Source organism: Patiria miniata, unplaced genomic scaffold (assembly GCF_015706575.1).
Source record: "Patiria miniata isolate m_02_andy unplaced genomic scaffold, ASM1570657v1 HiC_scaffold_9, whole genome shotgun sequence".
Taxonomy (NCBI): Eukaryota; Metazoa; Echinodermata; class Asteroidea; order Valvatida; family Asterinidae; genus Patiria; species Patiria miniata.
Window position 1 is genome coordinate 16,866,848 of NW_024037076.1, and position 64,173 is coordinate 16,931,020.

Genomic DNA, 64,173 nt, shown 5'->3' on the forward strand with positions numbered 1-64,173 from the left:
AAATATTTTGGTGACAGAGCTCATTTTGACTAGCTAATTATAATACCAATTATATACATAAAAAAGTACATACGTTACTGATTAAATTATTGTAACATTATAAACAAAGTTCGTTTTAATAAATCAACCCTTCCCTACGAATACAACAAACGAAAGTCATTTGCAAAGATTTTTGTGAATCCACCCGTAGGCCTATGCGTTCTAATTTGTATTTGGTTTGCAATTGGGCGAATCCGTGACTGGGTGACAACCGACTGAATGAGAATCATGTCCCGAATGCTGATTTCGAGATGGTGTCATGAGAGGGCGCAATTCAAATTATGACTCGGCAATTTGGAATCAGGAAATATAATTGTGTTTATAAATCACGCCACCATAAAAAAATCGTCGCCCTCAAGTGGCCCCTACTGGAAATTCTGTATTTCTTTTTTTTTACGAGCGGCCTTTTTTTATGCACCTGTGACCCTTTTCAACGTGGTGCGAACGTCTTCAGCACGGATGCTACAGAATTCTCTTCGTAACCTCAAGCCTCCACCCCACCCCATGCCCCGACTGGTCCCTCTGTGGTGAGAACGCTGGCCTCCGCTGTCGAGATAAATAATATTGTATGTATGTTTGTTCTGTTCTCTCGAAATATGCAGCATTCACAGAGCTATAACTTCATCGGGTTTGTTATTAAGCATCCGTCTTTAAGGTTTTTTTTTTTTTAAATGTGCACATATTAAAAATGGTCAACTCAACCTATATATTTGTATACTAAATGGTTTCAAGAATATAAAAATCAATATTGCAATTGTAATTACCTTTTGGGGGTAAACAGGGATATCTGAATGCACAAAGGTTAGTTTAAAATACATAACACTGATTAGAAGCTACTGTATCAGATTCTTTCTTTGGCAATATGTTTGACGATGATTTATACAAGAAATCTTTTATAAACAAAGGTTAATCGGATAAACAGGTTAAATATAAACTATTTCTACACTTTTGTATAATATGGTTTTGAGAATATAATATAAAGCGTATACAACAATACATTAGCAGTTATAACGTTTTCGGGTATAAAGGGATATCTGGATACATACAGGGTTATATAAAATACATAACTCTAAATATATATACTCATATATGTTTATATAACATTGCTTTGTTTTGGAATATGTTTTGCAATGAGTTAAACAAGATATATGCACTTTTTAAAATTATAAACACAATTTGGATAATCAGGCTAAATATGACCTACGTTTACAAATTTGAATAATATGGTTTCAGAATATGAAACTCATAACAACTCATAATAACTGTTGGCGTATATAGGGATATCTGGATGCACATAGGGTTATATAAAATACATAACACAAAATATAAGCTACTGTATTATGCTTTCTTTTGGCAACATGTTTAAAACCACAATATCTGCAGATTTTTATATAAACAACAGTTTATTATTATTATTATTATGTGGTTTATTCATATAAAAACACGAGGTAGGCTGTCACAAAAGAGTCGCTGATATAACCACGTTTACACTTTACAAGAATTAAAACTTGTTACATAGCAGTTAAAAGGAGTAGAAGCATACAATTACAACAAAATATAGGATCATATATATACAGCACAAAACAGCACAATATAAAAAAAACTGATTTATAAACTTTAAAAAAAAATCTATATTGAAGACAGATCATTCAGGGAAGTTGGTCTAATAAAAAGTACTCACTTGCACTTACATTGTAAACAATTAAGAATTACAAACGTTTAGCAAAGACAGGAATAGTAGACTTCATGTATCTATCAGTTTTGCACTTAGGTACATGGTACATTTGGATCAACCACTATCTAAATATTTACTACCTTCAAAATGTGTATAATATGGGTTTGAGAATGTAAAACTCATTCGTAGTTATCTTCAAATGGTATACAGGGATATCGGGAATCACACTATTAAACATATCTGCTACTTGTCTATGTCTTTTGGCAATAGTTTATTTTTTCTTTTGGCGATGAATTAAACCATTCAACTTCATCTGCACATCATTACACTCAAGTCGTACCGGTTAAACCGACTGTAGAATTGCGTTTCCATAAATGAGTTCATACCTTTGTTTTAATTCGGGCGGCTCACACAATGCAATGTGCCACCACGAGTTTGCCACGGAGAGTTTATTTTTCCAGTGCATTGTGGGAGATGGTCTACACATTCGCAGCGCGGGACATTTGAAATTGTTTTTCTTTCCGGTGAGTAGTTTCGCAAGCGTATGATTCGATTATGTTTTTTGCCATTTTCTCTTCTTTTATGAATATGGTGGGGTTTTTTGTAAGGCAGTAGAACCATATGCCCCAATCTATAACAAATTATAAGGTCAAGTTGTCTACTAAAACTCATACTAAAACTCATTCAAATGGGCCATGTTTTGTCGACCGTTAACTTGAAAAAAATGGACTATCCATTACAAACTCTTCGTGGCGCAATACATTGTGAATCACCCGAATTGTATACAATTTATTTCACATGTTCAGACTAATAACTAAATTGGGATTGTTCACGTTGACTGAGCTGATTGAAATCGACGCAAAATGTCACCGACTTGGGGCGCACGTCAATCCTACAGATCTGGAGAACAAAACAATAGTTCGTTACAAAGATAAGGTGTGAAATGAAATGAGACATTTAGTTGATATCATAAGCCCTTTGTAAGTGGAAAAGTAATATTTTTTTCAATTGTTGTGCAATTCTAGTAGGCCTACGTTTTGATGAATTGCACATGCACACAAAAAAGACACAAGCAGATATATGGTCAAAATCTTCAAGGCTTAGTGCTTATGTGCGCGAATATGGAAAAGAAGTGAACTTAGAGTGAGAAAGGGTGACTGCCACATTGTGTACAAACTTTGGTTGAATTAGCCTATTTGTGATGTGGCCAACACATTAGGAGGGGGGCTATTTGCTTGGGTAAATACAAAAGACCATACCCAAATCAAACAGCGCCCCCCTGCATATTGTGTCCGCTAGGCCTACCTCTCAAATTATAGGGCAGTCCGGCGTACTGCACATCTACTTCCAATAGGATAAACATTTTTGTCTTACTATTATGTCTACTCGACAATCAGCGTTTCCTTTGAAAAAAATTAAGGGAGCAACCTACCTCAGGTTGTTCCAAATAGCATGCCTCACTGCCCGACGCAACATACGGTACACGGAATTCACTTCTTTGTATACTCTGTAAAAGGTATAGGGACATACAGTTCGAGTTAAAAACAACTTAGTGTGTACCCAGATACGGTCAACCCGAATGTAAAATGTGATCGAGCGCCTTCAACCCGTTTTAACGAGCAATAAACCATGATGGTGAAATGGGGCAAACATCAAAAGCGATTGAGCCTAGACTTTGATTCTGAGTGATGCATAGACTAATGGAGTTGATTATTGGTGGAATGTTCCGTCACGGTTTAAACTAAAAAAAAAAAAAATTCATTGACCCAATAGCTGACATGCGCATTTAGCATTATCCAATGTACTATTCATCGAGAGGTTTCTACTTAAGTCCAAAACAAACCTGTTGCTCGTAGGACGATTGGGACTGTGTGAGTTGGCTGGTCTGTCTAGTGTTCAGAAGTCTGGGTATGGTGCGCTGTCCATAAGGACCTGGACGTATGGAAAACACCAAATTCTTCTCGCGTGCACCCCACGGTTCTCTCCTCCTGCCTGCGTATATGCCATCAGCCTTGTACCTTTGTCTCCCTAGGCATGCGTACATACCAAACAGACCCAGGACTATAGCTGCACCTCCCATAATCACGATCCCGATAGTCCATAAAGGAGCTGGAAACAAAAATTAAACTAGACAATTGAAATTTGAAATAATAACTTTGCTTCTTCACGCCCCGAGTTTTGAGAGTCACCGTTTGGTAGCACTAAACAGGTAATCTCAACAACCAATGAAATAGTTTCCCTTCTGTAGGGGGGCAGAGGGAGGTGGAGGTGGGAGCTACGGCGGTAACAGTTAGACGGGTAGTAAATGATGGTGATGGAGATAAGACTACTACAGGAAGCAGGGGTGCTGATGGGCTTGGGATGAGGACGTAAAAGAGTCAGGAGGCGGTGTAATTCTGAGCTATCCCTTTAAATTTCCCTCCACTATGGGTTCTGCACCCGATTTCATGAAACTCTTCGTAACTTACGATGCGTCGCAGCGATGCGACGCGTCGTATCCCTACGATGCGTCGCAGCTGCGACGCGTCCTGCGATCCATTTCACAAAACACGTCGTAAGTGCGACGCGTCGTAGGTGTATTTATAGCACAACTCCGTGACTATTTTATGTATTTAGTCAGCGTACAGTAAATAGTCGTCTGATATTCAACAAAGAGTCGTCGGATCTCAGCTCGAAATTTGTTAAAACGTTTAACAAAATGGTGGCCGTGCGATGCAATTTTGAAGGAAAACAAGCTCTCAGTGGACTGTTTAGCTACTTTGAAATTTCGACTGCAACATTCCAGTCTAATTCATAATTATTCAATGAATTTTCTATTTACAACTTTACACACATTGCCTCGGTATTATAATCTCGTTTTTGTCACGTTTATGACATTAAACTGGCTAAGAAAGAGACTTTTCTTATTTTGCGATGACCACTAGACACGTCGTAACTTGCGACGTGTTTTAAGCCGTTGTCAAGGAACTTACGAAGCGTTCAACACATCGCAACTTTCGTGAAATGGAAGATACGACGCGTCGCGAGTTGCGACGTGTTACACGTCGTAACTTGAGTTGCGACGCGTTGCAGCGCTTCGTGAAATCGGGTACAGAGTTGGTAGATTTGAAGGACACAACCATGCGGTGGCGGAAGATGTCGGGAATCACCACCACGGTGGCGCCCCACTCATCCACCAACCGCAGTTTCTCCGAGAGCCACACTACACTTCAGACATGTGTTCCGTATGCTAGATAGTGATTATACACTCCTGGGTCTTGATGCTTTCCACACTCACTGTTATCTTTTGTTCTTAAAAAAGACGAGAAATATAAAATATAAAAGTAATGAAATAATGGAATGCAGACGGCGTTGGTATTACCTGTTGGGTTTCTCTTTTCAGGGTCATTAAGAGTCTCTGTGGTGACCTCTACCACAAGAAACTGGCATCGAGGCCCCGTAAACGAAGCACCACACCTGAAGGAAAACAACAGGTTGGTAAGAAATACGGTGAACACCTTTACAACTCCATTCACATGTTATTTAATTTATCATCTGGATTGATTCTATGGTAAAAAGTAGCAGCAATATCTTCAGAAAAGGAACAAATTCACAATACCTGCATGTGTATTCTAACAGCGGATAATATCCAGAGACATCACAGGTTCCTCCATTCAGACAGAAGTCAACTGCGCATGCCGTAGTTGAATCTTGTAAGAATAACATCATTAAGAACAAGAAGTGATATGTGACTAAGTTCACCAGATCTCGTATATTGATTGGACTTCTTTAAAGTCCTTTGAAACACAATGAAAAACAACTCCCCTTCAAACCTTACTGCAAAGGTCGTGATCTGGCATGACCTTGACACCTCTAGGGATAGGGAAGTACATGTGCCTTAAACCTGTATGATGTTAAAAGAAGATGGGCAAATTTAACCTGTCATACGGTTCCGCACATGTTTGAAGGGCTTTTTTAAGTTAAGATCACCAATTTCACCCCAGCTGGATAGACTAGGGGCTTCCGTGTTGCCTATCGGCAGGCCTACCATTTACAAGCCTACAACCGCTTAAACTTTTTAACAATCCATTATGGTATTCTGACATACAGCAAGTTACCTTTTGCTTTTACTACTGGGTCTACATTGAGTGTGGTCTGGCCATCGGATAGTACTTTCCCTGATTGGGAGTCATCCTCTAAAATCTTCATGATCATATCAGCGGTGATGGGTGACGTAGCTGGTACTAATACAACGCTGGTAACCAACACACTACCTGGCTGCAGATAGACACCAAGTACCTTGTCGATCACAGCAGTCAATGCATTCATTTTCAGGTGTCTCTCAATCTGAAAAGAAAGGCAACTTTTATTGGTTGTTGACTTATAAGTTATATCCTAATTCTACTTTATATCGTGAATGAACTGAAGTTTTTGTTTTACTATCAGATGAGGCTACTGTGCAAAAAACTTGACAAACTGGGTATAACACAAAATGAAGGACGTCAAAACTTATGAATGAACGTTTTGGAAGGGATGGCTGTCAACGGAAACCTTGCTTGGCGTCGAAAAAATGAAACGCATTTTTACAGTTTTCTCAAAAGGGTATATGTTCTGAGCTAAAATTTTGACGGATTAGGTTGATACATTTTTGCTTTTGCAAAATAGTGTCCATACATTTGAATAATAGGTAGTTTCAATTGGGTAGTACTATTAAAGACCTTACTTTCCTACCTTATCCTTTAATTGTTTCTATTGATGTCTTAAAAACAATAGGGTTCAACCCTGCCGGGTACTGAATTTTCTAAAGACCGATTAACAGTGTCCCATTGCCTCTATTGTTACTCTTTGTTCCTGGTACATACTTGTGCGTATAACGCAATCACTTACCGTAGCTGTTACAATTCCCAAAAACATCTTTGAAGCCGCTGACTGTGGGTTGCTGAATACAGACTGGAAGCTTACTGCAGTGCCATTCATGCCAAGAACACGTAGTATAGTTGTAATGGTTCTGGTATCTGAAATGATATCGACTCCGCATTTGAAATGGGTATCTCTCGCAGTTGCGTCTCATATGATTATTTGTTACATTTCAAAAAACTAAAAACCCAATCGATTCAATGTCCGAGGAATGACAGCCAGATGTCATACCAGGCACAATAAATATTAAACCTTGGAAAGTAGGTTGACCCGATTAGATGGGCTTTCGAATAAATTTGCCAACAGGAGTATTTGCACGAAAAGATACGTTAGAATCGTCAACAAATTTGCAAAAGGACTCAGACTCGAGTATGAGTCGGATTGCAAATATTTAAACATCCGAAGCACTTAGTCAAGTAAGAAATATTAACAGATAATTCTTAATCTTTGGGTCCATGAGATACAATTTAACTATATTGAAATATTTGTTCTTTAATATGCATTAATTAGTGTCGAAAGGGTGGATATAGTGGTTTTGATCCAAAAAGTACAATAAGCCGTTTCGCGGAAACCGCCGTCTTGCTTGAAAACGTGATTGCGCAATGGCTGGGGGCCTCACGTGACAAAGACTGAAAATCCGTAACGTTAAAGCATGGGAAGGTCAGAGCTTTTCTGAAAAAGCTCTCTTTTTTCAGTGAACAGAATACAATTTTGAGTACAGAGTTAAAAAGTCTGATCGATGGGACCCGAAGCTGTCCATGAGTGCAAAAGTATACCCCACATTCAAAAAATACCCCACATGCAATGACACCAAGCCGAAAAGTAGTCACGTGACCGCGCACGTTGCGGAAAATTGTGTATCGCACTAACGATACGGACACTCCTCGTGTATACCGCGCGTGTGTGCATAGAAAAATACGTGGGTTTTAGAATAATACACGAATGGAATGACTACGATTCAAAGCTTTTACTGCCATTTTTCCGAAACATTTCCGCTTCGGCCTGAATTTTTTAGCATTAAAAGTTAGTAAAAGTCGTGGTCCTTGCGTTCGTGTATCCAAGTTATTCAAACCCGAGATAGAATGTACTCACGAGCAGTACATGAGGAGTGTCCGGATCGTAAGAGCGACACCAAATTTTCCGCAACTTGTGCGGTCACGTGACACCTTTTTGCAATCAATTTTCCCTTTTCGGCTTGGTGTTGTTACACTAGTGTAGGGATTTTTTTTTAAATGTTGCACTCATGAACAGCTCAATGTCCCATTGATCAGTTTTTTTACAACTGTGTACACAAAATTGTGTTCTTTTCACTGAAAAATAGAGATTTTTCCGAACATCTATGACCTCCCTGTGCCTTTTACGTTGCGGATTTTCAGTCTGGGTCAAATGGGCCCCCGAGCAACTGCGAAATCACGATTTCAAGCAAGATGTCGGTAGACCTATCTGCGAAACGGCTTATGCAAAGAAATGTTCTTGGACATCTAAAAAAAAGTTACCTTATACATGTACTTATGTCAGTATACTGAATGACTCGGAAAAGGTCTCTAAGATACTGAAATATTCTAACGAATATCAACGAATATTTCAGTGTCATTGAGAAGTTTTCGAGTCACTAAATATAACAACAATTTTTTTGATAAATATTCTTTCGTAATAGTCAAAGCAGTGGATCGGGTAGTTAGTTAGAGGCATTGTAGTCTAGGGTTTATCGTGCATTGAATCATTAAGTCATACATAATTAAAGATTATTCTGAAAATGAATTTTTGCACTTGCACCATTCTGACAGTTTTCACTTACTTATGCAGAAGCCCTCAGTTCCATTGTTGATGTATTGGTCCAAGACACGGCATCCGCAGGTGTATCCGGCTGAATTGGCATATGGATCAGCTAAACAATACTGACCCTCACCGTTACATGGGGATGGTGTCACTATGCAGCGGTTAACCTCTGAGAGTGAAAAATTAATAGAAAACGTGTCCTGAACCCGTTCTGTCTTACAGCAGGAGGGAATTTTCAGATGACAATAACATCACAGTAAGTACCAAAACTACTTCCATGGCGCTTGAATTCACAGTGTATGCATTCGAACGCGAACATGGGTGCTCGACCAAAATACATGCTCAAACCCTCATTCTGATCACAATGTAGTCATTTAGATTCAAAGAGCGAGGAATCTCATTAAAGTTTAAAAAATAAATACAAAGTATATCCATAATGTTTGACCTGAAAGGTCGACGGCTAAAGTCTCAAGAATCTTGCTTCTCGTGTCAAACTTAACTTTAACGAATTTAACAGGTGCGCTTATTTAACCACGTACTGTGGTAGTTTGAGGGGGCTTTCCCTTAAAGGGAATATACAACATTTGCAAACATCGAAAAATAAAACTACCAAGTTTTTGCGAAATACCTTAATAGGATGTTGGTAAATGACAGTCTAAAGCATCCTGTAAAATTATGGCACCTGGTATACTGTCATTTTCAAGAAAAGTGGTATTTTTGTATCAATTTCCAACGCTGATCGGCCGATCAGCGTTGGAAACAACTGGCTTTTTTTTCAAATACTGGCCCCAATTGACCATTGCACTTGTTTGCAATCGATTACAAACCTATGAACGGGTACGAGCCAGCTAGACTGGTTCCCTGACCTTACAATTCCCCAATGTATGTAAACTGCTCTGTTTCTTCTTATATGGAGTCAGGGGACCAGACTACAGGAAAATGATCGTTTTTCTTGGTTTTTATAGCATTTTCGAACCCAAAACCTCCAAAAAGTCAGTGTAACTATATTTGCTTTATATTTCCAACCCCCCAATTCCATCCATTTCTGACAATTACAGCAAAAGCAAATGATGTATATTCCCTTTAAACTGATATCTCACCTGTACATGTGATCCCTGACACGCCTTGTGGGCAAACGCATTCACAGTTATCACCATCAAAAAAACCTCCACCCAAGCAACTAGCTGCAGTTAACGGACACACTGTGCACAAAATGTAATTATTGACCGTTATTTTTGTCATTAAAATTATAACATACTATTGGTTTTTGAACATTTTTTCTAACTGGAACAGCGCACATTCAATTTGTTTTGTAATTTATTTAATGAGAATAAATACGGTATATTATGGATGTGTATCTCTTTGCTACTTGAACCTATGAAGTTGCTTTGACCTTTTTCCAATTAATTTACCTGCACAGGTTTCTCCGCTCCAACTCTGTGGACAGTCACAGCTGCAGGATTCCAAGTCAATTGTTCCTGTATTCACACAGCTCAATGTACATCCTGAAAGCGATGAAACCGAGCAACTTTATTATTCAATTTGGTTTGGCACGTTTACATGCCTGCCTTAGTAAGAAAAAAATTGTAGACGAGGCTGGAACATGAAAAAAAACTATACTTGCTCCGGTATGCCAAGCAATTTTTCGAATTTCGTTATCAAAATTAAATGGTCTCAGTGCATTACGAAATTACCAACCTTGATTATTGGTGATTTGCACTTGTGAGGTGACATCATGTTCGGTTGTCTGTGCTGCCGTGGTATCAGTTGGGAGAGTATCACCAGTGTTGTTGAAAGATACTGTTGACGTGATTGCAACTCTTGTGTTTACTCCTGTCGCTGAGATACTGTCAGGTGACTCTGTGGTTGCTAAAGATGTCCCCAAATACGTTGTCACAGCACCGGTAACATGTGTCTCTGTGGTAGTGGGTTTTTCATTTTTCCCAGAGTTTGTTGTCATCAAATTATTCGTCAAACCATTGGTTGTTACCTCAGGTGTATTTCGTACTGTTGTGACATCCGATTTAGCTGTTTCCGTAGAAGTGCTGGTCATCCAAGCAGTGTCTGTTTTAATAGAACTGACCTCTGTTGAAGGAATATTGCTCGTAGTTTCTTTCGTTGTGTCATCTGAAAACGATGTCGTAGAAACAGTAGTTGGCTGACCTGGAGAGGATTTTACAGTCAAAGCTTCAGCCGTTGAGTACATATTTGTAGCGTCACCCGGTGCAGTTGTTCGACGAGGTGCGTCAGTTATCTCAGTTGTTGAAGCTACCGTTGTTAAATCCGGTGTATTCTCAACATCACTTGATGCATCAACGGTATTTAAGCCATTTGTTGTAGCCTCACTCGATAAGTGTGCTAACATGCTCGCGTGTAGAGAAGTTGCCTCAGAGAGGATAGTGGTCGCCAAAGGTGTAGTTGCACCCGTGGTACCATCGGTAGGGATAGGGGTAGTAGTGAAGGAGGTTGTCCTCGTGAAATCTCTGGAAATTACGTCAGGTAGATTTGTTGTCTCAACGGTTGTTGCATCAGATGCAGTAACGGCGGTTGGTATAGTTGTTGCCTGATAAGTGGCTTCCTTGACGGAAGTTACTTCGGTGGCAACGTTGGTAGTTAATGCGTCTGACGTTGTGATAATTTGTGTATTTGACCCCGGGAAGGTGATTGTTTCAACAGTATTTAAATCGGTAGTTGTAATTTCCATAGTTGTCAGATCTTGAGTCATGACAATCGAGTTAGTATTGGAAACAGCGACTGTCTCAACAGAGGTTTCAGCGGCCGTTTTAATTTCAGCAGTTGTGTCTATTGTTATTGCATGTTGCGTACCTGTCTCAGAAGTTGGAGTATAAAGTGAAGTATTTTCAACAATTGTTTGATCTATCATTGTGCTATCTGGTTTACTTGAGTTCGTAAAAGTGGCTACCTCATCAGCAGTCGTTTTTTCAAAAGCTTCAGTCCTTGTCGAACCTATTGTCGTATTTACAACATGCGTGCTTGTCTCCGAAACGCTTGTAATATCAAGGGTGGTTATTCCAACAGCTGATATAACATCAGAATTTGCTAAATCTATTGTGGTGAGGTCTGCTGTAGTTGCCTCCAAAGCAGTCGTTATAGAAGTTTCAATGCCGGTAACCTCATAAGTGGTTAAGGATACTAGAGCTGTAGCATCTTGTAGAGTTGTATCTACAACATTAGTAGTATCACCATTAAAGGTTGTGCCAGGAGTTGGTTGCATCTGGGTTGAATCTATTGTGGTGATGTCCGCTGCAGTTGCATCCAACACAGCGGTACGATGAGGTGTCACTTCGGTTCGTGTCAAGTCAACCATAACGGTATGATCTTGTGCAGTTGTTGCAATAGCAGTTATTTCACCAGAAACCGCTGTAAATGATGAATCTCCCATTGTACTATGCGAAGTACTTAATTCCGCAACAGTGCTCATTCCAAGATCAGTGTTTTCAATGGTTGATGTAACCCCAACAGTTATTGAATCTATTGTAGATGTAACCCCAACACTTGTTAAGGTAGTATTATCAGTTGAGTCTAATGAAGTGGTAACATCAGGTATGGTTGTTTTCCCAACATTAAATGTGTCAACAGCAGTCGTTCCAACAGTTAATTCAGCACTTGTTGCTTCTGCAGTAGTTTCCGCAATTATAACATTAGGACTTGTCAAGCTACTTATTGTTGCGGTATCTACTGCAATTGTTTCTACATCAGTGGTTGCTAAGGTACTAGACGTAACAACAGTTGCTGATTCTTTTGTTTCGGTGATATCCGTCGTACTTGTCTCGGGAAAAGTGGCCGTATCCACGGTTGTTGATTCTTTTGTTTCGGTGATATGCGTCGTACTTGTCTCGAAAAAAGTTGCTTTATCCACGGTTGTTGATTCTTTTGTTGTGGTGGTACCCGCTGCATTTGTATCGGGGATAGTGGTTGTGCAGGCAGTTGTTGATTCTTTTGTTGTGGTGATATCGGCTGTAGTTGTCATTTGAAAAGAGGTGACATCGACAGTCGTTGATTCCTTTGTTGTGGTCATATCCGCTGTACTTGTCGTGGGAAAAGTTGTGGCATCGACAGTTGTAGATTCTTTTGTTGTGGTGATATCCGCTGTACTTGTCGCGGGAAAAGAAGTTGTAACTGGAGTTATTGATTTTTTAAATGTGGTGGTATCTGTTGTAGTTGTATCGGGAATAGTGGATGTTTTGACAGTTGTTGATTCTTTTGTTGTGATATCCGCCTTACTTGTCATTTGAAAAGTGGTGGCATCGAGAAATGTTGATTCCTTTGTTGTGGTGATATCCGTTGTAGTTGTCTTGGGAAAAGTGGTTGTGTGGGCAGTTGTTGATTCTTTTGTTGTGGTGATATCCGATGTAGATGTCATTTGAAAAGAGGTGACATCGACAGTCGTTGATTCCTTTGTTTTGGTCATATCCACTGTACTTGTCATGGAAAAAGTGGTGGCATCGACAGTTGTAGATTCTTTTGTTGTGGTGATATCCGTTGTACTTGTATCGGGGAAAGTGGTTGTTTTGTCAGTTGTTGACTCCTTTGTTGTGGTCATATCGGCTGTATTTGTATCGGGAATAGTGGTTGTTTTGACAGTTGTTGATTCTTTTGTTGTTGTGATATCCACCGCACTTGTCCTTTGAAAAGAGGTGACATCGACAGTCGTTGATTCCTTTGTTGTGGTCATATCCGCTGTACTTGTCGTGGGAAAAGTGGTGGCATCGACACTTGTAGATTCTTTTGTTGTGGTGATATCCATTATACTTGTATCGGGGATAGTGGTTGTTTTTTCAGTTATTGATTCGTTTGTTGTGGTGATATCCGTTGTACTTGGCTCGGAAAAAGTTTGTGTATCCACAGTTGTTGATTCTTTTGTAGTGGTGATCTCCGTTGTACCTGTCTCGGGAAAAGTAGTTGTATCCACCGTTGTTAATTCTTTTGGTGTTGTGATATCCGCCGTACTTGTCGCCAGAAGAGTGGTTGTATCGGCAGTTGTTGCTTCTTTAAATGTGATGGTATTCGTTGTACTTGTATCGGGAGCAGTAGTTGTTTTGACAGTTGTTGGTTGTTTTGTTGAAATGATATCCGCTATAGTTGTCATTTGAAAAGAGGTTACATCGACAGTCGGTGATTGCCTTGTTGTGGTCATATCCGCTGTACTTGTCGTGGGAAAAGTGATGGCATCGACAGTTGTAGATTCCGTTGTTGTGGTGATATCCATTATACTTGTATCGGGGATAGTGGTTGTTTTTTCAGTTGTTGATTCCTTTGTTGTGGTCATATCCGCTGTACTTGTCGTGGGAAAAGTAGTGGCATCGACAGTTGTAGATTCTTTTATTGTGATATCCGCTGTACTTGTCATTTGAAAAGTTGTGGCATCGACAGTTGTTGATTCGTTTGTTGTGGTGATATCCGTTGTACTTGTCTCGGGAAAAGTAGTTGTATCCACAGTTGTTGATTCTTTTGGTGTTGTGATATCCGCCGTACTTGTCGCGAGAAGAGTGGTTGTATCGGCAGTTGTTGATTCTTTAGATGTGATGGTAATCGTTGTACTTGTATCGGGAACAGTGGTTGTTTTGACAGTTGTTGGTTGGTGTGTTGTGGTGATATCCGCTGTAGTTGTCATTTGAAAAGAGGTTACATCGACAGTGGGTGATTGCCGTGTTGTGGTCATATCGGCTGTACTTGTCGAGGGAAAAGTGGTGGCGTCGACAGTTGTAGATTCTATTGTTGTGATGGTGATATCCGCTGTACTTGTTTCGGGAAAAGTTTTTGTATCCACAGTTGTTGATTCTTTTGTTGTGGTGATATCCGTTGTACCTATCTCGGGAAAAGTAGTTGTATCCACAGTTGTTGATCCCTTTGTTGTGGTGATATCCGTTGTACTTGTTGCGGAAAAAGCGGTTGTATCCACAGTTGTTGATTCTTTTGGTGTTGTGATATCCGCCGTACTTGTCGCGAGAAAAGCGGTTGTATCGGCAGTTGTTGATTCTTTAAATGTGGTGGTATCCGTTGTACTTGTATCGGAGATAGTGGTAGTTTTGTCAGTTGTTGATTCCTTTGTTGTGGTCATATCCGCTGTACTTGTCGTGTGAAAAGTAGTGGCATCGACACTTGTAGATTCTTTTGTTGTGGTGATATCCGCTGTACTTGTCGCAGGAAAAGAAGTTGTAACTGCAGTTATTGATTCTTTACTTGTGGTGGTATCCGTTGTGATTGTATCGGGAACAGTGGTTGTTTTGACAGTTGTTGGTTCTTTTGTTTTGGTGATATCCGCTGTAGTTGTCATTTGAAAAGAGGTTACATCGACAGTCGTTGATTGCCTTGTTGTGGTCATATCCGCTGTACTTGTCGTGGGAAAAGTGGTGGCGTCGACAGTCGTTGATTCCTTTGTTGTGGTGGTATCCCTTGTACTTGTCTTGGGAAAAGTGGTTGTGTAGACAGTTGTTGATTCGCTTGTTGTGGTGATATCCGTTGTACTTGTCTCGGGAAAAGTAGTTGTATCCGCAGTTGTTGATCCCTTTGTTGTGGTGATATCCGTTGTACTTGTTGCGGGAAAAGCGGTTGTATCCACAGTTGTTGATTCTTTTGGTGTTGTGATATCCGCCGTACTTGTCGCGAGAAAAGCGGTTGTATCGGCAGTTGTTGATTCTTTAAATGTGGTGGTATCCGTTGTAATTGTATCGGGGATAGTGGTTGTTTTGTCCGTTGTTGATTCTTTTTTTGTGGTGATATCCGCTGTAGTTGTCATTTGAAAAGTAGTGGCATCGACACTTGTAGATTCTTTTGTTGTGGTCATATCCGCTGTACTTGTCGTGGGAAAAGTGGTGGCGTCGACAGTTGTAGATTCTTTTGTTGTGGTGATATCCGTTGAACTTGTCTCGGAAAAGGTTTTTGTATCCACACTTGTTGGTTCTTTTGTTGTGGTGATATCCGTTGTACCTGTCTCGGGAAAAGTAGTTGTATCCACAGTTGTTGATTCTTTTGGTGTTGTGATATCCGCTGTACTTGTCGCGAGAAGAGTGGTTGTATCGGCAGTAGTTGATTCTTTAGATGTGATGGTATTCGTTATACTTGTATCGGGAACAGTGGTTGTTTTGACAGTTGTTGGTTGGTGTGTTGTGGTGATATCCGCTGTAGTTGTCATTTGAAAAGAGGTTACATCGACAGTGGGTGATTGCCGTGTTGTGGTCGTATCCGCTGTACTTGTCGTGAGAAAAGTGGTGGCGTCGACAGTTGTTGATTCTTTTGTTGTGGTGATATCCGTTGTACCTATCTCGGGAAAAGTAGTTGTATCCACAGTTGTTGATCCCTTTGTTGTGGTGATATCCGTTGTACTTGTTGCGGGAAAAGCGGTTGTATCCATAGTTGTTGATTCTTTTGGTGTTGTGATATCCGCCGTACTTGTCGCGAGAAAAGCGGTTGTATCGGCAGTTGTTGATTCTTTAAATGTGGTGGTATCCGTTGTACTTGTATCGGAGATAGTGGTTGTTTTGTCAGTTGTTGATTCCTTTGTTGTGGTCATATCCACTGTACTTGTCGTGTGAAAAGTAGTGGCATCGACACTTGTAGATTCTTTTGTTGTGGTGATATCCGCTGTACTTGTCGCAGGAAAAGAAGTTGTAACTGCAGTTATTGATTCTTTACTTGTGGTGGTATCCGTTGTGATTGTATCGGGAACAGTGGTTGTTTCGACAGTTGTTGGTTCTTTTGTTTTGGTGATTTCCGCTGTAGTTGTCATTTGAAAAGAGGTTACATCGACAGTCGTTGATTGCCTTGTTGTGGTCATATCCGCTGTACTTGTCGTGGGAAAAGTGGTGGCGTCGACAGTCGTTGATTCCTTTGTTGTGGTGGTATCCCTTGTACTTGTCTTGGGAAAAGTGGTTGTGTAGACAGTTGTTGATTCGTTTGTTGTGGTGATATCCGTTGTACTTGTCTCGGGAAAAGTAGTTGTATCCGCAGTTGTTGATCCCTTTGTTGTTGTGATATCCGTTGTACTTGTTGCGGGAAAAGCGGTTGTATCCACAGTTGTTGATTCTTTTGGTGTTGTGATATCCGCCGTACTTGTCGCGAGAAAAGCGGTTGTATCGGAAGTTGTTGATTCTTTAAATGTGGTGGTATCCGTTGTAATTGTATCGGGGATAGTGGTTGTTTTGTCAGTTGTTGATTCTTTTTTTGTGGTGATATCCGCTGTAGTTGTCATTTGAAAAGAGGTGACATCGACAGTCGTTGGTTGCTTTGTTGTGGTCATATCGGCTGTACTTGACGTGGGAAAAGTGGTGGCGTCGACAGTTGTAGATTCTTTTGTTGTGGTGATATCCGCTGTACTTGTTTCGGGAAAAGATTTTGTATCCACAGTTGTTGATTCTTTTGTTGTGGTGATATCCGCTGTACTTGTCTCGGGAAAAGTAGCTGTATCCACAGTTGTTGATCCCTTTGTTGTGGTGATATCCGTTGTACTTGTTGCGCGGAAAGCGGTTGTATCCACAGTTGTTGATTCTTTTGGTGTTGTGATATCCGCCGTACTTGTCGCGAGAAGAGCGGTTGTATCGGCAGTTGTTGATTCTTTAAATGTGGTGGTATCCGTTGTAACTGTATCGGGGATAGTGGTTGTTTTGTCAGTTGTTGATTCTTTTTTTGTGGTGATATCCGCTGTAGTTGTCATTTGAAAAGAGGTGACATCGACAGTCGTTGATTGCTTTGTTGTGGTCATATCCGCTGTACTTGTCGAGGGAAAAGTGGTGGCGTCGACAGTTGTAGATTCTTTTGTTGTGGTGATATCCGCTGTACTTGTTGAGGGAAAAGTTTTTGTATCCACAGTTGTTGATTCTTTTGTTGTGGTGATAACCGTTGTACCTGTCTCGGGAAAAGTAGTCGTATCCACAGTTGTTGATCCCTTTGTTGTGGTGATATCCGTTGTACTTGTTGCGGGAAAAGCGGTTGTTGTTGATTCTTTTGTTGTGGTGATATCCGCTGTACTTGTTGAGGGAAAAGTTTTTGTATCCACAGTTGTTGATTCTTTTGTTGTGGTGATAACCGTTGTACCTGTCTCGGGAAAAGTAGTCGTATCCACAGTTGTTGATCCCTTTGTTGTGGTGATATCCGCCGTACTTGTCGCGAGAAGAGCGGTTGTATCGGCAGTTGTTGATTCTTTAAATGTGGTGGTATCCGTTGTACTTGTATCGGAGATAGTGGTTGTTTTGTCAGCTGTTGATTCCTTTGTTGTGGTCATATCCGCTGTACTTGTCGTGTGAAAAGTAGTGGCATCGACACTTGTAGATTCTTTTGTTGTGGTGATATCCGCTGTACTTGTCGCGGGAAAAGAAGTTGTAACTGCAGTTATTGATTCTTTACTTGTGGTGCTATCCGTTGTGCTTGTATCGGGAACAGTGGTTGTTTTGACAGTTGTTGGTTCTTTTGTTGTGGTGATATCCGCTGTAGTTGTCATTTGAAAAGAGGTTACATCGAGAGTCGTTGATTGCCTTGTTGTTGTCATATCCGCTGTACTTGTCGTGGGAAAAGTGGTGGCGTCGACAGTCGTTGATTCCTTTGTTGTGGTGGTATCCCTTGTACTTGTCTTGGGAAAAGTGGTTGTGTAGACAGTTGTTGATTCTTTTGTTGTGGTGATATCCGCTGTACTTGTTGCGGGAAAAGTAGTCGTACCCGCAGTTGTTGATTCTTTTGTTGTGGTAATATCCGTTGTACTTGTTGCGGGAAAAGCGATTGTATCCACAGTTGTTGATTGTTTTGGTGTTGTGGTATCCGCCGTACTTGTCGCGAGAAGAATGGTTGTATCGGAAGTTGTTGATTCTTTAATTGTGGTGGTATCCGTTGTAATTGTATCGGGGATAGTGGTTGTTTTGTCAGTTGTTGATTCTTTTGTCGTGGTGATATCCGCTGTAGTTGTCATTTGAAAAGAGGTGACATCGACAGTCGTTGATTGCTTTGTTGTGGTCATATCCGCTGTACATGTCGTGGGAAAAGTGATAGCGTCGACAGTTTTAGATTCTTTTGTTGTGGTCATATCCGCTGTACTTGTTGTGGGAAAAGTTTGTGTATGCACAGTTGTTGATTCTTTTGTGGTGGTGATATCCGTCGTACCTGTCTCGGAAAAAGTAGTTGTATCCACAGTTGTGGATCCCTTTGTTGTGGTGATATCCGCCGTACTTGTCGCGAGAAGAGTGGTTGTATCGGCAGTCGTTGATTCTTTAAATGTGGTGGCATCCGCTGTACTTGTATCGGGGAAAGTGGTTGTTTTGTCAGTTGTTGATTTCTTTGTTGTGGTCATATCCGCTGTACTTGTAGTGTGAAAAGTGGTGGCATCGACAGTTGTAGATTCTTTTGTTGTGGTGATATCCGCTGTACTTGTCGCAGGAAAAGAAGTTGTAACTGCAGTTACCGATTCTTTAACTGTGGTGGTATCCGTTGTACTTGTATCGGGAAAAGTGGTTGTTTTGACAGTTGTTGGTTCTTTTGTTGAGGTGATATTCGCTGTAGTTGTCATTTGAAAAGAGGTGACATCGACAGTCGTTGATTGCCTTGTTGTGGTCATATCCGCTATACTTGTCGTGAGAAAAGTGGTGGCGTCGACAGTTGTTGATTCCTTTGTTGTGGTGATATCCCTTGTACTTGTCTTGGGAAAAGTGGTTGTATCCACAGTTGTTGATTCTTTTGTTGTTGTGATATTCGTTGTACCTATCTCGGGAAAAGTAGTTGTTTCCACAGTTGTTGATTCTTTTGTTGTTGTGATATCCGTTGTACTTGTCGCGGGAAAAGCGGTTGTATCCACAGTTGTTGATTCTATAATTGTGGTGGTATCCGTTGTACTTGTTGCGGGAAAAGTAGTGGTATCCGTAGTTGTTGATTCTTTAATTGTGATGATATCCGTTGTCCTTGTCGCTGGAAAAGAGGTTGTATCAACAGTTATTGATTCTATAATTGTGGTTGTATCTGTTGTACTTGTTGCGGGAAAAGTAGTCGTATCTGCAGTTTTTGATTCTTTTATTGTGGTGATATATTCTGTACTTGTCGCAGGAAAACTTGTTGTATTGGCAGTTGTTGATTCTTTAATTGTGGTGGTATCCGTTGTACTTGTATCGTGGATAGTGGTTGTTTGGACAGTTGTTGATTCCTTTGTTGTGGTGATATCCGCTGTGCTTCTCTCGGGATAAGTTGTTGTATCCACAGTTGTTGAATCTTTTGTCGTGGTGATATCCGCTGTACTTGTCTTTGGAAAAGTGGTTGTGTAGGCATTTGTTGATTCTTTTGTTGAGGTGACATCCGCTGTACTTGTTGTGGGAGAAGTGGTGGCGTCGACAGTTGTAGATTCTTTTGTTGTGGTGATATCCGTTGTACTTGTCTCGAGAAAAGTAGTTGTATCCACAGTTGCTGATTCTTTTGTTGTGGTGATACCTGCTGTACTTGTTGCGGGAAAATTGGTTGTGTCCACAGTTGTTGTTTCGTTCGTTGAGTTGATGTCCGCTGTACTTGTCTTAGGAAAAATGGTTGCATCGACAGTTGTTGATTCTTTTGGTGTTGTGATATCCGCCGTACTTGTCGCGGGAAAAGTGGTTATGTCCACAGTTGTTGCTTCTTTAATTGTGGTGGTTTCCGCTGTAGTGGTCTTGGGAAAAGTGGTCGTTTTGACAGTTGTTAGTTCATTCGTTGTGGTGATATCCGCTGTACTTTTCTCTGGAAAAGTGGTGACAGTGACAGTTGCTGGTTCTTTAGTTGTAGTGACGATCGCAGTACTCGTCTTGGGAAAAGTGGTTTTATCCACAGTTGTTGATTCTTTCGTTGAGGTGATATCCGCTGTACTTGTCTTGGGAAAAGTGGTGGCATCGACAGTTGTTGATTCTTTGGTTGTGGTTGTATCCGCTGTACTTGTCTGGGGAAAAATTGTTAATTTCGTAGTTAATGATTTCATTGTTGTGAGGAGATCTGGTGTGCTAGTTTCGAGATAAGTCGTCGTATCAATTGAGGTAATGTCCACAATTGTTGGATTTTAACGACTTGTTATTATTGTGACGTCAAGTGTGATTGTGTTTTTGGCAGTGGTTGTCTCTTAAGCAGTCGTATCTTTAGTTACCTCGGTAGTTCTTGGGTCAACTTTAGTGGTGACGTAAGTTGTAGTTGTTTCTGCAGCAGTCGTGGCTGGGATTTCGGTAATGACATCAGTTGTTATCCTTAGTGTCGTTGGAGCAGCTGTAGTAGTACCCTCTAGGATTATAAAAACACAAATACAAATGTGTACACAACAAAAACGAAATTTCTCGACATTTAAACCCTGAGCTGATTATATTACCCGTTTTCTTTTGAAAAGGAACTTGGTTTTACAACAGAGCCTTGAATATACTCACCAAATTGTTCAATCATGACCTCCGCAATGTGAAGAAACTCCGTTTTGCCTGTGAAAGCCACACTTACATATCGCGTGATTATAACCGTGTTGGACACAAAGTGAATGGCTTCTCCGCTTTCGGCTTGAGCAAGAGTGACTGGAGAACCAACGGCAGTATTTTGCAAGTGATTGGAATTTAATCCAGCTCGAACTACCGCACCTTCTAACAGCTGATCTATGATTATGAAAAAAATATGCAAATTCTTTGAGACGTAAATTTACGGAAAAAAAATCTTTGCATGAAAATCATACAATTATATACAAATAAGTAACTCTTAATGAAATTTATGGATGACTATTCATTCTATTTAGTGTATTACAACCCAACAGAAGATGTGAGCTGTACATGGCACATACACATTTGATCACAGGCAACAAAGCAGAGAGCTAAATCCCGTTTAGTACGTGGTAACATAACCTTGAAAATGCAAATCATAAGTACAATTGAAACAATCACTGACGCCTGTACAACCTAGCCGTGCGTGCAGGGAGACATGTGAAACTTAGTGATAGTAGGGCCAGCAACAAGACAGCAGCCATTTTCTGCTTGGCAGATTCAAATTTTCTTCGCTGCCGCCCCACCGTCCACTCACAAAAGCTATACATATTCATCATCACCCGGGGATAGGAGTTCTTTTAGGAGTAAATTTATATAAGAAGAAGCAAAGTAGAGAGGTAAACGATAAGAACGATTAAAGTTTATGAGTTAAGTTGCAATGAGTATGCGATGAAAAGAAGATCAAAGTGAATGACAGATAAAAGTTAACTAAAATATTATGACTAAAGTTGACGACAATAATTACTTGAATTAAAATGTATGGGTAGTTGACAAAGCATAACGTCAACAGGTCTTTAACCAAATAAAATTGTCATCTGATATTTTCTAACTATCGAGATGATAGTAAACAAAATACACTTGACCAAGCAACAATGGTCAATAATCTTATCAATCAGATTAAATTATGTATTTATTCTATGTATTAAAAACGCTTAAGCAAAAGATGTGATAAGTTTAATTTTTTTAATATAGTAGAAGTTATATTTAAGAATTATGAAAAGAACGCCTTATCCGCACAAAGCATGCAGTAATTCAAAATTACTTATTTAGTGAATAAATTACCAGTACAGACATAAAGAGTAAACAAAAGTCGTCATAATCCCATGATATAGTTGCAATATGCACGACACTAGGTGTTATTTCAGGTATAATGTTGGGTGGAAAAGATTATGATTAAAGAAGGGATTTTGGTCACATTTTACTTATTCTTACCAGCGTGACTTAGAAGGACATTAAGGACAGATATTTCTCTCAGGCAGTAGGCAGCTCCGAGGTCAACTTTCCACCACGCATCTGCGTCAGGGTCTAAAATTTGCGGTGAAGAAAATGTATATTCACATCCATCAGTGGTGATAGCGGTTATACTTTGTGATGCCATGCCTATATGAAATATACTATGTCGTCACCGACATAACGAAGTAACACTCCACCGTGTTAAACCAATTTTTTTCGATTTTTTTTCAGTTTTTTGGATTTACATTATTCATTAAGGCCTACCATAGCACGAAATTTCAAAGCTTCAAGAGCTTTATTTAAAAATTACACTAATTATCAATGGCAAGTTTTGCGCAAAAGTGACAATTTTCGTTTTCAAGAAGTAACACCCAAGTTCCTTTTACCATTGCAATGCATGGCGTGCACTCTGCTCAAATGTGAGCAAAAACGTTTTCACGAAGTAACACTCTCCTTGTATGAGCGCGCGCGCGCTGACCTGAAGTTGCACTTTCCTCGTGTTGCAAAGAGTGTTACTTCGTGAAAACGAAAATTGACAGTTTCGCTGCTTTTTTCGGTTTCACGAACTAACACTCAAATTTGTTCTCTTATTTTTTGTTGATTAAATACACAAACCGGTGGAAAACAGCAGATTTAATCATTTCAATTCATCACGTGTCCACAACGAGAAACCCAACTAAAAATACTTTGCCGTTTTGACGCAAAGTGTTGTTTTAGAAGGCGTTCAACTTTAGATGCCGTTTTCTCCGATTGCTAGTTTGTACTGGTATGTACATGGGTGTTACTTCGTGGTGTTGCTGACGATATGTCGTTTTAAATATATCTTGGCAACTTGGCAATAATGTCAGTCCACACAAAGAGAGACTTGTGGTAAGATCAAGATGTAAATAGTCTTAACGGGTCAGATGCTTGCTGCAGTATCTATGGAAGTGTTCAAAAACTAACCTGTGTGTGAGTAGGTTGACGTTTGTCCGTCGATAGCCCGTGACGCAGGTAAGCCACCGCGAGTAGAACTCTGGGAGGCAGTTTTACTCGTCAAGTCGAGGTCTGAAGCTGTGATAAATATTAAATCATTATGTAATGTCAATGCTGGATTAAATCATAGGAGACAAAACATGTAATATCCGTCGTGCTCTTCAACAATTCGAAAATTTCTACTTACAAATTTTTCTGTAGTGTTTTGTATAAAGTAACCCAATCCGTACCCGGGGATGTGCAACTTCTTGTACTTAATCTGGAACACTACAAAAATCAAGTCTAGTTCAATGAAAAAAATGCTTGGGTTAATTTTACCTAAGGCGAGCCATCAGATAACAGACCGTTCGGGTACCGGGTCCGGTATGCTAATTTCTTTCACCCCAATCGGTACGAAGCCAGAAGCCACCCGGTCACTGAAGCGTGACGCCCCAATCGGTCCAAACTGGTGACTCAGGGTTTGATAATAGGCAACATAAATTGAAGTCTGGCCATTGTTGGAGGATTATTCGGCCCGCTGGGATTACCAGCGGCAACTTCTATGAAGCTCATCACAGTCATTATTGCCTACTGGAGGATTAGCGCGTCGCAAATTGGTTCCTTTGTGATGAGCCAGAGCCATGGTGCAGAAGCCTGGTGGAGTTAATCCAGGCCGATCGGTTCCATGCAAGGTCCCAATCCCTTCAACATACTGGGCGGGCTCAACCCCGAACGGTCTGGGGAGGGATTCTAATTTGAGGGCTCGCCTAAGCAAGGGTGAAAATTGCAACTTCCTCAAATTGGGTTGTGTTTTTCCCTATTGTTTGGGTAATAATTTCTGTTCAGTTCACACCACTTGTGGTTATGCCAGACTAAATTTAATTCGGTCCCGATTGGCATGATATTTATGAACAACATTCACCGACGATTGAACCAAGGCTCTCGAAGGGTCCAACTGATTTGCATTAAAATAGTGGCCGCATGAGGTCGCTGTATTTTTACATGCACTGCATAGCGCGCGAGGATATGCCGCCGATTGATTACCGCGATTGATTACTGGTTAGCCTACTTACCCATGCTTTTTGGTGTAAGTCGTAGTGTTACCCAATAATGTCAAATAGGTTATGGGCCAATCATTGTAATAAGAAATCAGCCACAAAATATAAAAATTGCAATTGTGGGCACAGTGAGTAAGCCCCTCATGCCTCTAAAAGGATGAGTTTGCAGTGGCTCCACATTTGAATTTATTTTCTTTCACCAAGTATGTGAGAAGTTAACTCATTTATGAAAGGTAGGCACAAGTTTCGATGGTGGGCAAATGATTAGTAGCATCCCCATTTTTTTCTCATGAATGCCAATGTTGGTGGAAAGTTTCATTTTTCTATGAATGTGGGAACAATTTTTCCATGGTGGGCATAATGAAAACCCTGCCCCCTTTTTTTCGAAAATCGTTGTCATGCCCCTAAAAGGGTGTGTTCGAGATGGCTCCATATCAGGATTTTTTTTCTGTTCAACAGAAATTATGCCCAAATAAAACTGTTGTCTCTAAAAAGGGGAAAACAAAAGTAAAGCGCCCTCTTGTGGTCGCTGCAGCGCAACCAACATTCCTGCCAAATGTTAGAACAATCGGCCCAAGAATCCCGGTCCTGAGAAAACTCAAAATACCCCGGTCCGTAAAAGTTAACGAAAACACGTGTTCCTAGTTTGAACGTCTGCAACCCATTTAATAAGGGCTTCCATTTAGGAATGATTTTGCGCACAAAATCATCCGCCCTCCAAGTAGACTGGTTCCCGTTCCCTGCATGTTGAAAATTATTTTCAGTTTCAAAGTCAGCACCAACCTTGGCCAAAAACCGTGATGTCAAACTGGCATGAACCCTCGTTCCCAGCAGTATCGGTTACACTACATGTCACTGTTGTGGTTCCCAATGCATAAGTGCCACCTGACACCACTACATTGCTTCCACCATTCTGACATGTGATGTCGCTGGATGTGAAGACATCAACATCATCAGTGGCTGATGGCATTGGTGACCACGACACGATGGCAGTTGTCGATCCACTCTGCGTACACGAAGTGACATCACTAGGACACGTTACCGTCGGCGCTTCTGTATCACTATCAGCTTAAAGCAATTAAAGACATTTATACTTTTAATTATTTGTGGTAACACGAGGAGAGTAGTTGTGCCAATTATCTTATAGTTTCACCTAAATACATGACTGCAAAAAGGGTGTTTTTTTTCATAATAAGAATTTACCATCCATTATCGACTCAAGCTGAATCTTCTATTTTGGCGTCGTCAAGTTTTTGGTTCAGGTTTAGTTTCTTTAGTCCAGATGACTACAGAATGCGTAAACGTCAACACAAGTTGCTAGCTATCAATGTCTGGTATAGCATTAACTGACATTTTCAGAGGTGTGTCGTAATTGATGATGATGATGTTGATGTATACTTGGTGCGCAGCGTATACGTGCATGTATACTTGTCAGTGTAGTCAGACAAGGCCTAGATTATCCAAATTAAAATCGAAGTCAAGAGAATGCCTGTCAAGTATGAAAATATGTCCAAGAAGGCAACCGATTGGGGGAAAGCCACCTAAAGAGCCAAGTCTGACACAACAAAAAATGATGTAGTTGCTAACTAGTGACTTGAGTTGCCCTTGATCAACACTAACTTTAGTAACGAACTTAGAATTTAACTAACGCTAGTGATGTTTCATGGATACCAATTAGTTACCAACTAGGCTATAGTAAACAACTACATGCCTTTTTAGTAACTAACTAGGCTTAATAAGGTTTCATTAATATGGCCCCAGGACGTTATTTCCAGTTTCCGTACCCGAATACCATTTGCCTGTTACAACAGAAGCACAAACCAAATTGTTCGATCATATCCTCAGAAATGTAAAAAAAAAATCCGTTTGGCCTTTGAGATCCACCTTTACAGAGCCTTTATAGAGCAATTACAGAGTCTTAACTCTAAAGGGGCAGTTGGCGCCCCCCCCCCCTGCAGTTTTGCCGCGATTGCTTTGAAAAATGTTTTTCGCAACCCGAACTGTTATGACTTTTTAGCCTCGAGCCTTGCGCATCTTTGATACCAAAAACATGAATATCGGACAACGAGTTGCCGCGCAGGGAAAATTTTCCGGCGCTACAGGGAGTGAAAACTCAATTTCCCGATATGCGTAGTGTACACAGAGCAGAATTTCGTGCGTAGAGCAACCATTCGTGCAAATGAATAATTAATTAGCTTAATTCCAAAATCCTTTCACCTATGGTCATAACATTTCTGCGGTATGCTTATGATAAGTTGTTCTATGCATGTAACCAGTTTCATAATTTTTCGTCGCTCTATGGCCGAGATTTTAGCCCGGCTGAGAGATGATCAAAATACTGCCCGGCCTTTTTAAGGTTGAAGTGCGCCATTTTGTCTTTGAGCTTCCAGACCCCTCCGCGAACTTTCTATTGGGATTTGTTCACGGGGTTGCTCTTTCTCTTGCTATAATTTGTAACAGAATGACCGTACTGACCGTACTTACCCCCGGGAAACACTCGTGTTGAAATTTTATCTCGGCACCCACAAGAATGATGACAAATCAGTTGCAGCTTGGTAAAAACGAATTTTCCTTACAAACTTTACAGCTAAATTGTCGTACCTATATATAGATACGGTATCTTTGTTCGATCGCGTTTGTATTCACATTACCGCCTGGCGTGAGTACAAAAATGAAAACGATGCAAACAGGTAGGGCCTACACCTACATGCGATGGATTCTAGATTTATTTTTGCTTGTTTGATCGTGCTTATAACAGTAATTTGAGATTTGTTTGGAAATGAACCTTACTCTCTCAGGTTTATTAAAAATAATAAAAATAATACTGCCGCACAATTTGTTCATAAAATAATTCTTTGTACGAGTGCTCCATCCTCAACTAGTCCACTTTTTAAAAGTTTTTTGGAAATGAGAGGTCAATATTTAGTACGATATTTCTCTTTCACCTCATGCGATTTTTTAGTTTCCATTAATTCAGATTCTAGTAACAATTTTACAAAGACCTTTACCAGGGTGATTTTCTTAAGAAATCAAATGTTACAAAATTTCAATTCAAAACTATTCTAGGGGTTTGGAAGAGCACCTTTTGGAGTGGTCACCTTTCAGGCTCTATCACTGAGTTCGGTACAAAGTGAGGGGTTTATCCCCCCTGTATCCTGGAGATTCGATTTTGCAAGGGGTCTGAATTTAAACCAGCTCAACCAACCGCACCTTCTAGCCGCTGATCTATATCTACGATTGAGAACCAAAAAAACGCAATTTGTTTGCAACATAGAAAAGTTACCAGTCTCACCTGAGGAGGTGACGTCAGTTGTAGTTGTTTCTGCTGCTGTGGTTGTCTCGGTAGTACCCTCTAAGATAATAAAACGCATGTATATAAATGTTTACAAGACAAAGTAAAACAAATAAACAAGCTTCGTGTTTAAACCCACACATTTCTGCCTTATGTTGGTTTTCTTTTTAAACATAACCTTTTACAACAGAATCTTGTATACTCACCGAATTGTTCAATCATCACCTCCGCAATGTGAAGAAACTCCGATTTGCCTGTGAAAGCCACACTTACATATCGCGTGATTATAACCGTGTTGGACACAAAGTGAATGGCTTCTCCGCTTTCAGCTTGGGCAAGAGTGACTGGAGATCCGACGGCAGTATTTTGCAAGTGATTGGAATTTAATCCAGCTCGAACTACCGCACCTTCCAACACTTGATCTATGATAAAAATAAAAATACTCAAATTCTTTGCCACATCAATTTCCAAAAAAAATCTGCGCATGTAAAATATACAATTATAGAGTAAACAAAAGTCGTCGAAGCTCCATGATAATAGTTGCAGTATATTTTGCACGAAGCTAGCAAATATTTCACATGTAAATGTTGGGTGGAAACGGTTATGATTCAAGAAGGGATTTTGGGTCACATTTTACTTATTCTTACCAGCGTGATCTAGAAGGACATTAATGACAGATATTTCTCTCAGGCAGTAGGCAGCTCCGAGGTCAACTTTCCACCACGCATCTGCGTCAGGGTCTAAAATTTGCGGTCGAGAAAATTAATGTTCACGTAAAAAAATAAGTCAACGAGTGGTGATAGTGGTTAAACTTTGTGATACCTTCCCTGAATTGCACTATAATTATGTCTTATTATATCTCGACAACTTAACAGTAATGTTAGTCCACACAAAGAGAAACGTTTGGTAAGATGGTAATATTCTTAACATGTAATTCACTTATTGCAGTATCTATGGATGTGCTCAAAAACCAACCTGTGTGTGAATAGGTTGACGTTTGTCCATCGATAGCCCGTGACGCAGGTAATCCACCGCGAGTAGAACTCTGGGAGGCAGTTTTACTCGTCAAGTCCAGGTCTGAAGCTGTGATAAATATTAAATCATTCTGCAATGTCAATGTTGGATTAAAGCATAGGAGACAAGTAATGTCCGTCGTGCTCTTCAACAATTCGAAATGTTCTACTTGCACACTCTTCAAATTAACCCAACCAGGAGCCGGAGATTTGATACTTTTTGTAGTAAATCTTGCTTATAATTCCAGAATCAATAGTAGAGTCATTCTTATCGTAAGAGCTGGAATGTAGCCGAGTAGCCTACATTCCAGTCGTCCACGGGCAGTACCGCTACAATAATATATATTTTTGATGTTTTCCTTTTTTCCTTTTTTTACTTTATCTCTTTTGGGCGATCCTTCGGGTGCTGTTAGGTTCTTGTTACTTTTTGTTGTAAGTAAACGTAAATGTAAATGTAAATTATTTTGCGCACAAAATCATCCGCCCTCCAAGTTGACTGGTTCCCGTTCCCTACATGTTTAAATTTGTCTTCAGTTTCAAAGTCAGCACCAACCTTGGCCCAAAACCGTGATGTCAAATTGGCATGAACCCTCGTTCCCAGAAGAATCGGTGACACTACATGTCACTGTTGTGGTGCCCAATGCATAAGTGCCACCTGACACCACTCCATTGCCTCCACCATCCTGACATGTGATGTCGCTGGATGCGAAGACATCAACATCATCGGTGGCTGATGGCATTGGTGACCACGACACGATGGCAATTGTCGATCCACTCTGAGTACATGACGTGACATCACTAGGACAGGTGACCGTCGGTGCCTGGCCGTGCACACCTACGTAAAAAAAAAACACCAGCGATTAGCTTCCGGTTTTTTGGTCATTTGATTATCATGTAGCAAAGCTCTTAGATACCTGACGTTGGTTTCCCGTGTGATATCCAGGGGGACATGAAGTAGGGACAAGGGGGATTTCAAACTGCAGCTGTTCTAAAAATGATAGACCTAATTAGTTAAGTTGTACGTCCCCTCCTTCACGTCCTAGTTCATCGATTGAGAATTAAGCAAACTTCAGTCAAATTGATACATTTTTAAATGAATTTGGTTCGGGCCATTATCCGCGTTCAACTGAGTCAAATTACATGGCGCTGCTAAGCACACGATTTTTGCCAACAGAGCCACCTTCTGTTTTAAGGAGCCAGTGTGCAGAAAGCGCAGCAAAATACATGCTTACCTCACAGGAAAAACGTTGCTTAACTGTCGACGTAACAATATAGATCGCCATGCGCGTGCAACCGTTAGCACATCGCCACGAATATCCTTATGAAATATCCTCATTTGGAGATTGGCGCGCTCGTGGCACATACTGCAATGTTGCGCAGAATGCAGCGGTTCCGGTGTAGCGTGAATTTAGGACTATATGAAACACGGACACGATGGTAGCGTAACAAAAGTGTTTGCTAGGGTGAGCTGCGCGCAGCAACAGTAACGTTAGAGCGGCCTGACGATTTTTTTTTATGTCAGTGGTATACCTTGTAGGACATTTGGCGCCCTGCGTGCGCGCGTACTCTTAGTTTAGTCAGACAAGAAAGGCATGGGCTTCATTCAGGTAGGATTCAGCTCAGTATATAGGCCTACAGTGGACTAGCATCTTTTTCGTATTAAAGTGAATGTTTTGTACGAGTTCGAGTTTAGTACATAGGCAGAGAGTACCAGGACAATATTTCCAGTTGAGGTATCCCGTAATCATTTAGTTACCTCTGGTCCTACCAATAAGTTATTCTGTTAAATGATCAAGTCTTTGCTGCCTTCATGCTACCGCATCATGATAGGATACGTTAAACGGACAGACAGGGTTCTCAACAGTGTCATCCACAAGACAATCAAACCCAAACCACTTATCAACGAGGTGCACCGGGAGGCAATTGAACTTCTTAGACCACATCTTGCTCATGAACCAGACAGAGCATGCACACAAACATGCTTTATACACGACCAAGGAGGGAAAGAGACGACCAGGACGACAACGCACCTTCTTTAATACATTTACAAAAATAATTGGCTTACGTAACTGCGCCGCGCAATTTTGTGGACGGTATCCGGTCCGTCCGCGCCCGTTTGCCGCGGAGGGTGCAGTATGCAGAGCCCGTCTAATTTGTTGGCCCAGTGGTCCGCACCATTTTGTGGACGATGTCCCGTCTGCCCGTCGCCGTTCGCCGTGGAGAGCGAAACGTACAGGTTGGAGCCTGTCCATTTGGCTGTCTAACTGTCTTTACCTCTTGCCGCGTCGATTTCCCATCGGCCTTTTGCCGTGAAAAAAAAATGCGTTTGTGCTTGGAATGAGGGTATTGCTGACAGAGAGTAGAGGGAATTGATATTTTTTTAAATGTTATCGCAATCATATAATTATTTTTGTGTGCTGCGTGACGTAACCTTTCTGCAGCTGCTGATCGGGTGGCACTTTTTTCTCTCCTGAACAAGTCGATTGTCTTCTCGAATTTCTATGTGCATACATACACACCGTCGATCGTGGACGTCCAGTTGTCCCTTTTTTGTTTGTATTTTTTTTTAGACTCCCATAGGTTTTGTACACGACCCCAATTGCGGACGTATGCTGGAAATCGTGGAGGATATTGTTCTCTTTTGTTCTCTGGTATTTTTCGTCCACGGTTTGAATAGATGAACACGCCCACGCACCCATCTGAAAGGAGAACTGTCAAGCTACACGCCGATATGACTATAGAGTTCACTGTTAATATGGGTCTGTATGATACAGCGTAACAAAATACAGCACCAATTTTGGGGCGGTTTCGGGTGCAACAGTAAGTAATAGGCCGGGCATTTTTCGGGCACAACAGGGACTAATACAGTCAGCAACTCCTACAAACCGCCAAAATGAAAGCCGGGTAACCAACCGCATGGTACAATATAATCCTCACAGCCTTGACTGCTAATGCATTAACCCTCACACAAGTCAAGCGTCCAAACTTTATCCTGTGTTCTTGGAATAGCTTAACAAGTTATAATAACCGTCACATGGTACAGTATGTACCTCAACCCAGCTCAGCCCAATACCAGCAAAGCTTAAGGTATACCTCACAGGTTCTACTATTAACCCTCACTATCGGTAAGGCCTGTTTCAGACGTCGTGCTTATGCCGTGTCGAATACAATTGAATTTAGCGCGACGTTAGCACGGTGTAAGCACGGCAGTGGTTTCAAACGTCGAACTTACTTACAAATGCCTAGTCGAATTTAAATAAATCCAACATGGCGGACCAACAGTCTCAGTCAAAAACGTCATTTTGTGATCTTAATCAATTAGATTAGAGTTGCACGAAGAAAACGAATTTTGATTCAGCGGGTACTCCTTAATCAAGTACTTTTCCCGGATGAAAGCTATGGTGTGCCATTTTCTTTTCAATTTTTGGTGGGTTGACCATTGACTTTTCGAGAAATTCTAACCTAAAGAAGACGTCCTAAACCACAACATTGCAAAATAGCGCCAGTTTCGAGTCCAAAATGCTAAGAATTGGAAGCCCCAAGTCTGGGCCAGAGGTTCATTGCCCTGCAGGTTGCACTATAATCTAGACCCAATCTAAATGACCCGCTACTTTACTTACTGACCGCTCGACCGCACTGCACTTCCATCGGGTCTTTCGTAACCCGTTTCGTAACGGCATCCAAATTGACTGATCAACACTGACCAAAAATCCGTCACGGTTTCTAAAGTTGACTCATATTGGCTGCCGCGCGGGTCGCATAATTCTGCATGCTACGATATATCAGACGTTTGGACAGTGGCTCTGCACATGTGGTTCTCAGACTACCCCTTAAATGCAGTTTTGTAGGGACAAAACTTATTCAAATTTCGCGCTTTTACCATGCTAACTCTCATCGGCTAACTCTCATCGGACTAAAGACATTATTATATCACAATTTGACGTAATTTGCACCATGCAAGCAGCACCACTTAAACACCCAGGTTGGCTGCATGACATTGCTCCGTTGGCATCGTGATATATTAACAGTTTACGATAAAATTAATCATGGTTTTTCGGTAGAAGGACTAGAATTTTTACATAGTTTTGGTTCGTACTGTGTTGATATTACATACTGCATGACCAATCAACTGTTATTTCGCCCTCTATTGATATTAGGGGGTCTCACATGGCTGCCAATGTTCACGGTAGTCGCACAGTTTGTGTGATAGCAAATAAACCAATATCACTGCTAAGTCCCTGCCATCCTGTCTTTTAACAAACAACACAGTTGCTACCACAAATAAGCATCTATGTGTACCTAGCAACGCACATTCTTCCAAGTTCCAAATCGGCAAAATTATGGAATGCGTTTTTGGGTGTTTTGGTCGGGTATAACATAAAATTCATATAAAACGATGTTGGAGCAGAACAAAAATGTGCCTTACATTGTTTTAGAGTGGCGAGATTTGGGCGAAGAGAATACTGAATTGAAATAGCCAAAAGACATACGGAGTTTTTCAGCTGGAACAGCCGCCGGGAACCGTGCCTGAACAAGAGCGACCTCATTTTGGCCTTCCTTAACTTTAGGCATATATATGCAGAATGACCTTGCCGCATTTGCATTAAAACGTATCGTTCGTCTGTCGGGCGGGAAACCATCATCTATCTGGGTCTAATAATAATCTGGGTGATTTACATATTCCTGTGTAAAACATCACTTTGTTGATGGCCTTTGTGCTTTCCACGCGAGGACAGTTAACCCTAAAAGGGCCGGGTTATTTTGACCATCTCTCAGCGGGGGGGGGGGGGGGGGGGGGCGGATTCCGCCCACCCCCCGCAAGATTTCGGCCATCGAGTGAGGAATAGGTTTGAAAATCGGTACATGCATAGAGCAACTCATTATGAACATACCCAAGAAAATTCGTGACTATAGGTCAAAGGGTTTTGGAATTATGGCTAGTTAATTGTGCATATGTACGAATGGTAATTCTGCTATGTGTACACGACGTATACGGGAAAATTCAGTTTTCGCCGGAAAATGTTTATGTTTTTGGTATCAAGAGATTCGCAAGGCTCGAGGCAAAAAAGTCATAAGAGCTCGGGTAGCGAAAAAAATTTCAAAGCTTTCGCGGAAAAAGTTGAGGGAGGCGGATTCCGCCCCAGCCCTTTTAGGGTTAACACGTCTTCGTCAACATGAGAATTTCGTTCTTAGATCTATGCGTTGCAATTAATTCAGAACCACTTTTGTATTATTTTATTCTTGTCTATCTCAATATTGTATGATTAATGTAATTGGTTGTTACTTGACGATTCATTGTCTGGATGAACACTTATAGAGGAGTTTGTCCTAGCGCATTCATAAATATTCGGTCGAGCGATTCGGCAGCACCTGGAGACCGTTACTTTCTCGTGCGGTCTTGTTTTAAAATTCCTTGACTGAGCACAGCCATAAATTTCTATCGCAGTTTTCACTTATTTTTGTGAGTCAGCATGGTTTTGCCATGACTGCCTTGTGCAATGTCAGATAGGGCACTTACCCAAGAACCCCCAGTGAGTACTGTTCATATTATTTGCACTTACTAAGGACAGAAAGTGAAGTTTGTTTGTGTAAAGTTACCGAGCTGTTTCATGTTTATTACACTCCAGCTATGACTAAGACTTCAGTTGGTGTCCTTTCATAGGGATGAGTGAATAAAGTGGGCAGCATGTCCTGCAGGGTTAATAATTTGGCTCTGCTCATACGTTCATGATGCCCCGGTGTTTGTCCTTTTTCACAAAATGGCCAATATGAGAAACCCCCAGAACTGATTTTTTTTTGGTAAATTGGCTCGTAATTTTTGAGATACGGGTCAACGAACTTTTGATTAATTAGCATGACCTCCGAACTTTAAATACTTGTATTTCAAAAACTATAGCGCCTACAAAGCCAAGTTGTACATCATATTAAAGCTCTTTGAATTGCCTTTTTTCATAAAATAAAACCGAAATCATAGCATGAAGCGCAGAGAAAATGCGTATAACGAAATGACCTTTGACACTTAATTACGAAAATCAAGATGTTTCAAATTTCGTAATTGTTTTTCTAATGTTAGTTTATGATGTCAGCAACAATCTCAAAAAAAATTGCGATGGGTGCTCTTAAAAGTTTTTTAGTTATGATTTCTTAAAGATATCATGTTCAGGAAAAAAAACCTAATTTGCATATATTTACATTCAGATGTACATACAGCAAGTGCACGTTGACAGTACATTGCCCTTTACAGCCTTAGATTAATTAGAACATACCAACATGTCCATACCTTATTGCAAACAAAAATGCCACTGGTCTGCCGTGGCCAAGAAAATCAGCCATTTTCAGGATAACTGGGATTCTGATAGGGGTGCACTTTTAAGGGAATTTGCCACTCAAAGTTTAGGAATTAGGACATGCAAACATTTACTTCCATTCTATAATTTGTCCGATTCTCCATCCCTCAGTGCCAAAACAACATATTGTCACTTACTGTGGCCATTCCCTGTATAACTGGGATTCAGATAGGAGTGCACCTTTAAAGGGGAGTTACCACTTTAAAGTGCAGGAATTAGAGCGCACCAACATTGAAATATATACTTTTACTTTCACATTTTCCGTCCCTCATTGCAAAAACAAATGCCAGTGTCTGCGTTGGCTAAAATATAATCAGCCATTTCTAGGATAATGGGATTCTGATAGGAGTGCACCTTTGATTGGGTGAATTACATGTACATGCTGAATAGGCCAACAAGCTGACAAAGAGGCAAGTCTTGATACCCAAGGGTTGATGATAATGTAGTACATGATGAACTTAGTTCCCACTTTGTGCAGTAAATCCCTTAGGAAAGAATGTCAGCGCCCAGGTATACTGGCTCTCTATATCGCAGTCAAAAGGTACCTTAGCATGGGTAGTTTTTGACAAACTCTACGTTATTCGAAAGCTGCTGAATAGGCCAACACGCTGGAAAAGAGGAAAGTCTTGAGACCCAAGGGTTGAGGAGAAAATGCCAGATGTAGTACATGAAGAACTTAGTTTCCACTTTGTGCAGTAAATCCCATAGGAAGGCCTGTCAGCGCCCAGGTATAATGGCTCTCTATATCTCAGTCAAAAGGTACCTTAACATGAGTAGTTTTAGACAAATTATGCGTTATTCGAAAGCTGCTGAATATGCCAACTCGCTGGAAAAGAGGAATATCTTGATACCCAAGGGTTGAGGAGAAAATGCCAGATGTAGTACATGAAGAACTTAGTTTCCACTTTGTGCAGTAAATCCCATAGGAAGACCTGTCAGCGCCAAGGTATACTGGCTCTCTGTATCGCAGTCAAAAGGTACCTTAACATGAGTAGTTTTAGACAAATTATGCGTTAATCGAAAGCTGCTGAATATGCCAACACGCTGGAAAAGAAGAAAGTCTTGAAACTAAAGGGTTGAGGAGAAAATGCCAGATGTAGTACATGAAGAACTTAGTTTCCACTTTGTGCAGTAAATCCCATAGGAAGGCCTGTCAGCGCCCAGGTATAATGGCTCTCTAAAACTCAGTCAAAAGGTACCTTAACATGAGTAGTTTTAGACAAATTATGCGTTATTCGAAAGCTGCTGAATATGCCAACACGCTGGAAAAGAAGAAAGTCTTGAAACTAAAGGGTTGAGGAGAAAATGCCAGATGTAGTACATGAAGAACTTAGTTTCCACTTTGTGCAGTAAATCCCATAGGAAGGCCTGTCAGTGCTCAGGTATACCGGGTCTTGGACAACAGGAATTGTGGGACATGACAACATGAAAATTCGTATTCTCCACCCTAGGAACTATAAACCTACTTGTGCCATTTAGTTCTCAGTGATACCTCTCAAAAGTCTGGGGGTCGAACAGATGGACGCAGTGTAGCCTTAAGACTAAAAGTTGTCTTTTCAAAAGTGGTTGGCTGGATTGCTGAAATCCAAGGCTTTTCCGAGGCGTGAGGCGCACGTGTGCGTTACAGTCAATGCATAAAAATTCCTCAAGCAAAATGTGCAATTTCAAGCAACTTTTCCCATGATGTAATCTATTGTTCACTTGAAAATGACACTGTTTTCTACAACTAACACTTTCTCGCTCCGTCGCTCGGCTTGACAGTCTAAATTGAGACGCTCCTTAAATAGACAATTTTCTTAAGTTTTAGAATTTATGAAATACTTTAGGCCTACCTGTGGTGGAAATAACGAGAACAACCAACAACGGTAGACATGTAGACATAGTTATTGTAAAGTTTCACATCACGTATGTTCCAACAGATCCTGGCAACTGTTGCTCTTCACTGACACTCACTACAGTCTGCTTGAAAACTTTGATTTTGACATTGCAATCAAATGGGTATTAAGCTGAAGTCTAATTCAGTGCCGGCGATTGGTCAAGCGTGAAGTGAAATCGCGCGGCGATTGGCATAAACGTTAGAACAGACGCAGTGGCGTGGCACGGCCATTTGCATTGGAGCCGGGGGTAAAAAAAATTCTGGAAAAGGGCACTTGCACATTCGTGGTTAAATGTAGACAGGGTTTTTTTTTCTCTGGACACTTGGCTTCCGTAAACTCAAAAAGCGGGGGGGGGGGGGGGCTGGTACCATATTTAGATTGGGCGCCGTTTAAAACCGACGATTATGCACACTATAACGGGCAATATTGAGGGCGATTCATGTGTGAAATTCTCTAAAAAAAATTTTTTTTAAAGGCACCCGAACGGCCGTTGGCACAAAAGAGGGCACCACCTTACCACCCCCCTCCCTCCTCCCCCCCCCCCCTGGCTACGCCTATGAGACGTGTTTCTTTTGTAACAAAAGCGTATCGTGTACTGTACATGTACTGTATGCGTGACCAGTTTCATACTTGCGTTCAAGAGTGGGGTAGAATTAAATGTATGGGCTCCGTCCGCCAACAAGAAAGATGGAATAAGGAGGAATTACCGCGAGAATGGAGGCATTCACGATCAATTATTTCGGCTAGGGTAATTATCAGCATCCATACTCCAACCGGTCTTTAACATATTGTTTAAAACTGGCCAAGCACACATTTATTCCTATTCATAAGTACCTTTTCGGTCAAAAATCAAAACTTTTCGGTCCAAAAAGTCAAAACAAGTCAAACATTATAAAGTTCCAACAATTGTTTTCAACAATTTTACCTTATATTTTTCGGGACACCCCTCTATCTAGCTATATTATGGACATTTGTATGTCCAGTCTCGTGAGTAGTCGTAAAAACTCCTTATTTAAAGATTGGCGCGATGTGCACTGCACGATGTGAGAAGAATGCAGCTGTGCCGGTGTATTGTGAATCTAGGACTATGAAATACTGACACACTGGTAGTATTGCGCTTGTATACGTGAGGATTGTGAACGTTCAACCAATAAAACGGAAAAGAAACCGGATTTCATGGGAGTCCAAATTTCATGTGACACTGGAAAATTGTTTAGACCATCCATTCGGTCTTTATCAACCGTTTTAAACCGGCCACGTGACGTAACGTCCCTTTAAGTGTAGAACCTCCTTTAATAAATACACAATTTTGACTTTTATTGGGTTATCAAAATAATCATAACATGCAAAGGACTTTCCTAAGGATAGGTTTAAACTTGAAAAGGGTTAATTTACTGAACTTCCTGGTATAAGCGTATAAGCGAGCTGCATGTAATGCTTATAAGCCCATTCTAATGTTTTCTGTTTAGAAGAGTTTTTGACATAATATAAAATAAAACATTATTCACTTGGGTACTTATAACAGGCCGTATACCAGCCAGTTCCCACAGCAAAGTTTGAGATGGGCTTTAGGGTTACCACAAAGTTCAGAACACCCTGTTCAAGTTAGGTGATTAAATATAAATATATAAATATCTCTTTTGCATTCAACTAAAGTCGGTTCTACACTTAACACACAAAAATATTGCAGAAAGGTGCAGAATATTAGCAGTCTTCGTGGTACTTGCCTACTTTCGACAGCAGTCCATGTTTTTTCCTGATTATAGCCTTGACCCAAGATAGCTTTCCTCAATACCATGGTTCGTTGCATGCAGTCACGGTAATTATTTTGATAAGTTGACCGGTACAAATTAGAGAATGGACGGTGGTGGTGTGAGATTCGTTTCTACAACTGAATCGGGAGTTGACCGATTGAACAATATAATAGCGCCTTCCATCTCATCGGTCCTGTCGAATCGTATCACACGTTCCAATTACAGTTGCTCTAATAATCCTTTTCCGGCGATGTTGAAGTGTAGAACCGCCTTTAAATCAACACATAGGGATTTTTTTACTGATTTATGAAAATATAACTTGCAAAGGAGTTTTCTAAGATAGGTCATCAAACTCACACTTGAAAATGGTTAATTTACTTAATGTTTTGGTATCAGCGTGATAGAGCTACACGTAATGCTAAAGACCATCCTAAAACTCTCTCTTTATTACACTGTGAAATTTCTATGTGCTTTTATTGCTGGTTTTAATGCATTTGTAGCCCGCAGGCTAAATTACAGCCAAATCCAATGTAAAAACATCAACAAATACATTTTATACCTCATTACCAAAGATATGTCAACAAACTTTGATTCATTGGCGATTCCCACCAACGGGTCAGAATGGGGTCCGCCCGATGGTCGGAAGGTTTATTGATCCGAACACTGAACAATTGCCTGGGTTAATTTTACCAAAGAAATGGTGAAAACTGGAACTACCCAAACTTGGGTTGTTCTATAACCAATTGTTTGGGTAAGACTTTCTGCTAAATTCAACCAAAACATGTGGTCATTAACATAAATTATGACCCAAACAATTATTGGTTATAGAACAACCCAAGTTTGGGTAGTTCCAGTTTTCACCCTTTCTTTGGTAAAATTTAATTTAGACAAATTTTCAGTGAAGGTTCGATAGTCCGAACGCACAAATTTCCCATAACCGGGTCATTAGTCCGAAAATTCAAATGATTTGTTAATCCGAATATTTGATGCGATAGTCCGAAGGTTCGTTGGTCCGAAGGTTCGATTATCCGAAGGTTCATTTGTACGAAGGTTCGGTATATTCCGAAATGAGAATAAGGTTAATTAGTCAAGGTTCAATAGTCAGAAACGTAAACAAGCTTCAATATAGTCCGATGGTTCATTATTCCGAAAGCACACATGATTACAGAGTCCGAATTGACAACACTGTCATCAATTAATGCTGTAAATTCGCAAGGGCGGACCCAGAACACAACTTTTGGAGGGCCGAAAAGAGTCCCCCAAAAAGTGGGTCCCAAAAATGACGGCGTGGGGTTCGGGGTCCGCTTAAAGGGCCCGAAATTCTTTTGGATTCTAGATGCTCTCTGGTTCGATCTGAGGCCATTTTTGACCACTTTGACCAAATCTTTTGGAGGAAATAAAAGATGGTGTACGCAATGCCTGCCTTTATTACGACGCCACTTTAAAACATGGTTTCGTTTGGGGGGGGCATGGCCCCCGTTGGCCCCCCCCCCCGATCCGCCATTGTAAATTCGGACAGTTGAACTTTATTGTCGATTCGGCCCTATGGAACCCTATTGTCTATTTGGACTTCAAGCATTTGGATTATATAACCTTATTATTTTTTTCGGACTAATGGGCCCTTCAGAATATCAAACCTTCAGACTATTGAACCTTCAGACTATTGAACATTCGAACAATCGGACTGTCACCGAAATAATTATTCAAATGAGGTTTTGCCCTTCACCGACGTATAAACACTGTACAGTATACTCAGTGTGTTGCCTCCCGAGTGAAAGTTGGAAAAAAATCGAACCCACGACCCCCTGCTCTCTAGTGCAGACTCATTACCACCAAGGGCGGATCCAGGGGGGGGGGCCAAAGGGGGCCATGGCCCCCCCCCCCCCCCCCAAAAAAAAACGAAACCAATTTTTTTTTTTTTTAATGTGACATCGCAATAAAGGCAGGCAATGAGTACACCACCATCTTTTCCTAAAAAAAAATTGGTTAAAGTGGTCAGAAATTGCCTCAGATCGCACCACAGAGCATCTAGAATCCAAAAAATTTTCGGGGCCCTAGCGGGCCCCGAACCCCACGCCGTAAGTTTTTAGACCCACTTTTTTGGGGGACCAAAATTTTTTTTGGCCCCCCAAAAAATTATGTTCTGGATTCGCCCTTGATCACCACTCGACCACCGAGCTAACGGGATCGGTTGGCTGGTTCGAACCTGATGTACATAGCGGCGGGTACCGCATTAACTATTCACAAGATGGAATTTTGCGTCAGGGTGATGCAAATCAAATGAGGTTTTGCCCTTCACCAACGTATTATTTTGTTCAAAGGAAACTATGGTATATTCAGACAGCTGATTCAAGAATGCGATTTCAAGAATCGTCGTCACAATTGTATTCAAACATTACCAGTGATAAAATTTCAGTTTAAACGTTAACAATATGCAACAAAGTCCGTTTGATGGCCCGTCTTTTCAAAAAGTGGATTTTACAAATCATATGTTTTGCCTTACCAGGGTTGTTAATCAATATATTGTGTACTAGAGTTGGTAACAGTTCTTGAAACAAGTATTCTGTGTCATTTTGTTTGTTGTTCCAAACAGTCAAAACACATAATAAATTGCTTTTTTGGACGAGACAGGTTTTAGGGTCATTGCGTTGAAATGGTGATATTCTTTGAACGGATTGAGCAATTTCAGTAATTTTTTTTCATCTAAAAGTATAGCTTGAAATTGGCTTTCCGATCATTATTATTTGTGGTACTACAAAAAAAATTAAATATGAAATATATTTTTGGGGGGTTTGGGTTCGACTTTTTTTAAATTTACTCTCACCCTGTACATGCATGTACGTCTTGTCCCTATAGTTAAAGTCGGTTTCTTGTTCTTGGTGCCAAGTCTGTAATTGTTTTGCGTACGGTACCGCTTACTGGCTCCACGCATGCAAAATATCGCTGCAATGCGCGTAGTCTGGTTCCCAGACCAACTGATGGTGACTATTTCTGATAAAATTACCGACTTACAGGAGACTTGCTCCGTGGATAACGGGTGATACTCAGACTATAGATTTGTCCCAACCCGGCCGATTACCATGGGCGTCGCGAGGGGGGGGGGGGGGGGGGGGCAAGGGGGGCGCTTGTGTCCCCCCCCCCCTGGAAAAGCAACACACACAAAAAGAGAGAGAGAGAAAAAAAAAAAAGAGGCGCGAAGTCATAGTGGTGTAAATTTAATGAGTTGGGGGGGGGGGGCAAACTGTCCCTGCCCCCCTCTACAACTGAGAAATCGAAAATATGTTGAAAAATACAGGAATTTTTTGGGAAAAATATGTTTTGCCCCCCTCTAGAAAAAATCCTGGCAACGCCCATGCCGATTACTTACTAGTCTTACAGTCGCGCCGATGGAGTTCGATAGAAGTTCATTGACAAAATACAACTAAACTTTGTATTCAACTAAACTCGGTCCTTCAATTAACACGCAAAAATACTGCAGGTGCATTTATTAGCAACCTTCGTGGTACTGGCCTAATTTCGACACCAGTCTATTTTTCGTTGCCTTGTATATCCTTGACCCAAAACAGCTTCCTTCAATACTTGTTAAGTTCGTTGCATGCAAGGACGGTAATTATTTTGATAAGTTGACCTGTATACATTTGAAAATGAACAGTGGTGCGAGGTCCGTTCATACAACTGAAGTAGTTGTTTAAGATGACCGATTGAACAATTGTCCTTCCATTTCACTGGTCCGGCCGTCGTAATATTGTAAAACATCCAATTACACTTGCTCCAGTAATCCCTTACAAGCGGTGCCATGAAAAAGAAAAGACCTAACTGGTCAGAACAAAAAGTAATTTCAATTGAAATACCTCCGTAGGAACACAAAGATTATATTATAGATTATATTATTCAGTCCTCTTCTCGCTGCGCACAGAGGGAGATCGAGAATAAAGCCCGGCGCACACCTTTTCGATGTTACCGGTTGACCGGATTATCGGGCCATGTATGGGGGACCCCGTGCAACCCCCCCCCCCCCCCCAAGAACTAACTTTCACCAATTTTGGGGTGACTTGTAGGATCCTAAAATACATTTTGGATGTTAACAGTAAAACAAAATCCGATGCGAAGGAGATATCAAAGAGGCGGCTAATGTGGCCGCCAAAAATGGTAAAAACTGGAGAGAAAAAAGGCATAAATCAGCCAAAAATTAATTATGTGATAAAAGCAAAAATAAAATGGTTAGTTAAATGTTTTAGACCCTCACAAACTCACTTCAATATCTTTTTCTGGCTTTCATGCTTCAAATTCAAGAGTGGCGGACAATTTGGTGCCTAATATGGTGGAAGTTAGTTCTGGGGGTGCACGGGTGTCCCCCATACATACTCAACTAATACACATGTGTGCTGAAATCTCAAACCAATCTGACCGTACACTATATTCTGAGTATCACCCGTTATCCACGGAGCCCAGTCTCCTGTCTAACGTCTGATATATCTAAGCATGCGTGAAGTCATTTCATTCCGAAATCAGGACTATGATTGTGATTGGTCAATGTCGATGCTGCGTTTTTGTAATACAACAACCTGTATAGAAATGTTACTCATCGTGGGCGTAATGTTTACGCACGCAGGGAGCTCGAATTACGCGCGTATAGAAGGCGCCTGCTGATTGGTCAGTTTCTCGAGGTCGTGTGCAGTCTAGTTGCATAATTAATCGCCGAATCCGTTCACGTGTAATAGACCATGGTCGGCCTCGCTAGGGCCAGGGTTTATTACATAGACTAACCGTACATGTACACCGGGCGACTGGATGAAATCGAATGCATTGGTTTTTTTCGCATCCGATTTCACCCAACCCCGTCCCCAGTGCTTACTTTATTTCCAACCTCACTTCCAATAGTAAGCCCTGGATAGGAAAAATTCGTCCTGTATCCTGATTCGATACCGCAATTTGCTAATAATGGATTTATAGTTGGTGTTGTTATTTTCAACGTGCATACGTGTTTTCACGATCATTGTGTTTATAACGTCCACGCCTTCTCAGTAATACTCCTTTTCTTTCCAGTTTGCTCATATTAATATGAAATGTGATACTGCATATTGGTGGGCCAGATTGTAACATTTTAACTTGAAAAAAAATCGTGTTTTAATAACTCACGGCCCGACGAATTGATGCTGTTTTTACCCCAGACACGTACCGCATACAAAAACAAACGCTAAGGCCAAACAAAAAAAGTCTCCGGTTTTTGGTACGCGCGCGCGTCGCCGTAGACATGCGCGTCGGCAAAATGAAAAAAGTCTCAAAACCGCCAAACTCACTGGTTTGACTGGAATCCTGCTGCTGCACAGTTTTAACGTATTTTTAGATGGGGTTATGATCGAGAATAAGCTTTATGTGGCCTCTCTTGACTCCCATATATTTGCACTAAGTTTAGTCGGGCACCATTTGTAGTCATCAGCCGACATTTGAAGCAAAAAAAAACAGGTAAAAAAAAAAAAGCCGCGTCGCCGCACCACTTTTTGGGCAAGCTCCATACCAGAAACCGGAGACTTTTTTTGGGCCTAATATAACGTACATGCAGACACCAGACAATTCCTCATTTGCATACGTGTTCAAAAATCTTGCACATGCAAATGATCCAATACCAGGGTGAGACAGCAGGTAGTGGTGGGCGCGTACTGCTCGACACCCTGTGGAGGAGGTGGGATTTCACTGAATCCGATGTCACCAGAAAGTAGTCTGCTTCCCTGACCTGACAATTCCCGTGTTGTCATTGTTGTTTTTTGGGTTATTTTTAATATTTTTTTAGTCCAAAGATTTGACCTCGGTGATTATGTTTGTGGCCTATTTGTTAGTAGTATAAAAGGCGTGTAAGTGGCGCCAACAACGTCAAAATAGTCCCCCCCCCCCCCCCAACAAAAAAAGAACAAACAAACAAACAAACAAACAAAAACATTATTTTTCTGCGGCCAAAAATTTTGGGCAAATTTGTTGGAACAAAATACAAAATTTGAACAAAAAGCCAAATCCTGGGTGCGCCACTGGCGAAGTGACCTGGTCGAGATATCGCGTGCTGTTGCAATAACGGTGCACAATGGACAAAAGATGCACCGACTATAATTATGATCTCAACACAGATCAGAAAAAAACTCACAGGTCTCCGTTTTGACCTCCACTAAGCTGGGAATGGGAGGAGAATACGTGGGTTTCACGGGTACGAATGAACGATTGACAGATTGGTTCATAAGGACTGGAATGGCACGAACCTCATACAAAAGTGAGAGGGAAAAAAACCCAATTGTTCAAGGCAGACAGAGAAGGCGTACTTGGCAGTGGCTTAGACCCAATTTTTGACAAGATCGTGACCGACTGGTCCAAAGCACCAAACTTGGCAGATAGATTGTTTCAGCCTTACAGAAGATATTTAGAAGGGGTGACACCTGATTTTTTTTCGGGGGGCGAACTATGTTAACGTTGGTGGCGCCACTTACACCCCTCGAAAATAGGCCACATACATATCACCAAGGCAAAATCGTGGGACTAGAAAAAAAATCCCCCCCCCAAAAAAAAATAATAATAAAAAGTGACAACCTCTTGGGGGGTGCTCAAGATTATACGTCCCCCATCTTTGAAATGGAAGACCGTACCGTACGCGGACTTGAGAGTTCGTGAAATGAAAACAGCGCCCCCAATAACCCAAAAGTGATAATATCTCCAATGGTCAAAACATTCAAATCAGAGGCCCTATTAGTCCTCTACTTTTGTTTGCACTTACACTGTATTTTTATCAAGTCACCTTAATTCTTGAATTCTCATCGGAGGAAATTTGTTTAACCGTAACTCCGGTCAGCACTTACACTATATACGTATATACTGATACACGTGACCGAAATGATTAGTAAACCTGCGTTTCCATCGAAGATTTTGTGACTGGCCACCCATTGATTGTACGCTGAGGACGAGCGAATTTGGCTAACTTTTGCTGACTGCATGTTGACCTCCGTCCCTGGATGACGAGATCAACGTACGCAAACGTGTGTTCATCGTCGATCGTTGACATCCTAGCTATTGTCCCTCACTCCAACTTTTTAGGAAGACTCGCATAGGTTTTCTACACGACCCCAATCGCGGACGTATGCTGGGAATCGTGGACGATATTGTTCTCTTTTGTTCTCTGGTATGTTTCGTCCACAGTTTGAAAAGATGAACACGTACATAATAACGTTACATACCAAGTGTGGACATTCCCTTGGTTTTTAAGAAAAACCTCTGAAACAAAATCATTTTACTGTCTGTGAAAACACCGTGTTTCTTTTCATTTTGCCAAAGATTTTGCCACAGATAAACCTAACCCAAAAATACCTGTTTCCCAGAAAGGGAGAAACACTGTGTGGACTTGCCCACGTCCACACAACGTCGCCTCTACCTGGTTTATGTGGACCTCTTTTGTTCGGAAGTCCACACAGTGAATGTAATTATGCCTACCCACCCATTCTTGCTCACAGTAAATATAATTTTAAAAATATGCAAAATATTGAAATAAATATTACTCGGCAACTATATATACGATTTATGCAAATTAGGCACCCCTCCCAAAATAATTTCAGGTGTCACCCCTTCTAAATGTCTTCTCTAGGGCTATAAGAATCTATCTGCCAAGCTTGGTGCTTTGGGACTGTCATCGGATCTTGTCAAAAATTGGATCTGAGCCACTTGACTACTCAGGATAGGGCTAATCGGCCGCAAGAAAATGTACTGATGAGGAACCACCTACGTTCGACGTGGCCGCGATTGACGGATGCCAACAACATAAAGAGCGCCACCAAAAAAATAATCCGTATTGCTTTCTTTTCTTTTCTGATACTTATTTTATTAAAACTTTTTCACAATGCCGAAAAAATCAAAAGTCTTTTGTAACTTTCACCAATGGAGGGCGCTCGCAAAGCAGACGTGGCATCGCGCGGGCTGAGAAATGACTGGCTCCCGCCCAATTCCTTGTAAACATTAAGACCGGTGTACAAGAACCAGCGACAAGCATTAACGCGTGTACAATGTGTGTTTCGCACACTGCATGCACTGTGTACAACTAAACTGTATGTTGTGCATGGCCCTTCCGGTATTTGGGCGAAAAAAAGCCGACTGAGTTAATCGCAGCGGTCTCAAAAAAGTGGTTTTCCTGTGGTCATTACAGGAAAATGGCCTCTAGAAATGAATTGATTGGGAAAGCAGAAGATATAGCTGATCAGGTAATGAGAATTAAGAGCTAAGATGTCATTTTTGGGACAAAAAAAGAAGGTTCAAGCGTTCACTGTATAGCTGTACTGTACTAAGTTACTAAGTTGAAAGTGAAATTTGACATCAACCTTTCTGTACTAATTAATAACATGAAAAGTTTGGGAAAAATCAATACAACTTTGCTTTGTTTCTAAACTTTCTGTCTTTCCTGATGTTTCCTTTAACCATACGCCTTTTTACTTCAGTTCAGGATTCGTGAGCAGTGCAGTGGGTAAGTTGAAATGGTAGAAAAGTTGGTAAAAATAAATGAAAATCACTTGAAATATTGGACATGTTTAAATGAATGTCATTGTCAAGTTAATTTTTTTAAGTTGAAACTCAAGTCTTTAACCTTTACCACCCCAACTCCATCAAAATCCATCCCCCCCCCCCGGCCCCCCCATTTTGGTGGATTTTTGGGGGACTTGGTCCAGAAGACCTGGCATGACTAAATATTGATGGAGTATGATGGACTTGGGTGGTTGATGAATGTCAACCAGTACGTGCATCAGTGGTGTATTCCATTATGCCATGTACAGTTTTGTATTGGACACACAGTGATTGGTGGATTTTGATGGACTTGGTCCAGTTCCTATTAAAAGACGCTAGGGAGTTAGGGTTAATAGTACTACAACATGTACTAAGGCGGGTCAATGAAAGTAGATTACTAGTTTCTCGTCAGTGCCCGCATGTCATTTCATTATTCCCAAATTTCATTATTTTGCAAAAACGGTGAAACCCGATGCAAATTACTCCCAAGCGAAAAGGTTCCATTCGAGTTACGGGGTCCAAGTGTTTCGCAAAATGTACACTTTTAACGACGGTCGCAAGCCTAGAATCTTGACAGTGCATTACTAACGTGAGCTGCACGGTGAGGACGGCACCACACTATTGCAGAAACGCGAATGGACAGCGTTGAATAAAAGAGGGCGCCAATTGGATAGACTGCGATGGCAGGTAGTGTGTACTTGAGTAAAGGGGTGCATTTTTCCATGATGAGAAGTAATGAATAATGAAAAAAAACTCCACCAAACTTAGGAAACCCAACGCCATTTTGAGAATGGCGTCCACGCGCGGTATTCATGGCAGAGCCCTCGCCGATAAATGGTGAATTTCACTTTTCATCCCGATCGTCAGTAAACTGTGGTACCTCAATCTAAATCATCGATCTCTTATCTACTTGTATCTCACATGGCGTATTTTATAGTAATTCTGTGGTCGTTTTGACGGCGAAATCTGATCTTTTTGTTGGCAAATGGTTGGGTTTTTAGTTATTCGGCCATTTAACCTATAATTCCGGGCAGAATTCGGACGGCTTTCAGCCACAATCAAATACGACATCGTCCATGCTCCTGTAATCTGCTTGAGGTCAAGGGTCATGATACTTGCACTTTCCACTGAGTATATGTGTCAACTTTGCCAAAGTGATCGACGGCTGTTGCCTGTCGTGCAAAAATCATTCTTTCTTAGGTCTGAAGTACGCTCTCATGCGTGCGGTGTTTACCAGAATTGAATAACCTAAGTGTGACATGATATAATGTGAGCAATGCAAATTTTGTGCGGCCCCGCACACCAGCCAATTGGAGTCGACTGACTCGACTTTAGACATTGTGACCTCATTTTCATCAGAAATGTGGATGAAGCTGTTGATTGGTCACTTTGGCTGCCATGCTTTTGTGATACTGGTTGTCGTCTTACCGAAGACCCGATAGAAGGTGCCAACTCAGAATCTCGAGGTCGAGGCGCCCGTCTCGTTTGGCGTTTATATTTAATCGCCCAATCAGCTTGCATATCATAGACCCTTGCTGTGCGAGGGGAGATTTCATAGATTACCCCCCCCCCCCCTCCCACATCACAGTGGTAATGGACCATAGAGCTATATTAAATTACTAGAGCGCTAACTCGCCATTCTGTGCGCGGAGATGCTTTGAAGCCGTCCTGGGCGCAGACATTTTGAATTTCTGTGCGTGTTTGCAGAACATAATGAAATTAGATGGATTGAATTTTGAAAGTGTACTCTACATGCAACGCGCAAATAGAACACACGCAAATAACTTAAGCGCGTCATGACGGTTCAAAAAAATCGAATACGCGCACGTGTTGCGCTGTTTGCGTAGAGCAAAATGACACGCTCATTTGCTGATCATGTATTTCGGTTTTGGGCGCATTGGCTTCGATAACGCACCGGTATGGAATACAAACGCAAATATGCAAATAGCTGTACAAAAGCCGTACAAAATTTCTAGGTCTCCATAGGTTTGTGCAAAAACATGGATGCGCCCAGCAGGCATTACTTTGTACACGAAGTTAGCGCTCTAGTAATTTAATATAGCTCTATGTGATGGACATAACACACCCCCAACACGGCCATTCTAGGGGTCACTGGGTTCATCTTACAATGATTTATTAGTAAATCATTTTCTGATGGCTGTTTTGTTGTCGCAGGTACTAAGACGCAGCAAGCACGTCTTGCCCCATGTAGCCAGACTATGTCTCATCAGCACTTTCCTGGAGGATGGCATTCGTATGTGGTTCCAGTGGGGTGAACAGCGAGATTACATAGCCCAGACATGGGGCTGTGGCACAATTATCAGGTAGCATATGGGCAATTCCCTGGTTACTCACATTACATTTTTGTAACGTGAGTAACCAATTAGGTGCATCTTGTTTTATCATATATAACACATTTTTCTGGATGTTATCTTTGGTGCTTAGGTAGGTCTAGGTCTACTCTATCTACCATGGGGATAACAGTTTAATATTAAACCTTTTCAGTAAGGTAATTTACAGCCCAAGGAAACTCAAAAGTACATCAAAAATGTAACGTGAGTAACCGTGGAATTGCCCATATCTCCAAAAAAAAATTACGGGCACCTTGTACAAGTGTCCATTCAGTGGTTACAAAGAGATAGTTGGGAGGGACCACGGGCGGGATCTCTTCGAACGCATTGCCACCGTATGCCTGGTGGGGCCATAAAAAAAATATATTTCTGCTTCCGGTTTCCCTACCTACCCTATTCTGACAGCCAAAAAAAAATTGTATGGGAAGAATGAGAAAAAAACACCCAAAACCATCAATTTCTACCTTTTACCCTTGACTACACGCAGACGTCTCTATATGATTGTACACACACACACAATTTCCCTACCTACCTACCCTATCCAGATGCAGAATAAAAAAGTTGTGCTTTTATTTGAGGTCTGAAAGACTGAATTTTGTACTTGGGTATTAAAAGTACATAACTCTCTAGGGCTATCATGAATGCCACTTGGATGATTTTGCATAAAAGCTCAACAAATATTGTTGGAAGGAAATAGAATACAATTAATGAATGTTTATGAGTGCAATAATTTCATGAGATGACAGATGGAATGCTATACATGCTTATATTCCATCTGTCACCGAATGAAATCATTCTTTCCATTGCACAAATGGAGAATTTTATGAAGCATTCATTTTCCATTTTATACAACACCTGAATAAATCCTTGTCATCTGATTGGTCAGCAAGGGCGGATTCGGGGGGGGGGGGGGGGGGGGGGGGGGGGGGCCAAAGTGGGCCATGGCCCCCCCCCCCCCAAAAGAAACCAATTTTTTTTTTTTTTAATGTGACATCGCAATAAAGGCAGGCAATGAGTACACCACCATCTTTTCCTCAAAAAAACATTGGTTAAAGTGGTCAGAAATGCCCTCAGATTGCACCACAGAGCATCTAGAATCCACAAAAATTTATCCCACTTTTTGGGGGGACCAAAATTTTTTTCTGGATCCGCCCTTGTTGGTCAGATCCTCCAAAAGTGTGACCATGCAATTGAACTTATTTTCCATGCACCCGCGCCGTGCGTTGGGACGATTTAATACAATGACGTGATACACGACGCATATATCAAATGACGGGGATTTATTTAGGCATTATATAAAAACAGATATTGCTCCTTTTGCTGTCCCACAGTACTTTGCAAATGCTGTGCACAATAACCCAAGAAGAGATAAAGACAACGTAATGAATGTATCAAACTTTCTACATGTATACATACAAATAGAAGTACATGTAAAAAGAAGTCCTTTTTAAATTAATGATTGCTGGTTTATTTACAGTGTCTTTTTTTTGTATTGAACAGTCTGGTTGGGCATTATTCTGATATCGATTATTGGTATTATTTTCCGCAGTACCTTATTTGTGTTGATCAACCTGGTTGGGCAGCTGACTGGCTGTGTGATGGTGCTAAGCAGGCTCAAAGTACCAGTTGCATGCGGTCTCCTGTTTGCCATCATTGCTTTGCAGGTGGGTCAAAGGTCACCTTGTCAATAGACTAGTTCCTAGTCCCTTCGCATCGATTCTGATTTTGAACACACGGACTTGGTGCTGCCATGTTGAATTAACATGCAAATCCCCGTGCATGCCAATTAGCAATTAGCATCGATATTCTCACAATGCAATGATCCTTGGGTACTCTCTCGGTCTCTTGCCTAGGATCAGGGTTTGGACTATTTGATCCAGGTGACTCCATGGATTGTGGTATTTTCTTCAGAGATTCTTATGGCTTGGGTGTATGCAGAGGCAATCATGCCATCGTTTTACAGTGGTTGCACTAGCAGGCACACATAACACAAAACATCTTCAGTATAAATGTGACTACAGTAGCTTGTGCTCACAATAGACCCAAGACCTAATTGACGTCACACTTAGTTTGCATGTGCGCTTTCCTTTTGAGAGCGCGTCCCACCTAGGTGGGACGTACGCTCTCTCTTAGGAAAGCACACATTTAAACAAAGCGTGACGTCATTTGGTCTTAAATCCATTATTAGTCCATGCTAAGGGCTCACATACATGTGCTCAACTGGCATTTTATATTTGCTTGAGAACGTGTCGTCTCTAAAAGTAGATCTTCGCTGTTACGCATGCATGCGCAAATGTTATCCAACCAAAATGCCTAAACGCGAGATAGCTACCGGTCCCCATAGTTGATGGCAGCGTGAACCGTATACCTTGTCAACTGTTTTTCGTCCTCAGCTCTCAAATATAGAGTAGTTCAATTTCAAGTTTGTGGATATATGTGTATGTAAATTACATACAGACATCAGTAAAATCTCGACCTTTTCGCAGGATCTGCACTGCTTCAACCTATACATCCAAAATACACTCTGTTCGTATCGAAACAAAACATATACTTACTTTCCTTTACTCTCCTTTTTCATTTTACGCAGGGTTCGACTTTAGCGGTAGCTCGCTAGCCAAATGCTAGTCAAAACAGCGGCGGGCTAGTCAAACTATTCCTTAAGTAGCCCGGTTGGCGAGTCAAAAATTGTTGGGCTATAGCAAAGATGAAAGGACAGGAAGAAATAAATCATTAAATTCAGAAAGGAAACCTGTATCAATTTGTGTCTAATTTTATTAACTGTTAAGGGTTAAATTATAAATAAAACACGGAAAAATGTCTTGGGATACCCATTTTACATGTATGCATGTTGTTGTTTATGAGACACTCTATAAAAGAAAAACATGCAGGCTAGTGAAAATGCCCGCGGGCTAGTTAAGAGTCTGTTACAGTAGCCCGACTAGCCAGCGGAAAAAAAGTTAAGGTCGATCCCTGTTTATGTAATGCCACAATTGAATGTAAAACTAGAGATTGGATGGTCATAGTGTCATCCTGTGGCATCGAACAGTCACTTGTTTTCCCAGATCCAGCATCACTAAGAATTTGATTCATTACAGTTGCAATAAGTGGCAGCAATGCTAGACCAATGACTGCAATAACTCACCCATTTTACTGTTATTTTTGTTCACTTCACTTTTCTTTGCAGACCGTTGCTTACAGTATTTTATGGGACCTGAAGTTCCTGATGAGGTATGTACTGTAACCAGGGATGCCAAGGATTTGTTGCTCCAGGGCCTGAACAATTTCACAAGTGAAAAAGACGGCCAAATGCACGAAATGTTTGCAATACACTATTAAACACATTGCAATATACCACACGTCTAATTTGAACTTACAATTCATACATTCGGATATGGAGCTAGCTCGATGATTGCCATGGAGCATTGCTTGCACAAGTTTCTCTCTCTCTGCGTGCACACAAGGATTTATTTTTTTGGGCCTGTGAAGGGATGGAAAACTTGAAATTGCTTTTCCAAAACATGGACAAGCCTAAATTCAGGTTATAGCCTGAAACCTGGCACTCAATTGTACCTTTGACCTTTTTGTCCAAGAAGGTGATCTCCAGTCCAAATGTTTTTAGTGTCATCATTGTTTTACCCTCGGCAGACATTCACATGAACTTTTTTTTCATCTTACAGATTCATATTACAATTGCATATTATGTAAAAGTTGAACAAAGACATTGACTGGAGTGGGGTTGGAACCTGCAACCTCCGGGATACCGTACTGGTACTTTACCAACTGGGCTATCCAGCCCTATGCTGGCGGTTCCCCATTCCCGTCCAATGGTAGCGGCCTTGAACAAAGACAAAAAATAGAGACCCAGCAAAGAGCTGGACAGTTCCCTGCTTTAGTCCAGTCGGTAGAGCACCGACACGGTATTCCGGAGGTTACAGGCTCAAACCCGCGCCAGTCAATGTCTTTGCTTTCACTTTTTAAATTATTATAATCTAGTTAGTTTCCCTGGTGGTTAACTTGATTATTTCACGTTACATGCAAAACAGTGATAAAAAAATGTACCTAATATCCAGGGTCCTTCAAGCACAATACAAAGGCATTCACCCTCACATTCAGAGTGCACTGTCTTCCAGTCATCACAGTCATGCAAATACCCTCCCCAGGGAGTGATTGTAAAAGCTTATCAGGGGAGACCTGAAGTGACTGCAGAGTGGAGCAAAGTGGAATGTGTGTCAGATGATAACATGGGGCCCTCATTTGCTTATCACAGGATGGTTTGGCATTTCTTAGAGTGCATTGCAGGTCACCTTGATAGGATATATTAACATGGACTGCCCATGCAACAAAAACAGCCATGCTTCCATCAAAGTTGAATCAGGTTGGCAGAGTGGTATTTTCCTCACCTTCCACCTCTCTGACCCGGGTTCAATCTCGTAGGGCTGTCACGAATATACCGAATATTTGAATACTCAATTATCAATCAAATATTCGAATAGCTTTTTTGCCGGTTGGAATATTCGGGGGGAAAAAATAAATAATAACAGGTTTTTTATATCTATAGCACTTTTAACTAAGATCAAAGAGCTTTACATTATTATTACCCCTGATCCTTGGGCCAATTAAACATTCCAATACCATCTCAGCTCCCTTGGGGGTATACAGCTTGATGCTGGTCAGGCGCAAGGAAGCTAATTCAATCACAATAACCATCTCTACCCTCACAGGTACCCATTTTCTCATGGGTGGGGAGAAGCAATGAGTGACAAAGTGCCTTGCCCAAGAGCACACGCACCACAACCCCAGGCTGGACTCAAACCCACAACCTGCAGAATTACCCGCAGACCACAAATTCAATGCCCCAGACCACGAGGCCACGGCACTCCACTGCATTCAGGATTTCTAGCTATAAAAATACCCTGAGCTTAGAGTTAACATGACAGAGCTTCAATCAAGGACCATTGATTGACTAGTAGGTGATTTGTGACTTGGCTTTATGCCTGCGCACTAAACCAATTCGAAAACGACTCCAGTCAAATGTTTGTAAAACCTCATCACAAAAATGTTTGATCCTGACACCCTGCTGTGCATTGTGAACTGTGTGGCCATTGTCTTGATTGTATCAAGCTGTGCAACTGACCTCTGCAGGCTGATCCTGAATAGCCAACAAGACTAGTCAAGCTGCATGTATGTATGGTTGACTAACATACATATAGGTTTGAGCAAAGATGGTGGAACTATGGCTAGCAATAGCTTTAGCTTAAACTTGCTCTTTACTGTGATTTCCTTTGTTTCCTTTTTTGTTAATCAGAAACCTGGCTTTGTCAGGTGGTATCATCCTCCTCCTGGCTGAGTCCCGCACCGAAGGCAAGAGCCTGTTTGCCGGCGTCCCCACCATGGGTCAGAACAAGCCCAAGACCTACATGCAGCTCAGCGGCAGGATACTCCTAGTCCTCATGTTCATGACCCTGCTCCGCTTCGAGATGTCCTTCGTCCAGATGGCGCAGAACCTCATCGGTTCCGCTCTCATCATCCTGGTGGCTGTTGGCTTCAAGACCAAGCTGTGTGCGCTGGTACTCGTGCTGTGGCTGACGGTGATCAACTTCTACTACAACGCCTGGTGGCACATCCCCAGCTACCGCCCCATGCGCGACTTCCTCAAGTACGACTTCTTCCAGACCTTCTCGGTCATCGGGGGTTTGCTTCTGGTTGTGGCGTTGGGACCGGGAGGGGTCAGCATGGATGAGCATAAAAAGGACTGGTAGTCTGGGTATTCATAGCCTTGTAACGGTTTTGGCCTCCCCTCCATTTTATGCAGTTCTTTCCCTTGTATCTGCTGAAACAGGGTTTGCCAGTGTAAGGCCATGTCCGATCTCTTGTCTAGAGCTATTTCCGCGCCTTGGCTGGTTGCAGCTACCATATGTTGGCACATGATGACAATTGACTGATCTATGCATGAACAATCTAAGGCAGTTTGAGACCACTTTCAAGAACCACATTGGGAGAGACACACTGTTTGCATACTTCGCATGGCTTATTTTATTTTTCCTTTCACTTGAACGCCAGGCGTACGTCAAGAATGTGTGTTCAAGAGTTTCTCCTAGTGGTCCCTCAAAAGTCGCTCTTTGTAACCATTCAGGGGTACATGTACTTGTGCTCCGTGTCTATATATACGCAACCATACATTTTAGCTCTAGGCAACCATTATGGACATGGCCTTTAGGTGTATATCACCAAAAAATTATGCTATACAAAAAAAAAGCTTTCTTGTTTATTCCGAATCTGAAAGATGAGGAAATATTTCGCCTTGTGCTGTCTTCGTAACTCATCCTTGTTTGGAATAGTTTAAACCTTAGAGTAGCAAATATTCTGCTATAATTGAATGCAAACAAGTTTGTTGGCTTAGTTAACGTTTATCATTGCTTCATCAATTCTGTACATAACTACACAAAAATGAACAATTATTTTGCCAATATTTAATGTGAAACAGAAAAACCAATACACTTAAAAAAAATTAAATAGGTTTGAAATTCTTTGGCTGCAAGTTATTACATTACTGTCCAGTTACAACCAGTAGGTCAGAAAAATCAATGTGAATACTTCACAGTTGATATGCTTTGTAACATAGGTAAAAAACAAAAACAAGAATGGGTGCTGATAATTAAAGTTAAATTTAAGGTTTGGTTTTAAACGTTATTTTTGTTTTGTTTTTCATTCTTCCCTACCACCTTCAGAGTTTGGTTGTATCCTAATGCCGGTTACTTCTCGTATGTGTAGTTAGATTTTATTGGTTGTTGGCCTTTTTTTCCTTTTGTCGTCTTTTTAATGTTTTCTCTGGAAAGCTGTGATGATGTCATGATAGTTCCTCATTTGTGCATCCACATTATTGCATGTCTAAGAGATAACTGTATTGTCAAGTTAGGCATTCCGAGGGTGGTAGATATAATTGAAATTCAATTTTGTCATCTTAATTTTATTAACAAGATGCCAAAAACAAATAAAACAATACCCCAGTAAAAAAAAACACTATTAATGATAGCTGACATGTTTAACTTGTTCTCTAATAATTGGGCAAATAATCGTTTTTTATTGTGTTCCTAATTTTTTTTAACCAACATTTTGGCTCTGCATCTCATTGTGCAAGCATAGGCAAACTAGAATGAGTCGTAAAAATGTACAAATGTTCAACTAACAGATTTTTTTCCACTTGTGTAGCTGTATGTTACTGTACTAGGTATAATTTTTGAACCCCCAAGTTTACAAGTGTGTTTATAAATACGTGCCTGAGAATTTGTGTATTAAAGTTTTGTTGAGAATTAGAAACATCCGAACGCACTCTGACCGATATGTAAAATATACATGTATGCCTTTTCATAACATTTTATCTTTCATTCACTCATGAAATATGGTGTTAACTGGAGACCTAAAAGTGTTGAGAAAAACAATTTTTTCTTTGAAATAGCTTTTTTTTTAAGCTATTTTCAGATTGTACAATTACGTGGCTTTTCACATGAACATGTAAAACCCTGACCTATTTTATTCTCAAATTGTATACAATTTGTGTATGTTACAACTTACAACCACTTCAGTTATTTAAAAAAAATGTATTTTACATAAAGAGGTGCTTTATGTTAAAACAAAATGAGAAATTGAATGAAAATCTTTGCATACTTGTATCTACATGAGAAATGAACACTCCCTCTATGGGCAATTGTGCATAGTTTTCATAAATTTCCTTTTTTTTAAATTTTGCTTGATGTATTTTTTAGAAAACATTTAGTTGTTTTCCTTCAAAATGTCATGTAATATCCAATTAATGATCCAATACCAGGATTAGGCTACTTGTAAATCCCCTGTACACTGTATTAAAGACAATTTCAAGTGGATGTTTACAACAAATTATTTTGAAGTTCTGTGGCAGTTATTGTTGGTGTGCATGTACCTATCTCAACTTGTAGCAAGTTGTGTCAACATTTGCTGCACAAATCGATCATTTATGATTTTGTTATCACTTCCCTTCCCCGCCTCCCCGATAAAGTAATCAATCAGTCAATCAATCAACCAACCGATCACTCACTCACTCAATCAATCAATCAATAGATCAAGCAATTAATCATATACATGTTCTTGATAATTGAATCGGTATGAAGTAACAAGCAAAAGTTGCCGTGTCATATCAGGAGGTTCCGTCCGACCCAGCCCGCGCCCCCACATCAGTATAAAGAAATGACCCTCTCCAACCCCGACTCCACAATGACATCCCCAAAAGAAATTAGCAATGACAAAAGAAGTATGCATTTTTATCGCCCTTGGTTTTGAACTACCCCGTAGATATGTCTTTGATTATCAGATTACATAAATATTAAAAAGCGTTTTCAGTTATGTACATTGAAGAGCAAGCTACATGTAGGTAGCTCTAGGGGTGCACGCCTGTAAGTAGGCCATAAATCCGTCCGCCCGCCGAGCTCATGAATAAAAGTTATACCCCAAATTTTCTATATTAGAGTGTTTTGAGTACCATAACATTGGAGAATTGGAGAGATATGGTAATGAACCTCTGGCCCGGACTTGGGGCTTCCAATTCTGAGCATTGTGGATGCTATTGGGCTCGAAAGTGGCGCTATTTTGCCATGTTGTGGAGGGATCGTTTTTCAAGAGGGCTACTTTTCCGCTTTGGGGAAAATAGGGGTCGTCTTCTGTGGGTGAGAATATCTCGAAAAGCCAATGGTCAACCCACCAAAAAATGAAAAGAAAATGAAAGATGACACATTGATCATCATTTTTCTGTGCAGCTTGAATACCTGTGAGAGTTCTGAGTATTTTTAAAAGAATTTTGAAGTATGCGCGTTTAGCACTAGTGTCTATGGGATTTATTTTTTGCAGGGTTGCACGCCTAGAAAGATTATCGCATTCGGCGCGGCCGAAGCCGCATACCGCCCTCTGTTGTTCAAAATCGAACAATTTACATTGACCTTTGACACCAGAAGAGCCGTTATCCGCCATTCTTTGTCCAGAGGATATTTTTGTTGACCTATCTTTTCTCTCATTTCCCCGAAAATCCTTTATTGTGAGCACATCACATACCACCAAAAGTGAGTATAATATGTATAGAAATTACTGGACTAATTTTCATCAAGCATTCGACCAAAAAGCAGCTGAAAAACCTTGAGTTATTTAGTTTTTTGTTGACGCATCGAGACGGATCGTTTCGCTTGGCCTTGGGGTAGACTTCCTTGAGTCATTTCAGTGAAAAAAAATGAGATATCATTTGCGCGCATTTTTTAATGCTCCCTAGGCCTAGCTAGCCCCATAAATGTGGCCAATTTACTGGACTACCTCCGTAAATAAAGGTCATAGGCCTACCCGAAAATGTAGCTAGAACTTTGTCAAGTTTTTATTTTCACAATTACATTTACACTTTGGAAAGATTCAAAAGCTTCAATCTTTTCAAACAAATCCTTGCAAAATAAGACAGGTTGCCTGGTCTAGGTGCTGACTGCTGAGGTTCACATGGAAACCGGATTTCGTTGTGACGCAACCGCGTTTTGCCTGAAATTTTCGCAATTTCATATTATCTTTATAGGCAATAGATTGTTTATAATGTAATTTGAACATTAATCAAGGCAGTGTATTACAACATCCGCATGTGATTTAAAGTGTTTATAGTGTATTTCGAGTAATTCTGGGGAATTTGGCAGATTTTCGATCAATCTGACAGATTTTCGAAGTGCATTTAGCAGAATTTAGTCATGACCTTACGGTCACCCTGATTCTGGCCATCACTTATTTTGGTAATCCTTACTTTTAGGACCCCGTTCCTATAAGGTTAAAAGACTCACCAAAACAGCTGACGTGCTAAATGACACTCAAAAGTGTCATTCTGATGTTTCTTGACACATTTGAACAGTTGGCAATGACACCTTCTTGAATATCAGCAGGTTTAATTTTGTAAAAAGAGGGCAGGGCTTTGATTTATGAGGGGTTAAAAACAACGATGACAAACAGAAAATATATTTAAAAAGCAAGATGGCAAACTGCAAAAAAAGGCAGAAAAGTCACATTTTCTTTGAAAGTGCTTTCAAAATGACAACTAACATGAGTTTATCTGAGGAAAAAAGACTGCTTTAGCCTGCAAAAGTCACTTCGGTACTGGCCAGTCACCTGCAAAAGTCAGTTTTGAACAGAACTCGTAAAAATAGAGGTGTCCTAAAGATAAGGATTACCCTTATTTTTCCCTTAAATGACCTATCATCCATCAGAAAGTGATAATATGTCCTAAAAAGTCAAAATTGGCAGCGACAAATTTTGAAATTGTATTGAGTATAAACAGTCCCATAGGGTTTGTGCACAGGCATGACAGGGTGAAAAGTGATGGCCAGATAATGGGAATCTAATCCTAGACTTTTTTTGTAGTTTATTTATGCTTAGAAAAAAATAGAAGCACATGCACTCACCCTCTTTAATTGGTAATCCTTATGTTTAGGACCCCGTTCCTATATAACTTAAAAGACTCACCAAAACAGCTGACTAATGACACTCAAAAGTGACATTCTGATATTTCTTGACACATTTGAACAGTTGGCAGTGACACTTTCTTGAATATCACTAAACCTAATTTTGTAGAAAGAGGGCAGGACTTTGATTAATGAGGGGTTAAAGACGACGATGACAAACAGAAAATATATTAAAAAACCAAGATGGCAAACTGCAAAATACGGTAGGAAAGTCACAGTTTCTTTAAAAGTGCTTTCAAAATTACAACTACCATGAGTTTATCTGAAGAAAAAAGAGTGCTTCAGCCTGCAAAAGTCACTTTGGTACTGGACGGTCATCTGCAAAAGTCAGTTTTGAACAGAACTCGTAAAAATAGAGGTGTCCTAAAGATAAGGATTACCCTTGAATTTTTAGCGCGATAGAAAATTAGTCCCCCCTTTTTCAGACGTTTTTTTTTTCGTGTAATTTCGTGTTGGAATTTAGATACGCTAACGTGTGCAAATGAACCCCCAGGGAAATAACACGAAATATAGGCCTTAACGTCTGAAAAAGGAGGACTAATTTTCTATCGCTTTAAAGAGGGTGAGTGCATGTGCTTCGAAGCTTAAATAAACTACAAACAAAGTCTAAATGTAAAAAATCAAAACTTAATAAAGTTCTACATTTTCAGGTACATTTTGGTTTGTGGGTTGTTCTTGGTAGTCTTAAGAAGCCTATTGCTTTAAGGGCTGACAGCCCAAAGGTCAAGGTCACGATATTGCTAAAACAATAGAAATCTTGTCAACGTGGTTACTTGAGAAATACTTTACTTCGGAACTTAAAATTTGGTTTGTGGATTGTTCTTGATAGTTTTAAGAAGCATGATGCTTTTGGGGCTGACATGTCAAAGGTCAAGGTCATTATAATAAATTTGAATTACTGCTAAAACAATAGAAATATTGTCAGCACGAATGCTTGAGAAATACTTTACTTAGGAACTTCAAATTTGGTTTGTGGGGTTGCTCTTGGTCATCTTATCAAGCCTAGATTGATTTTGGGGCCGACAGGTCAAAGGTCAAGGTCGCTATTGCTAAAACAATAGAAATCTTCCATTTTGGTTAAGGAAACTGGCTTTATAAAAACTGCCAACATGCCAGGGGGAATTGCGCAAGTCTCACTTGCAGTATTTTTTCCCTTTCTTGTTCCAAGATGGTGGATTTTCCAACGTGAAGTATGGATGAAGGATGTGACTTTGTGTTTAATTTTCTAAACATTTAGCAACTATTTTATAAACTGTTTAAATGTTTGCTATTTCCCAAATGCTGATACGTTACGTACCTGCCCACATTACACTGTACCGGGTATGTCTGCAAACTGGAGTGATTGGCATGAAAAATCAAAATTAATAATTAATAAATAGCAGGCAGTCATAAAGTAAAAAGGTAGACCTGTGCACTCTGAATGTAATCAAGTAACTGTGGTGTTTAGAGGTTTTGTAAATTAAATTGGTTAATTATTTGTGCAATGTTTGTTCATAACTTAAAGGAAGATCGGTTATGGGTTACGATTGAACGGTGTGGAAAATCTGTTAACAGATGTAGATTTCTTTCTGTTTAAACATGTTAAACGTGTAAACGTCACGTCCTTAGGAATAGGATGGATTCTTCCGTTTTCTCATCTTGCTATATTGTGTCCAAAAGGACTAAAAAGAGGATGCGAGCAGGGATGAGAAAAGGCTGTATTTTTTTACTTACTTATTTGTAATGAATTCTCCATTCTGAATGTTTTATTTTGATGTAAAAACTGCTTGTACAATTTTGGGAGCACCGTACATTGTGTGCGTGTAGGCTACATGTACCTCTTAACATGCTTCAAAAAGCTTTAACCCTAACCCCCTAGGCCCTTGTTGCTTACAACCATCCTCAATCCTCCAAAATCCTCCAAAATTTTTCAACTCCGCCTAAATTTTTCAAAATTGTCATACAGTCCTGCCTCAAAATGCATTCATCCTCAATCCTCCAAAATCCTCCTCATCCCAAAACTTTGCACTCGTGTTTAAATGAAGGATAACCAACACCAAATCCTTCAAAATCATCAGACAGTTTTACTTTATGACTGCCTGCTATTTATTAATTATTAAATAAATCCACCATAAAACTTTAATATTTAAAGGCTATCAAAGCTTTGTATGAACATGAAAATGTACCAAAAATTCAAAAACAAAATCAATCATCCAAAATCCTCTTGTGCTTCATTCACCATTCATCCTCAATCCTCCAAAATCCTCATGTGCTTCAATCACCATTCATCCTCAATCCTCCAGAATCCTCATTTGATTCAATCACCATTCATCCTCAATCCTCTAGAATCCTCCAAAACCGCCAGGAGGATTTTGGAGGAGTGAGGTGGGTATTTATTTGCACTTTTAAAGTGCAAATAAATCCAACATAAAACTTTAATATTTAAAGGCTATCAAAGCATTGTACAAACATGAAAATGTACCAAAGATTCAAAAACAAAATCCATTTTTTTTTTCAGTGTGAAAATTGGATAGAGAGAATAGCTTAAAGGATGTAGGATCATCATGCATTTTGTTCGTTTCCAATAGTAACACCACTCAAAATCCAAAGAAGACTGTTCTAAACCTAACCTGTTGAAGTTTCAACTCAGTTGATGTTACAATTTTCGAGAAAACAGAACTGTATCACAACTGACAAAGGGTTGTACAGTATGTAACAAAGGAACGCCTCTGTCTCAGTTTGAATAATTTTATTTTTCAAATAACTTTAGAACTTGATGAATTGTGATTGACTTTACAAATGTACGTCTCTGACGTAGTACTTGGTGAAGCAAGTACCGTAAGTACCTGGTAGAAAAAGTTGTCTTTTAATAATTTGTGTTTAAAGGGAATATATATACATCATTTGCTTTTGCTGTAATTTTCAGAAATGGAAGGAATTGGGGGGTTGGAAATATATAGCAAATATAGTTAAATACTGACTTTATTGAGGTTTTGGGTTCAAAAATGCTATAAAAACCAAGAAAAACAATCGTTTTCCTGTAGTCTGGTTCCCTGACTCCATATAAGAAGAAACAGAGCAGTTTACATACATTGGGGAATTGTAAGGTCAGGGAACCAGTCTAGCTGGCTTGTACCCGTTCATAGGTGTGTAATCGATTGCAAACAAGTGCGATGGTCAATTGGGGCCAGTCTTTGAAAAAAACCCAGTTTTTTCCAACGCTGGTTGGCCGACTAGCGTTGGAAATTGATACAAAAATACCACTTTTCTTGAAAATGACAGTATACCAGGTGCCATGATTTTACAGGATGCTTTACACTGTCATTCACTAACAGTCCAGCAAGGTATTTCAAAATGATTTGGTAGTTTTATTTTTTGATGTATGCAAATGTTGTATTTTCCCTTTAAAGTAAATAAAAAATCAATCAAATTAAATACAATGTATGGTTGTGTTTGGTCTACAGAGCGTTAGCGCCAGCGGCCTCAGGCAGAAATGGACTTCAACAAAATTGAAGCGGAGGAGAGGCACATCTTCAAGCTGTGGACATTGTGTCGTGTCTGTGGCCAGGCAGGAGAGAAGCTTCAGTACTGCTTGGACAACTACGCCGAATTGCTGGAGTTGCTGTATGGCATCTACCTCAGCGAGGATGACCCTGCGGTCCACCCCCAGATGGTTTGCCAGAAATGCCGCCTGGTCCTGCAGCAGTACCTCAAGAAGTCCCCCAAGTCAAAGAAACCACCGTTACCCGAATTGTACACATTTTATAAGCACAGTGACATGTGCTTTGTCTGCGACCGGGCATCGGGCTTGCTTCCCAAGAGAAAATTGTCCATTGACACTGGGGATTCTGCATCACAGGCCAAGATAGCAAGACATGACAATGACCAATCCATTGCCCATAGTGAGGGAGAGAAGGACACCGAAGATGGCACGGGCTCCAAGAAAGGGAACTCTGATGAGTTATCAGAACAGGACACTGTTAGAGCTAATGTTCTCCTGCAAGCTATCCAGGGAGCTATTGCTGATGAGACTCTGGTTGCTGACTCAGAGGAAATGATCGATGAGCCTGAACAAGATGGCTTTACTAAATATGTCTACCTGAACATGATTCGCCGATTCAAAGCACGCAACATCAAGGGGGAGAAGGCAAGACAGAGCATCGACATCAACCGCTTCAATCAGAAGAACTTTGCCTACGCGTTCCTGACATGCTCTCTTTGCAAACGACTGCCCTTGAAACCAGTCAGCACAGAGTGTAAGCACATCTTCTGTGAGGCTTGCATCAGCGACTGGCTAAATTTTGGCAACGTCTGCCCCAAATGTGAGGAGGTGATTGTGGAGCTGTCAGATGCATCCGAGCAGCTGAATCATCTGTATATGCTCCTGGATGCCCCTTGCTCGTTTGCCAGCAAAGGATGCGAGGC

At 40.7% G+C, this 64,173-nt stretch overlaps 4 protein-coding genes across 4 annotated transcripts in view; 2 read left to right on the forward strand and 2 right to left on the reverse strand.

Annotated features, from left to right (window-relative positions):
• Positions 1–3,536: 3,536 nt before the first annotated feature.
• On the reverse strand, positions 3,537–15,616 carry LOC119720926 (mucin-17-like). Its single transcript, XM_038190792.1, has 8 exons — positions 10,088–15,616; positions 9,490–9,591; positions 8,409–8,558; positions 6,581–6,708; positions 5,812–6,040; positions 5,313–5,403; positions 5,076–5,170; positions 3,537–3,823 (listed from the first exon to the last, which is right to left on the reverse strand). The coding sequence occupies exons 1-8, from the start codon at positions 15,543–15,545 to the stop codon at positions 3,537–3,539; spliced, it is 6,540 nt and encodes a 2,179-aa protein (XP_038046720.1). The 5' UTR covers positions 15,546–15,616.
• A 37-nt stretch (positions 15,617–15,653) lies between these two features.
• Positions 15,654–30,349, reverse strand: LOC119720927 (mucin-3A-like; the record flags this gene model as incomplete). Its single annotated transcript, XM_038190793.1, has 11 exons — positions 30,253–30,349; positions 28,960–29,241; positions 28,041–28,133; positions 27,600–27,815; positions 27,394–27,453; positions 24,885–25,169; positions 23,035–23,142; positions 22,069–22,161; positions 20,758–20,973; positions 20,487–20,617; positions 15,654–20,285 (listed from the first exon to the last, which is right to left on the reverse strand). Coding segments are annotated over exons 1-11 (6,213 nt in total), but the record flags the coding sequence as incomplete, so codon positions are not given.
• A 16,020-nt stretch (positions 30,350–46,369) lies between these two features.
• Positions 46,370–57,154, forward strand: LOC119720497 (surfeit locus protein 4-like). The gene is made up of 5 exons (XM_038190181.1): positions 46,370–46,612; positions 49,086–49,234; positions 50,811–50,925; positions 52,446–52,489; positions 54,567–57,154. Exons 1-5 carry the CDS (start codon positions 46,562–46,564, stop codon positions 55,018–55,020), a joined length of 813 nt encoding a protein of 270 aa, XP_038046109.1. The 5' UTR covers positions 46,370–46,561; the 3' UTR covers positions 55,021–57,154.
• A 1,069-nt stretch (positions 57,155–58,223) lies between these two features.
• LOC119720727 (E3 ubiquitin-protein ligase RNF146-like) overlaps positions 58,224–64,173 on the forward strand; it is a 6,848-nt gene continuing 898 nt past the window's right edge. The window contains exons 1-2 of the mRNA XM_038190544.1: positions 58,224–58,347; positions 63,213–64,173. The exon at positions 63,213–64,173 is cut by the window's right edge and continues 898 nt beyond it. Coding sequence (XP_038046472.1) covers positions 63,242–64,173 — 932 coding nt within the window. The 5' untranslated portion in view covers positions 58,224–58,347; positions 63,213–63,241. The remainder of the gene's footprint in view (positions 58,348–63,212) is intronic.

Bases quoted from the DNA above. Each gene is read 5' to 3' on its own strand.
- LOC119720926 (XM_038190792.1), bottom strand. From the start codon at position 15,545: ATGACAACTACAGCGGATATCACCACAACACACCAACCAACAACTGTC. The intron at 6,709-8,408 runs GTAAGTGAAAAC...ATATCATTTCAG, and splicing joins AACTGAGGGCTTCTGCATAA to ATACCAGAACCATTACAACT. The intron at 5,171-5,312 runs GTATTGTGAATT...GTTTTCCTTCAG, and splicing joins CTGTTAGAATACACATGCAG to GTGTGGTGCTTCGTTTACGG.
- LOC119720497 (XM_038190181.1), top strand. From the start codon at position 46,562: ATGGCCTCTAGAAATGAATTGATTGGGAAAGCAGAAGATATAGCTGAT. The intron at 46,613-49,085 runs GTAATGAGAATT...TTGTTGTCGCAG, and splicing joins CAGAAGATATAGCTGATCAG to GTACTAAGACGCAGCAAGCA. The intron at 49,235-50,810 runs GTAGCATATGGG...TATTTTCCGCAG, and splicing joins GGCTGTGGCACAATTATCAG to TACCTTATTTGTGTTGATCA.